This window comes from Plecotus auritus (assembly GCF_963455305.1).
Source record: "Plecotus auritus genome assembly, chromosome: 10".
Taxonomy (NCBI): Eukaryota; Metazoa; Chordata; class Mammalia; order Chiroptera; family Vespertilionidae; genus Plecotus; species Plecotus auritus.
The window spans coordinates 8,152,775-8,224,863 of record NC_137785.1 but is presented as its reverse complement, the minus strand read 5'-3'; the positions used below and the strand labels follow the sequence as shown (position 1 = coordinate 8,224,863).

The following is a 72,089-nucleotide window of genomic DNA, read 5'->3' as shown; positions in this document are numbered from 1 at the left end:
CCTAAAAAAAAAAAGAAAAAAAAAAAAAAGAATGACCGAAAACTTCCCCCATCTGGTGAAAGAAATACACATACAAGTCCAGGAAGCGCACAGAACCCCAAACAAAAGGAATCCAAACAGGACCAAACCAAGACACATCATAATTAAAATGCCAAGAGCAAAAGACAAAGAGAGAATATTAAAAGCAACAACGGAAAAACAGTTAATTACCTACAAGGGAGCACCCATAGGACTGTTCACTGATTTCTCAACAGAAACTATGCAGGCCAGACGGGAGTGGCAAGAAATATTCAAAGTGATGAATAGCAAGAACCTACAACCAAGATTACTCTACCCAGCAAAGCTATCATTCAGAATTGAAGGTCAGATAAAGAGCTTCACAGATAAGAAAAAGCTACAGGAGTTCATCAACACCAAACCAGCATTATGTGAAATGCTGAAAGGTATTCTTTAAGAAGAGGAAGAAGAAAAAGATAAAGATAACAATTATGAACAACAAATATATATTTATCAACAAGTGAATCTAAAAATCAAGTGAATAAAAAATCTGATGAACAGAATAAACTGGTGAATATAATAGAATCAGGGACATAGAAAGGGAGTGGACTGACAATTCTCGGGAGGAAAGGGGTGTGGGAGGTGTGGGAAGAGATTGGACAAAAAGTGTACACCTATGGATGAGGACAGTGGCTGGGAGATTAGGGCAGAAGGAGGGGTGGAGGGGAGCTATGGTGGGAAAAAAGAGGAACAATTGTAATAATCTGAACAATAAAGATTAAATTTAAAAAAATCCCATTTGAGCCATTGCATGGGATAAATGATGCAAATCTTCAAAGAAAAACAGAAAAGATAGATGGACAACACTGTGGTAGAACAACAAAGGACAAATGAGATCACAGGCAAAAGATCTATATGAGTGACCTCTGCAAATTGGAAGGATCAGAAATATGAGCATCTCCCCCATCCCAGTGTAAACAGACAGCTATCCAAGAACAAAGCAGCCCACAGGAAATGGGAATAAGAGTACCATGAAGATAAACAGTATTACAGACACAAGTAAAGGAGAACTGTACAGAAAGGATGACTGGAAACACTGGGTGAACAAACATACTTGAGGATACCTACAGTCAAAAACAAGGGTCCTCCAGCAGCCACTGTGCTTCTGCTATCATTGACCATAGTGGCTTCTTAAAAAAATACTGGAAATCATTGTGTTTGAAAACCACAGAATGGTTGGCCAGTATGGCTCAGTTGGTTGGAGCATCGTCCTGTGTACCAAAGGGTCTGGGATTCAATTCCCAGGCAAGGAACATATCAGTATGTAGGTACCATTTCCAGTTAGTTGTGTGCAGAAGGCAGCCAATTGATGTTTTTCCCTCACACTAATGTTTCCCTCCTTCTCGCTCTCTTTCCCTCTATTTCTCTCTCTCTCTCCCTCTCTCCTCCTCTTTATCTGAAACCAATAATAAAGAAACAAATAAGAATTTCAAGGTAGCCAAACAAAAAAGAGAACTCAAAGAAGTCTAGAGACAAAGTAAATAAAAAGAAAACTTACCAAAATTCATGTAAAAATTCAGAAAATGGAATTTTAAGAGGAAATTTTATAGGGATAAATGCCTACATTATGAAAACAGATCTCAAAAAACCTAACCTGCAGCCGAAACCGGTTTGGCTCAGTGGATAGAGCGTCGGCTTGCGGACTGAAGGGTCCCGGGTTCGATTCCGGTTAAGGGCATGTACCTTGGTTGCGGGCACATCCCCAGTGGGGGGTGTGCAGGAGGCAGCTGGTCGATGTTTCTCTCTCATCGATGTTTCTAGCTCTCTATCCCTCTCCCTTCCTCTCTGTAAAAAAATCAATAAAATATATTTTAAAAAAAAAAAAAAAAAAAAAAAAAAAAAAACCTAACCTGCCATCTCAGGAAGCTAGAAACAAAACAAGAACGTAAACCCAAAGGTTGCAAAGGAATGAAAAATATATGAACAAGCATCAATAAAAGGGAGATAAGATAAAATAAAAGGATGCCTGATAGGTATTTTCTAAAAAATACAAAAATTGGCAAACCTTGAGCTAGACTAAAGCAAAAAACAAACAAACAAAAAACAAGCCTCAAAGAAATGAAAAAGAAATGAAAGTTAAGACAATATACCACACATTATGAACCACAAAGCATCATAAGAGATGTTGATGTTAGGACATGACATGACCCTCATAGAGAAATTTGTCAAGATCCTATCTGAGCTTCTGAAATACATGAACAAATTCAGAGCCCTGGCCAGGTAGCTCACTTGTTGAGTGTGTGGTCCCGATGCACCAAGGTTGTGGGTTCGATCCCCCATCAGGGCATATGTAGGGGACAACTAATGAATGCATAGTTGGGTAGAACAGCACATCAATGTTTCCCTCTCTTTCTCCGTCTCCCTTCCTGTCTCTAAAATCAATAAATAAAGGCTGCCCAGTACAGGTCAGTGATTGGCAATCGGCCCATAACCTAGGACATTACAATCCCATTCCTTGTCAGGGCACATGCACAGATTGCGGGTCCACAATCCAGTGGGGGGCATGCAGGATGCAGCTGATGAATGACTCTCCCTCATTATTCATGTTTCCTTCTCTCTCTCCTTCTCTTCTTCTCTGAAATCATTAAAAATATATTTTAAAAATATATAAATAATTTAAAGTATAAATAAATAGCCAGAGTTGTTCAGTGCTGAGAGTGCCTGCCTGTACACTGGAAGGTCACAGGTTCGATTCCCAATAAAGGGCAGGTACCTGGATTTCAGGTCTGATCCCCCCTCTTAGTGGGGGCACATGTGGGAGGCAATCAATTGTTGTTTCTCCTCTCTCTCTCTCTCTCTGTCTCTCTCTCTCTCTCTCTCTCTCTCTCTCTCCCCCTAAGAAAAAAATCAATAGAAAAAATATTCTCACTCTTTGGGTGAAGATAAAAGAAGAATAAGGGATGAAATTCAGCAAAGTTACGGGAGAGGAGATCCAAGATGGCGGTGTACGAAAGGCCTACACTCGCTGCCTCCCACAACCACATCAAAATTACAACCAAAATACAGAACAATCATCAGCCAGAACCGCTGGAAAGCTGGGTGAATGCAAGTCTTAAGACTAGAGAAGTAAAGAAGAAGCACACTGAGACTGGTAGGAGGTGCGAAAGCACAGAAGGTGCTGGTCCTGTTCCCATGTGGGCCACTTTTTTAATTGGGAGGGAGGTCATCTCTACAGAGATCACCTGGAGGAGAAAGGGGTCCCAATCCCATAGAAGATGCCCAGCCCAGGGTCCCAGAGCTGGGAAGAAGAACCTACTGGCAGTAAGAACTAAGGGCTGTAAAAACCAGTTCATATTGGGGCTCAGTGACACAGAGGCTGCAGGAGACCCAGCTGCTCCTCTTACAATGCCAGCACCAAAACTGAATTTACAAGCTCCTGCTTCCTCTGAGCTACACTGCTGGGCGAGTCTCGGAAGAGGGACCCAGACAATTATGAAGAGAAATTGGACTGGCATTGGGGCAGGAACTTGAGGGGGGCTTTCTACCAGATGGAGGTGTTCACAGCAGTCATTACACCTGTGCTGGGACATTCTGGGTCGCAGGGCTGACTGGCAGCCATTTCTGTTTGCTCCGCCCGGGTGATTTCCTGAGATCTCACCCCACCCAATTTACAAGCCACCCAAGCTGTGTGCTGCAGCTTTTGTATATGAATGGCCTGTCCTTGCTCAGTCTAAAATCTGTCAAACAAGTTGCAGTTGGGTCAGGAAGTTCCAAAACTATCAATAAAAGCCCAAGACCTGGCACCAGCACTAGCCCTCCTTGCTTCACAGCTGGGCCTTGTCAGAGCACTTCCAAACCCAATACAAAGAGGAGATTATGCAGATCTCTCTCTAGATCCTGCTGGGTGGCCCCAGGCAGTGGCTGACTTTACACCTCCCTGGAGAACCAAGAGCCAGTATACCCAGTGGTCAGTGTCATACCATAACAATTTACAACTCTTCACATCCATAAGCAACACACTCAAGGGGCAGACTCACTGAGCACCAAAGCCCCATTGAAGCAAGTCCTGCTCCAGAGGGGTGTCTCCTGCACAGCAGTTCTCCCACTGTAGTCACAGTGGTCCCCATAGATGCTAACATCCTCAACAAAATTCTAGCAAATCTGATGCAGCATTACATTAGAAAGGTCAAACACCATGACCAAGTGAGATTTATTCTGGGGATGCAAGGATGGTACAATATCAACAAATCAATAAACATGATACATCACATAAACAAATTAAAAGACAAAAATCATATGATCATATCAACTAATGCAGAAAGAGCATTTGACAAAATCCAACGCCCTTTCTTGATAAAAACTCTCAGCAAAGTGGGAGTACAGGGATCATAATTCAACATAAATAAAGCCTTATATGACAAACCTACAGCCAACATTATACTCAGTGGGCAAAAACTAAACGCATTTCCCCTAATAGGAACAAGACAGGAATGCCCACTTTCACCGCTCCTGTTTGACATAGTATTAGAAGTGCTAGCCATAGCGATCAGAAAAGAAGAAGAAATGAAAGGCATCCAAATTGAAAAAGAAGTAAAAACTGTCATTATTCGCAGATGACATGATATTGTACATAGAACACCTGAAAGACTCCATCAAAAAACTACTAGATTTAATGAATTCAGCAATGTAGCAGGATACAAAATTAACACCAAGACATCCATGGCTTTTTTATACACCAATAATGAACTTAAAGAAAGAGAAACACACAAAAACATCCCCATTGGCCCTGACCGGTTTGGCTCAGTGGATAGAGCGTCGGCCTGCGGACTGAAAGGTCCCAGGTTCGATTCCAGTCAAGGGCATGTACCTTGGTTGTGGGCACAGACCCAGTAGGGGGTGTGCAAGAGGCAGCTGATCGATGTTTCTCTCTCATCGATGTTTCTAACTCTCTATCCCTCTCCCTTCCTCTCTGTAAAAAGCAATAAAATATATTTAAAAAAAAACAAAAAACAAAACATCCCCATTGACCAGTGCAACAAAAAAAATTAGCATACCTAGGAATAAAAATAACTAAGGAGGTAAGAGCTGTGTACATAGAAAACTATGTAATATCTTAGTCAATAAAGAATAAAAAAGTACACACACACAATAAAAAGAATACAGCAAGTTCAATTAAGTAAAACCATCAAGTTAACCTATATTTGCATTATGGGAATCCCAGGTAACCCTAAGAGTTTTGGTCGTTGAAGGAGAGAGAGAGAGAGAGAGAGAGAGAGAGAGAGAGCGAGCCCAAGGTGAGAAGGTAAGAAGAGGGTAGACAATTTATTTTTCAAATATAAGCTGAAACTGACTTCCATAATCTGCAAAAACAGATCTGAAAAATCAAGTGCATGCACTCTCACAGGTCCCTGTACAGATTCAATGCAAATTGGACTTCATTAAGACACATTAAAAATCAAGGGTAAAAAATCAGAACGCAAAGAGAATTGTGAAAACACAAGGAAAACGGGAACTCCTCTCACACAGGGAAAAAACAGAGAAAGGGTATCAGTAGATTCCTCTGAAGAAACCTTGTATACTGGGAGAAAACAAGAGGATGTATTCAAAACACTGCATGAAAACAAAACCATCAACACTTTATCCAGAAAACCTGATCTTCAGAAATAAGTATTTCCCAAGAAACACAAAAGTTAAAGGAAGTTCTTCTTCTCTGAAATCAATTTAAAGATATTTACAAATAAAATAGGACTAAGGATGTAGACACTACTAAAAAAAATATGTACAAATGACCAACAGGAATACAGGATATGCTTTTACTCACTACTCAACTGGAATCCATTAGTCTCCCTGCCACACAACCACCCACAGACCCTCCCTACCAGTTCAGTATGGCAGGTGTTGTGATTAAATGTATAGAAGGGAGCAGTGCAATCAAACCCACCCTGCCAACCACAGCAAAAACCCAAAAAACTGGATGAATCCAGCAACGTGTACAGTCCACAGGTGAGAACAGAGCACCCCTGGAGGTGAGGGGGCATAGGAAATGTAAAGCCAAGTCCCAGGAACCAGCCAGAGTGAGGGTCTTACCCAGGGAGGACAGAAGTTCAAAGTTCTCCAGCATCACATTCAGGTACAGCTGTCTCTGACCCTCATAAAGGAGGCCCCATTCCTCCCTGGAGAAGTACAGGGCAATGTCCTCAAAGGTCACGCCAACCTGTCAGAATGGAGAAAATTGAAACCATAGCTGAAATTTTGAGAACTAGCAATCCTACTCCTTACACATCTTCCTCACCCTCAACAACCTCCAGGGCTCCCCAGTTTAGTGTGGACACCAGGCCCTAATGCCTGTGCTGGCTGCTCTCTTACCACAGTCCCATTGGTCACTGTTATTGCCCTCAGCACAACACATGTGTTGGGAAGAGGGACAGCAGAGAAACTCCATCTAAGCTCTGGGCCATGCCTGCAGGGCCCCAGCCTTCCTGCCAAGCAATACCATTGCAGTTTCCCAGATCATGCCTCCAAGGGTTTATGCTTCATCCTAGAGTCCTCATACCAGCCCTGGCAGGTTTGTCTCAGTGGACAGAGTTTTGGGCTGTGGACTGAAGGATCCCGGGTTGGATTCTAATCAAGGACACATGCCCGGGTTGCAGACTCCATACCCAGTACGGGCTTCCAGAGGGAGCCTATGGATGATTCTCTCTCATAAATGAAGTTTCTTCCCTCCCCTTCCCTTTCCCCTTCCCTTTTCTTTCTCTCTCTCTCTCTCTCTCTCTCTCTCTCCCCCTCCCTCCCTCCCTCCCTCTCCCTCTCCCTCTCCCGATCTCCCGATCTCCCTCTCTCTTCGCTCTCCCCCTCTCCCTTCCTCTCTGAATACAATAAAAAAATATACATATGTATTTTTAAAGTCCCAATACAAGGTTTCCAGAACCATCACCTCACACTTCCTCCAGATGTGCACACACTGGGTAATGTCTAACCACATCACAACTTCAGACCCCAGGTTCACTGCCTCAGCTCTGCCACCTTCCTGCTCCACAGCACAGGACCTCTCTGGACTCACCCATGACCTTGGCATATGGCATCCAGAGAGTGCTTGTGAGGTTTCAGAAGGATCTAGCACAACCCGATTCCTGGTGGACCCCACAGCCTGGGCAGAGGAGGGCAGGCGGCTCTGAAATCCTCCCTGCCCGTCTCTGACCTTGGATTCAATACTCACCACCCACATCTGCAGGGAATTTCAGATACATGTCACCCCTGTCCACTCTGCCCTGCACTTCCTGTGTCCTCGGAACTCACAACAGTCCTCTGTCCCCTCCTCCTTCCTCAGGGTCCTTGACCGGGACCTGAGCTGCAGGACGTGACAGGCGCCCTGACCCCAGGCTGCTGGGTGGAGTGGAAGGAGGCGGTGAGGCAGGTGTGGCGGGGAGGGGGACGCGAACTCACCTCAGCTGAGCACCTGAGCGAGGCCGTTGCCATTGGACGCTGTGCGCGGATCCAGGCCGGAGAGGCCGGAGAGGCCGGGAAGAAGCAGGGGCGGTGGAGGGGGGGAAAGGGTCTCTGTTCCGTCACGGACGTGGGTAACTCGGGGCCTCAGCGAATTTCACTCCCACGTGCGAGCTGAGCCGGAATGGACTCGGGCCTTCTCCCTCCGAGGATCTGCCACTGCCGCCGCCGCCTGGAGCCTCCCACCCGGTACTGGAGTAGATTCTGGGTGAAGACCAATAGCCGCCAAGAGTGCACCGGAAGTCCCTCCCCTGACCGCGGGTGACGCAAGAGAAAGGACTTTTCTGGCCTTTCATTGGCTAAGCTGGCGGTATTCCTCACAAGGCCTTCTGGGTAATGTGGCGTCCAGAGTCCAAGATGGTGATGGAAGGTTTTTCAATATCACTCCAAGGACAACAGCGACATCTGCTGGTAGGGATACTGGGAAATGACCTTCCTTGAGAAAGAGACATCTTGAAAATGGCTAAAAAAAGAGTTGTTATTTTCCTGGTAAAGGGACTGGAGTCCTTTTTATGAAAACACATTATCTGTGAGACCAATGCAGCTCGTCATAATATAGAGGTAGGATGTGGGGCATATATTTGAAATTTAGAGCTAATATGTATAATATAAACTTTAAATCGAATGCTGTTGTTTAATTTTTGAACATCAATAAAGTTAAGTTCACTTTTGAAACAGTGGGAGACTTGAATTCTGGCAAAGTAACTGGTGTTTTTGTTAATGTGAAGATGCCACTGTAATTATCATAGTGAAAGATAATTCGTCCCTTACGGACATATTAAAGATGTCAGCAGAGTTGATGTTTCAGGCATTCTCAATGAGATAAGATTGCACAAATATTCACAATTTATAATTACAGTAAATGAAATACATATTCATACTGAAAGATGACCTACATATATATAGCTCCAAAACTTTAACACCACATGAAATATTATCAATAATAAATAATGATGGGTATGCATATGTGCAGTGAATCTTTAAAATTCATAATTCTGACCCTAACCGGTTTGCTCAGTGAATAGAGCATCGGCCTGCAGACTGAAAGATCCCAGGTTTGATTCCAGTCAAGGGCATGTACCTTGGTTGCATGCACATCCCCAGTAGGGGGTGTGCAGGAGGCAGCTGATCAATGTTTCTCTCTCATGGATGTTTCTCTCTATCCCTCTCCCTTCTTCTCTGTAAAAAATCAATAAAATATATATTTTTTTAAATAAATAAATAAAATTCATAGTTCTGTAAGAACATTATACTACTTAAAATTTAGGACCAAGTCGGCCTGGTGTGGCTTACTGTACGAGCATCAACCTATGAAATAGGAGATCAGGGTTTGATTTCCTTTTGGGTAGAGAAGCCTGAGGTGTGGGTTTGATCTCCAGTGGGGAGTATGCAGGAGGCCGCTGACCAATGATTCTGTCTCGTCATTGATGTTTCTATCACTCTCTCCCTTCCTCTCTGAAATCAATAAAAATCTACTTTTTAAAATTCAGAGCAAAAAAACACCGTGAAGTATATACACAGTTGCAATATGTCATAAAGTATTAAAACTAAATACTGTAGAAGAGGAGTTGGAAAAAATCTAAAACGGGCTAGGGCTGGAAATATTTTCTAAATGAAACTAACCTCCAGGACACTGAAACTGGCAGAATGATCACAGAAGTGGTCTGACATTCTCAGCAAAATTCTGACAGGGGGCCCTACCTGGTTTTCCTCAGTGGATAGAGCATCTGCCTGGGGACTGAAGGATCCTGGGTTGGATTTGTAACAAGGGCACATGGCTGCATTCCCAGGAGGGGGAGTGCAGGACACAGCCCATGCATGATTCTCTCTCATCATTGAAGTGAATATCTCTCACTTCCTCTATGAAATTAATAAAAAACAAATAATACATTAAAAAATTTAATAGTCAATAGAAAAAATATCCTCAGGCGAGGATTAATAAAAACGAACAAAAAGAACAACAACAAAACTTCTGACTTGGAAACCCTGTACAGTGCTCACTTGTCCAGAAAACATCTTCATGATAAAATCAAATCTCCTTCTCACCTCCTTTCAATGTGGGCTTTAACATTCTTACGTCCAATGCTCATCATTCCAGAGTGCTGCTCATTTCATATCTCCACAGCCCCGTCACCCAATGATTCGCTATCACAGAGAATATTTTCTTTTTCAATGATTTGCTCCTCCTTCCTTAAAGCCTTTGAACAAGCCTTGTTGGGAACACGTGTCTTTATGCACTGCTGTGTAACACGGGCCAGTTCAGCCTCAGAAGTAGATGGGATCCTTAGTAAATGATGGTTAAAGCCATGAAACATCATGCTGTGGCTTTCCTTCCACAGTTCTACATTTTTCTGCTCACACCGTATTATATTTTCTCAGCTCACTATTTTTCCTCAAGTTTCATGAATGAGGAGGCCTCACATTTGTAGGAAAAAGAATTTCATGGTAGCCAATGTTTCAGCATAGCCATATCTAAAGGTAATTATCTCACCTCTTGGGAATCAGTGTCTTTAATTTACCACCTATTGACCTACCTGTAGTCAGCTTCATAGAGGCTTTTGTCTTCTAGCTATCTAAGCACTGCTCATTGTATAACTCCATTAGGCCTTTCTATAGTTTGCTCTAGCAATATTCTCTTCCATAAATAATGTTCATTCCGCATGCAGACACTGGAACTGCATTAAGAGTTGAAATAATTACTTCCAAGCAAGGTTGTGAGACCCTAGGGTCCAAAATCTTTATCTCAGGTGCATATGCCCACTTTCCAAACCTTGAATGGTGCCAGCATGATAGGCATCTATACAACAAATAGTTTGGCTCAAAGAATGGAGCCTTGGCCTGTGGACTGAGGGGTCAAGGCTTTCATTCTGGTCAAGGGCCTGTACCTCCTTGGGAGCTCAATATCCAGCCGGGACAACATTCCACGTCATTTGCATTATAATCAAATCAATAATCGTATCATTTTTTTAAAATATATTTTATTTTTATTTATTTTTTTTTAAATATATTTTATTGATTTTTTTACAGAGAGGAAAGGAGAGGGATAGAGAGAAACATCGATGAGAGAGAAACATCGATCAGCTGCCTCCTGCACACCCCCCACTGGGGACATGCCCGCAACCAAGGTACATGCCCTTGACCGGAATCGAATCTGGGACCCCTCAGTCCACAGGCCGACGCTCCACCACTGAGCCAAACCGGTTTCGGCTAACCGTATCATTATAATCATTCAGCATGTGTGGGAGGCCACCAAATCATTTGTCTATCACACACAGATGTTTCTCTCTGTGTGTGTGTGTCTCTCCACCTCCCTTTCACTCTGTAAAAAGCAATGGAAAAATCACTGAGGTTGAGGATTAAAAATGAATAAATAAAATTTATTATGTAAATGTATTTTCCAGATACATGTCATATTCTTGGAAAAATATATCCCAGAAAATACAATAAATGTCATGTAAAGTATGTATGGGAGCCAGAACAAAAAATGCAAGAGCGTGATGAGATAAACTCTGAGGAACAACAAAACATGGTCTTACACCATTTATTTGTTTTAGAAGTGTCTAATATATCACCTTCCTGTTTCATCTGGACCAGTCTGGAGGATCAGATGTTTTAACAAAGATAAAGACAGCAAATGCGTATCTGTGATAGAATTCACCTTAATTTCCTAGAAAAAAAAATACAATAAAAAAAGCAAGGGAGGAAGAGTGACAAAGTTAGCAAAAAAAAAAAAAAAAAAAAAAAAAAAGTTTAAACAAAGAATGATTGACCAAATAAAATATTCTCTAGGATGTAGACAATGTAAAACCCTCACATACTGCTAGTATCATGCAAAAATGCACAATCAATTTATTTTTCAAGCATATTGTACTGATTTTTAGAGAAAGAATTAGAGAGTGGGAGAGAAACATCTATGTGAGAGTGCACCCTCAAGCAGCAGCCATGTGCACACCCCGTCGAGTGATCTAGCCTACAACCAGGCCCTTTTCCTCACTGGCAATCCGAGGCCCAACACTGGGTTGCAATCCAGCCTTTATATCTGACACTTGTTTTGTGGGGAAGCAAGTCTGTTTATGTGCAAGCCCCTGGGTGTTTACCAGAATTTTATGTTTAGTCTTTACATGTCCTTGCTTAAAGGACATTGCAGACACATGTGTGTTCTCAAGGATGCTTACCCTACTGATAGTATCTCATAGTTAATTTTAATTCAAGGTGTTGTTACATAAAAGCCTAAAGAGGCAGATGAACTAGGCTGTTTGGTTCCTATATCCAGGCAGTCCCTTAGCCCTCTCTTTCACAGAAACATGCCAGAGTAATCATTCAGCCTTTGCTCAGGATCTGCTGGTCAGCCTCCACAGGTGGTTCCCCATGTGAGGACCCAAGAACACAAGGAGATGCAAAGCAAACATCAAAATCGAAGAGTATGAAAATGAAAGTAACTGCACAGTAAGTTATTGGAGCCCATTGGGGATTTCCAAGTTCGAGGGGATTGTTTCTCAGCTAAGAAATTTATTACCTCTGTTATGTTTCTTAAGAACATTAGGATATTTTCCATTGGAAAAATAAGCCTATTTCTGAATGGAAGAAAAAAAAAAGTTTTTCCTGTATTTGCCTAGGAAGTAAAGGTTTTATATATATTACTAAAACAGTTATGTTACGTTAATCAGGAACTTGATTACTTTAAATGAAGTGATTACTTAATTCTGTTTAACAATAATAATGTATAATCTTTTAGTCTAATGTATTTATCTACCTTCCCAGGGTTTGAATTTTAAGAAATTTTCCTTCACCTACAATTGGCTTTAGGTTATTCCAATGGGCCCTGAAATGCCTCAAGGGATTGCTTTCTCTCCTTATGAAGGAAAATTTTATGCTTAAGTTATAAGAGAAGCTCCGTCAAATAAGAAAATAACAATTATATTCTATTTATATATGCATATTAAATAGATTCTAATATGCTTTCATTTATAACAAAGAGTTATTAGTTATAATATTCTGGAATATTGTGTTTGACAGAAAGGACAAGATTCTATGTCATTTGCATTATAATCAAATCGATAACCGTATCATTTTAAATTTTTTGTCATTTAGAGACGGTCACTGTTTTGTTATGATGCAATTGGAAAAATGTTATATTTTCTGTAACATCCACAAAAAGGACTCTGATTTATTTTAAGCTACATATCTCTGAGAATAAACTTTCAGCTCATCCCCTTAAATTGGATGAAAATTAATAGAACTCTATAGTGTATGTAGATTTATAGTAATACTAGCAAGAAAAATAAGCAGAAACAGAATTTAATCATAGGACTAAATGAACTAAAAATAATTACTGATTGGGTCATTATTGTGCTCATGGCAATGTATTTGTTTGCATAAATCCAATAAGAATCTGGTTTCTTCATAACAGGACATAAATCAGTGTCCAAATGTTGTTTCATTAACCAAAACGTTACTGGAATGTCATGTCTGAAAGAGACATGCCAGGACTCTGGATGTCATCAGAAAGCTGTAAGGAATGAAGACTGACTTTGAAGCACATAAGCCCCTTGGATAAATAGCCGGGTATCTTGCTTGGCCACGTGGTTAATGGTGGTCTTTCCAGGTAAGGAACAAAGGATGCTTTCCTGAGAGATGGCATGAAAGAAACCTCAAGACAGCTGTGGGGACCTCAACTTGAGGAATGCACCCCAATTCTGTAGGAATCACAGGCAAAGCCTGATGACAACTGTGTACCTTGGCTTCTTTACCCTGGGAGTAAACTTTCAAATGAGATTCCGGTAAAGCATTTATCTAGATTTTTGGAAAATACCGATATGATCAACTGTTATTCTTGTTGTGTTCAAACAATCAGAACAAATTGTAACTAGACCTAATTCGGAAAATAAATTGGTCTTAATTTGGCTCATTAATAAAAACTAGAGGCCCAGTGCATGAAATTAGTGCATGAGGGTTGTGTGTCGCTCAGCCCAGCCTGCACCCTGTCCAATCTGGGACCCCTCGAGGGATTTCCAACTGCCCTAAACGGGCTATAGGCTATCCCTTTCACAATCCAGGACTGCTGGCTCCCACTGCTCGCCTGCCTGCCTGATTGCCCCTAACCACTTTTGCCTGCCACCCTGATTACCCCCTAACCACTCCCCTGCCAGCCTGATTGATATCTAACGGCTCCCCTGCCAGCCTGGTCACCCCTAACTGCCCTCCCTTGCAGACCTGGTCCCTCTCTACTGCCCTCCCCTGCTGGCCATCTTGTGTCCACATGGGGACAGTCATCTTTGACCACATTGGGGCAGCCATCTTGTGTGTTGGAGTGACGGTCAATTTGCATATTATTCTTTTATTAGATAGGGTTACATAGGATAGCAGCCTGGTGCACAGGTGTGGGTCGGCTGGTTTGACCTGAAGGGTGTCCTGGATTAGGGTGCAGGTTTTCCTTGGGGCGTGTGGTGGCCTAGGCCAGTGGCCTGTGGTGGTTTGCAGGTTGGCCACGCCCCCCGGTGACCCAAGCGGAGGCCCTGGTGTCTGGGATTCATTTATCTTCTATAATTGAAACTTTGTAGCCTTCAGGGGAGCCAAGCCTCACTGTGGCAGCAGCCATTTTTGTTGGGATTTATTTATCTTCTCTAATTTGAAACGTTGTAGCCTTAATTGGAGGCCAAGGTAGGCCAGGGCTGTGGAAAATTGGCTTCCTCCATCGCCGGGGGCAACTGAAGCCTCCTGCTTTCTCCAGCTCCATGGCTGACGCTATTTTTGTTGGGATTTATTTATCTTCTATAATTGAAACTTTGTAGCCTTAAGTGGAGGCCAACGCAGGCCAGGACAGGCAGAAAGCTTGGCTTCCTCTATTGCCAGGGAAACCCAAGCCTTCTGCTCTCTCTGTGGCTGCAGCTATCTTGGTTGGCTTAATTTGCATACTCGCTCCTGATTGTCTGGTGGGCATGGCTTGTGGGTGTAGCGGAGGTATGGTCAATTTGCATATTACTCTTTTATTATGTAGGATAAAGATAACTTTTGGGAGAGAAATTGTGTTTCAACAGGAAATTATTGGAATGAAAATGTTTTTTTCTTCCACTAAACCATTTGTCATAATTCTTATTGTTCTTACATTTGCCCAATGATACTAAATTTTATAGCAGTTTGTCTCCACCAGGTTACGAACCCTACTTCACCTGGGGAATACCACCTCAGGCACCATTGCCATCTCCTTCTATGCCCAGGCCTCATCTTCCCTCTGACAAGAGAGCATCCTTTGGTTCCGAGAGAATCCTTCAATCCCTCTTTAGCAGGAAGCAGTCTCAGAAAAAACCTGGCGTCCCCTTTCCCTAAAAAAAATTCAAAGCCAAGATCCTTGAGGGGAATATAGTAGGCAGTTAGATAGACATGAGCACAGCAAGGACTGGAGGATAGATGGACCCTGAGATGTACTTCTCACCACTCCAACTCCTTTGAAGCTGGCAATGGAGGAACCTGTGTAGAACCGACATTTAATTCTAACTAATTAGAAAGAAGGTAGAGATAGTTTTGACGTAATAGAAGGTATAGACATAAAGGATAAAGAAAGTAAATTGACAAACTGAAGGGTTTGTGTAAGTAGCAGAGGATCTGTAAAGAATCAGAGTTGAGGAAATAAAAATAGTGGAAGGGATATAAAGAATAGAATATAATAGAAAGATATGGGAGCAGGATCACTTAGGAGTACTTATAAAAGTTGTAAGAATGTTCGTGAATGTGGGAAAAGGGTTATGAAGAGAAATCTTAAAAGAAAATTATAAGTATACTGAATAATAAAATTTGTAGAGCACCTGAATTAATCTAAAAAGGAATCATATTATTTTAAATCTTAGAACACATATACTATGTGAATAAAGGGCCAAGTTTCTCATATGTGAAGAGAGGATTAAGTTTTCATTAAATTTTTCTTTTCCAGGCCTGTGCCAAGTAATTAGGGAGGTGACACAGCTGTGAATCCAGCAAGCAGAACCGATAAGCAGTGTCAGACCAACCTACCAGAAGACAAAATGTCATCTCATCAACATTGCTTCATCACCTGGTAACTTATTACAATAGCTGATGTCTAAGGACACTGAGGCCTGCACGTGGCGATATTTCTCACCCTAGACCCTTCCCATTTGTAATCCTGTCCCCTACAGTTTGCTAGAAGGGAGGATTTAATGTTGGTATGCAACCTATCTTCTTAATGGGACTAAGCATTAGTGTCATTATAATTGTTTTTGTTTTTCTTATAGTCTATAAAAACGAACTTCAGAAGTGAACATTCTTTGAGGACCCTTACATTCCAAACCAGAAAATTTGCCACCTCCCTCTGTCTTCCACACCCAGCAAAACAAAATAGGGGGAGGTATGGGGAAGCAAGTCTGTGTAGAGGGAAGCACCTGGCTGTTCACTAGAATCTTGATGTTTAGTCTTTAGATGTCTTTGCTTACAGGACACTGCGGATACATGTGTCTTCTACAGGATGCTTACCCTACTGATAATATGTACTAGTTAATTTGAATTCAAGCTGTTGTTACAGTAATAGCCTAAGGAGGCAGGCGAACGGGGCTGTTTGGTTCTGATGTCCAGGCAGTCCTTTAGCCTTCTCTTCCACAAAAAAACGTGTCATAGAAATCATTCATCCATCACTCATACTCTGCTGTTCAGCCTTGGTATTGTTAAGTAAAGTTGGAAAATCTTCCTTATTTCTGTAATTGAGGATGTTCCCAAGAGTTCATTATCAGTTTGGACTCCCCAGGTTTTTGTGAGAATTAAAAGAGAAAATGCCCAAAAAGTGATCTCTGGAACCGTGGCCCAGGCAAGTAGTACGTTTGTAACTTTTTAAAAAATATATATATTTTATTAATTTTTTACAGAGAGGAAGAGAGAGGAGAGGGATAGAGAGCTAGAAACATCGATGAGAGAGAAACATCGATCAGCTGCCTCCTGCACACCCCACACCGGGGATGTGCCCAGAACCAAGGCACGTGCCCTTGGCCAGAATCGAAACTGGGACCTTTCAGTCCGCAGGCCGACGCTCCATCCACTGAGCCAAACCGGTTTCAGCATGTTTGTAACTTTTATTGATCCTCACAATCCTAGCTAAGTCCCGTTATAGCATAATGTCAGATTTAGCCAACAGAGGGGCAGGGAGCTGTACTGAGTCTCCTGGAGATTTGAGGTTGGAGGCCCAACAATGAGACCTTAATTCCCACAGTACTGCCTCCCTGCAGGTGGGTCAGTGGGTTTTGAAAAGCCCCAGTTCTTTTCCAAAAGCCCTTAAAAAAAAAAGGTGCTTGTTGGCACTGGGTAAGTGAAGGATTCCTGTCCTGAGAATGTTTCTTAAGATTGCTCTTCTGAAGGTGGTGGAGAATGTTCGTAGTGCGGGTTAAAATTAAAAGTGTTCACTGCATTGTGCATAGCATTTAAAAACTAAAAAATTTCTAGCTGGTGTTGTAAGTGGATAAGCTTCGGCGCACGCACAAAGATTTCCCCATTCAATTCCTCATCAGGGCACATGCCTGGGTTGTGGGGTCCATTTCCAACAGCAGCGTGCAGGAGGTAGCCTATTAATGATTCTCTCTCATTATTGATGATTCTATATCTCTCTCCCTCTCCCTTCCTCTCTCAAATCAATAAAAAATATTTTTAAAATGTCTAAAAATATATATTTTAAAAGGTAAAAATTATTAAAACACATTATACCAATACAAAAATTTATTACCTAAATCAAAAAGGAACAAAATGAGTGAAATTCTAACATCCATATTTGTTATTCCATTGTCCCTTTGTTCAAGAAAATTACCAAAACTCATAAAACATTAGGCAGAACATATGATCAGGGGTTTTACCAAAGATGCAGACACAGCAACTATACATCTGAGAAAAGGCTCACCATAAATTTCTAGAGAAAGCACAAACAGTGAGGGATCATGACGAACTTACAAAATAAAATGTTTAAATAAAGAATGATTGACCAAACAAAATATTCTGTAGGAAGTAAAGAATTTGTATCCTCACACACTAATAGAAAAATGCAAAAAAGTACAATCAGTTAAGGTTTATTTATTTAGTTTTTTAAAACAATCTTTATTACTTATTAGCACATCATTGAGGTTGGCAATTGGTTGAGACACTCCCTTCTTGGTGACACATGCTCCTAGACACTGATGTTTTTTGTTTTTAAACTTATTTGCTTATTTATTTCAGAGAGGAAGAGAGAGGGAGAGTTAATCATTGATTGCATCTCCTGCACACCCACTACTGGGGATTCAGCGCCCAACCAGACATATGCCCTTGGCCAGAAACAAATATGGAACCTTTTATTTCACAGACTGACGCTCAATCCACCGATCTAAACCGGCCAAGGAAAGGTTTATTTTTTATTTTTAATAGTTTATTGCCCTAACTGGTTATGCTCAGTGGATAGAACGTCAGCCTGTGGACTGAAAGGTTCCAGGTTGGATTCCGGTAAAGGGCATGTACCTTTGTTGTGGGCACATCCCCAATAGGAGTTATGCAGGAGGCAGCTGATCGATGTTTCTCTCTCATCCATGTTTCTAACTGTCAATCTCTCACTCTTCCTCTCTGTAAAAAGTCGATGATATATATATTTTTAAAAAGAATAGTTTATTCATTTATAGAGAGAAGTGAGAGGGAAACATTAATGGAAGAGTGCCATATTGGCCAGCGACTTCCTGCACACCCACTTCTGTGAATCTAGACTGCAACTCAGCACATATCCCCACCAGCAATCAAATCCACAATCCTGTGCTGCACGAGATGATGGCCCAGCACTGAGCCACACTGGCCGTGGTGGTATATTCCATTTAGATCACAATTTGCTAATCTCGATAAATTTAAACATTCATCTACCAAAAAACTCAGATTTTGCATTGAATTTTTGACAAAGGTAAATAACATATACATACAAGGAATGATACAGAAATGTTTGTATCAGCTATGTTAGAAATAACCAAATATTTATTCAAATGGACAAACTGATGGTGACATATCAATGATAAAAATATCTATCAGAAAAAAAGATGAGTTACTAGTGTAACTTTAACAAATCTCCAAGTATTTATGAAACATAAAGTAGAAAAATACTTACAAAAATAAAGTTCACTATGAAAATGGAAATGTAAATACATGGAAACTAGTAAAGCTGTGAAGAACAGGGAGAGGTTAAAAGAGGTCATGAACCAATTACGCCGAGATAGATATGGTCAGCATTATGACTGTAATGATGATTTCAGTTTCATGTACATGTCAAGATTTATGAAACACTATACTTAACACATGTAATTTACTCATTACAGCTGTTAACAATGGTCCAAGATAAAACATATGTATGTTCACCTATTCTGGAAGAACAGGTTTGGAAACTCTATATTCAATCCCCATACTTACGCCCTCTGGGTGAGAGTCTCATCTCAGTGACAGAAAATATAACAAACAATGAAGAACTTTCACCCAAACCCACAAAAGCCACATCTCTGGACTAAATACCGCCTTTGTCTCCATCTTTGTTTTGCTGCCACCGCACCACTGGCTCTGATGGTAACTTTTGAGAAGCTAGAGGAACCACAAAACATCCTGATTATAATCAATGACAATGACTGCTCCACAGCAGATAAACATCCCTGGAGTCACTCAGATCTGTGTACACACAGCTCCTGTAGTCTTTGATTCAAAATAAATCCTACATGAGGACCAGTCTGTAGTGAAAGGGTATACCCTCACTGTTATGGTTCTCAAACCAGTGACCATCACCCGTGAAAATGTAGGCCTTGGGGCACATGGCCCTCTGCAAGACCTGGGCAAGAGATTCCCTTCACATGTATTGGTATCCTTTGCAAACAAGAAAAAAATTCATACTCCCAGACATACTTGAGGTTGTCACAGTTACGCCCTCTTGGGAGTGATCTCTATGTGTCTCAAAGCATCCATATTCACATGAGAACTCGAGTGTCCACAGTGTTTCCTAGGAAAATATGGGCAGCAATGTAAATTTGCCAAAAACTGATGAGCTAATTTCTGCACCATACTGCACCCCCAAGGGCAAAAAGTTTGAGACCCCATAAAAGTTTTTCACCTCATCATGCTTGGAAAGCCTAGATCTCCTTATAAAATAACCTATAGAGTAAACAGAACACCCAAAATTAAAGAAGTCTTAGGAAAAAGACTTCATTTTACAAACCAAAGAGACATGACACTGGCAGTTCTCCCACTAAAGACTAAGACACTCAATAAATTCATCACTGGCTTGTAGGGCAAGCTTGTCCCTGAAAAAGGCAGTCCCTCAGCAACATTATGTTTCCTGGCACCAACAGTAATGAGTCCTATGTGACTACACATGACAGGGAAACAAGGAAGAACTAAGGGCTCCGGTCTTCCTAATTTTCTTCAAAAAATTAGAAATCAGAGTTAGCTTTCCTGGTCCCATGAGGATGATGATTGATGCCATCTGTAGGGACCTTATAGGTGGTTCAGGTGAAATACCTTCAGCAACAGAAATATGCAGTGACATAGATCTGGCAGGACATCTCTGTATGTTAGAAAGTGCAACATAATTACATAGTGTGCCAACAAAAAACACACAAACACAACAGCAAAAACACTTATGGGAACTTTACATAATATAGGTGATTGAATGTATGAGATACAATTCAGAAAAATGAGGAGTCACAAATTTTCTTGTATTATTGTTAAGTCTGAACTAACAAACTGCCTTTCCTTCATATCAAAGAAATTTTTCATATTTGGACTCTTATGCGGAGAGCAAATTTAGAAATTTGGCTGAGTGATACCTCCCATTAATTGCACTCATAATAGCTTTCTCCAGTGTGAACTCCCTTATGATATTGAAAAGCACTGCTACTTTTAAAAGATTTTCCACATTCACTGCAATTATAAGGCTTTTCTCAGGCATGAAATCTCTGATGATAACGTAGGCCATTGCTCTGGGTAAAAGATTTTCCACATTCAATGCATTTATAAGGCTTTTCTCCCGTATGAACTCTCTGATGAAAATGAAGGCCATTGCTCTGGTTACACGTTTTCCCACACTCACTTCATTTATAAGGCTTTTCTCCTGTATGAACTCTCTGATGTTGATGAAGCATGGTCTTAGACGTAAACGATTTTCCACATTCACTGCATTGATAAGGCTTTTCTCCTGTGTGAAGTGTCTGATGATAACGAAAAGCAGCGCTCCAGGTAAAAGATTTCCCACATTCAATGCATTTATAAGGCTTTTCTCCAGTGTGAATTCTCTGATGACAATGAAGGTGACTACTAGTGGTAAAAGATTTCCCACACTCACTGCATTGATAAGGCTTTTCTCCCGTATGAACTCTCTGATGATATTGGAGAGCATTGTTCCCTGTAAAAGATTTTCCACATTCACTGCATTTATAAGGCTTTTCTCCAGTGTGAACTCTCTGATGATATTGAAGACCTTTGCTCTGTTTAAAAGATTTTCCACATTGACTGCATTTGAAAGGCTTTTCTCCCTTATGCACTCTCTGATGTTGATGAAGGATGGTCTTAGACGTAAAAGATTTTCCACATTCACTGCATTGATAAGGCTGTTCTCCTGTGTGAACTCTTTGATGATATCGTAGACTTTTGTTACATTTAAAAGATTTCCCACATTTACTGCATTTATGAGGCTTTTCTCCTGTATGACGTGTCTGATGATAATGAAGAGCAGTGCTCTGGGTAAAAGATTTCCCACATTCACTGCATTTATAAGGCTTTTCTCCAGTGTGAATTCTCTGATGACGATGAAGGTGACTACTAATGGTAAAATATTTCCCACACTCACTGCATTGGTAAGGCTTTTTTCCCATATGAACTCTCTGATGATATTGGAGACTACTTTTCCATGTAAAAGATTTTTCACATTCACTGCATTTATAAGGCTTTTCTCCAGTGTGAACTCTCTGATGATATTGGAGAGTATTTTTACCTGTAAAAGATTTTCCACATTCACTGCATTTATAAGGCTTTTCTCCATTGTAAACTCTCTGATGATATCGGAGACTGCTGCTACCTGAAAAAGATTTCCCACATTCACTGAATTTATAAGGCTTTTCTCCTGTATGAAGTCTCTGATGACAATGAAGATCACCGATCCTGGTAAAATATTTCCCACATTCACTGCAGTGATAAGGCCTTTCTCTAGTGTGCACTCTCTGATGACGACAAAGTTCAGTGCTACTGGTGTAAGCTTTCCCATACTCACTGCATTTGTAAGGCTTTTCTCCAGCGTGACCTTGCTGTTGATAATGAAAGCTAGATAATTTGGTAAAATATTTTTCACATTCAGAGGATACAAAACACTGACTTCCAAAATGGACACCATTCTCATGAATAAATGTGTGGGTGCAATTAATGTCTTTCTTACATTCTTTTCTACTGTAATAATTGTTTCTCCTTTGAAAAGTCATCCCACATGTCGAAATTGCAGTTGGACTGTCCCTGGTCTGAGTAGCCTTTAGCTGGAGATGTCCTGACCCGGTAAGGAAACCCTGCCCAACCTCCCCACATGTGGAACGATTCTGAGACACATTGACATTGCAGCTGTTTGCACGTGAGCTCCTATCCACACCTTTAATGAAAGTCTTCTCTCTCACATGCTGCTGGTGAAATTTTGCACTGAAAGAAAATCGTTTTGCACATGCCCCACATCTCAACAGTATCTGTCCATGTTGTGTTCCCTGCCCCTCCATCACGTGGAAAATGTTTCCCAAGACCAGCTCACAACTCGCACAGGGGTGGCTCTTCTGGGAAGACAAGGCTATCTTGGGATTCCTTGCCTGTGACACTCTTACAGAAAACTTCTGTTCAGTCGGGGCCTCCACATTCTCTGCTCCACAGCAGCAACCTGAACAAAAATAAATGTAGGTGAAGTGCATGTTGACCAGATAAAAACAGAATATGTTCACTACAAATATTTATCTTTCATGACTGGACATAATTCTATACAATGATTTTCAAGACCAGTAAGTCAGACTCTCAGAAAATGGCTGTTATATATACCATGGCCCAAAAGGTCACTGGATGATGAAAATCTCACCAAGGGAGGACAGAAGCATAGGCTGGGACAAAAACAACAGAGGCAGGGTCTACTCGTTATTACTCCACAAAGGGCTTCCTTTAGGACCTTTCATGCTGGCGATGTGAGTCTGTGAAGAAAAATTCCAATGGGTTCATACCCATAAACCAGTGGTTCTCAACCTTTCTAATGCCGCGACCCATAAATACAGTTCCTCAAGTTGTGGTTACCCCCAACCATAAAATTATTTTCGTTGCTACTTCATAACTGTAATTTTGCGACTTTTAATTAATCCTAATGTAAATATCTGTGTTTTCCGATGATCTTAGGTGACTCTGCTAGCAGTTCTCAACCTGTGGGTCACGATGCACAGGTTGAGAACCACTGCTGTAGAGGCTAAGACCATCGGAAAACACAGATATTTATATTACGATTCATTAACCGTAGCAAAATTACAGTTATGAAGTAGCAATGAAAATAATTTTATGGTTGGGGGTCACGAGAACATGATGAACTGTATAAAAGGGTCGCTGCATTAGAAAGGGTGAGAACCACTGCCATCAACTAACAATCATATTAGAGCACTTTATGGTCAGCGTCAATATAACACGTGTGCACTCTAAGGCTCTGCAGGCATGGAACAACATTGGAGTGCAGTAAAGCGAGATGTGTGAAAGAGGTAGAGGTGCAAAGTTTGAAGAGGTTAAGGTTAGAGAAACCAAGATGGCGGCATAGGTAAGCACCTAAACTGCTGCCCTGAACAACAATTTCAAAACTACAACTAAAAGACAGAACGGACATCATCCAGAACTGCAGGAAAGCTGGCTGAGTGGAAATTCTACAACTAGAAGGAAAGAGAAAAGCTCACGGAGAAATCAGAGGAGCTACAAAGGGCTGAGGTACGGAGACACGCACACAGAGAGGAAGGGTGACTGAGTGCCTGGCTGTCTTTCTCTGGTGGGAGGGGGAAGGAAGCCTCTGACTGGACTGAACCCCAGTTCCGACTGCACTAAACCCCAGTACCGGGCGAAACCCCGTGGACCCAGGCTCATGCAGTCTGGACTGTCAGGTAGAGCGAAAGGCACACGGAGACGAGAGGGAGCCGCGACGGATCGGGGTCTGGAGGCACGCGCGAGTGTGCGCAGAGAAGACTGACTGCGGAGGTTGCCGCAGGCTTTCCCTAATACAAGGGAGTCGGAAGCTCCTGACTGCACTAAACCCCAGTTCCAGACGAGACCCTGGGAACCCATGCTCTTATGGGGGGAATCTGGACTGTCAGGCGGAAACTCAGGGGAGCCGCGGAAGGCAGAGGTCTGGGGGTGCGCGCGCAAGGGCAGGGCTGATAGGAAGCCAAGACTGTCTGCTCAGCCTTGAGACTCCGCCCCATCCAAGCTGAGCACAGAGGCTTTTGCAATTTTGCAAGTCTGGTCCCATAAGGCTGTCTCTAGCACAGAAGGTCTCCCGGCATAGACACTGCTGATCCTCACAGCCAACTGGCCTGGAGGTCAATTCCTCCCAGTGATACCAACAACAATCAAGACTTAACTACAACAAGGCTGTACACACAGTCCACAAAGGGGTGCACCAAGAGTGTCCACCTCAGGTAACTGGGGAGGCTGAGCCACTGAGCCATATAGGAAATCTAGCACACAAAGCTACCCTACCAACTCAGGGAAGCAACGAAAATGCGGAGACAAAGAAACAGATCACAAACAAAAGAAATGGAGGAAAACAAATGACTGGATATAGAATTCAAAACCACGGTTATGAGGTTTTTCAAGAATTTCCTAGAAAAGGCCGATAAATTTACCGAGACCCTTGAGGATATGAAAAAGGACCAACTAGAAATTAAACATACACTGACTGAAATAAAAAATATTATACAGAGATCCAAAAGCAGACTATAGGAACACAAGAATCAAGTCAAAGATTTGAAATACAAAGAAGCAAAAAACACTGAACCGGAAGAGTAAAAAGAAAAAAGAATCCAAAAATATGAAGATAGTGTAAGGAACCTCTGGGACAACTTCAAGCATACCAACATCAGAATTATGGGGGTGCCAGAAGAAGAGAGAGAGCAAGATACTGAAAACCTATTTGAAGAAATAATGACCGAAAAGTTCCCCCACCTAGTGAAAGAAATAGACTTACAAGTCCAGGAAGCGCAGAGAACCCCAAACAAAAGAAATCCAAAGAGGACCACACTAAGACACATCATAATTAAAATGCCAAGAGCAAAAGACAAAGGAGAATATTAAACGTAGCAAGAGAAAAACAGTTAGTTACCTACAAGGGAGCACCCATATGACTGTCAGCTGATTTCTCAACAGAAACTATGCAGGCCAGACGGGAGTGGCAAGAAATATTCAAAGTGATGAACAGCAAGAACCTACAACCAAGATTACTCTACCCAGCAAAGCTATCATTCAGAATTGAAGGTCAGATCAATAGCTTCACAGATAAGAAAAAGCTAAAAGAGTTCACCACCACCAAACCAGTATTATATGAAATGCTGAAAGGTATTAAGAAGAGGAAGAAGAAGAAAAAGGTAAAGATATTATGAACAACAAATACATATCTATCAACAAGTGAATCTAAAAATCAAGTGAATAAAAAATATGAGGAACAGAATAAACTGGTGAATATAATAGAATCAGGGGCATAGAAAGGGAGTGGTCTGACAATTCTCAGGGGAAAAGGGGTCGGGGGGAGGGTGCCGGAAGAGACTGGACAAAATTCGTACACCTATGGATGAGGACAGTGGGGGGGGTGTAAGAGCAGAGGGTGGGGTGGGAAAGGGGTAGAGGGGAGCTATAGGGGGGAAAAAAGAGAACAACTGTAATAATCTGAACAATAAAGATTTATTAAATTTTTAAAAAAGAAGAAAATGGGTTTCTAGTTATGAATGTATCAAAGCCCAGGCATGAAAACCACCCTCAGAGTCCTTCACCAAGGCAAGACTGCCTCTGGGTCTACTCTGTCATTGGTAAAGTCATGTTTCTCCTGTGATGCACAAAGGATTCTGCCTCTTAAATCCCATTTGAGCCACTGCATGGGATAAATGATGCCAATCTTAAAAAGATGGATGGTCAGCACTGTTGTAGAACAACAAAAACAAATGATATCACAGACAAAAGACCTATGAGAGTAACATCATAAGATGGCAGAATCAGAGATATGAGAATCTTTCCCCATCCAAGAGTCAGTAGACAGTTATCAATGAGAAACACATCCCATAGGAAAAGGAAAATAAGAGTACCACGAAGACAAAAAGTAATACAGAATACCAAATAAGAAAAACTACATAGAAAGGGTGACAGAAAACTGGGTGAGCAAAGGCATTTGAAGATACCTAAGGTCAAAAACAAGGGTAAATAATTAAATGAATAAATAAATAAAGCAAAGGTCAGCCCTAGGTGGTTTACTCAGTGGATAGAGGGTCAGCCTGCGGATTGAAAGGTCCTAGGTTCCAATGCACTCAAGGGCACATGCCCAATTTGTTGTGGGTTCCGTGTCAGTAGGGAGCAAGCTGGAGGCAGCTCATCAGTGATACTCTCTCATCTTTAATGTCCCTCTGTCTCTCTCCCCCTCCGTTCCTCTCATCCTATCTAATAAGAGTAATATGCAAATTGACCATAACTTAGCAACACCCACAAGACACGCCCACCAGCCAATCAGGATTTTATGCAAATTAACCAAACCAAGATGGCTGCAGCCACAGAGAGAGCAGGAGGCTTGGGTTTCCCTGGCAATGGAGGAAAGAAAGCTTTCCGCCTGCCCTGGCCAGCCCAGACCTCCACTCAAAGCCACAGGGTTTCAATTAGAGAAGATAAATAAATCCCAATAAAAATGGCGGCAGCCATGGAGCTGGAGAGTGCAGGAGGCTTGAGTTGCCCCCAGCAATGGTGGAAGCCAAGCTTCTGCAGCCCTGGCCTGCCTAGGCCTCCGCTCGAGGCTACAAAGTTTCAATTATATAAGATAAATAAATCCCAGATACCAGGGCCTCCGCTAGGGTCGCTGGGGAGTGTGGCCAGTCTGCAAACCACCACAGGCCCCTTGCCCAGGCCGCCCCACGCCCCAAGGGAACCCCACCCTGATCCGGGACACCCTTCAGGGCACACCCGCTGGCCCCCACCCGTACTCTTTTATTAGATATCTATCCTATCTAATAAAAGACTAATATGCAAATTAACCATCACTCCGTGACAAAATGGCAGTGCCCATAGCCATGAGATGGCGGCGCCCAGTCCTCTAAGCTCCACCGGAGTCCCCCAGTCCCAGGGAGGGCTGCCGCTCAGAGCAAGCAGCCTGGCAGAATGCTGCCCAGAGGCCCTCCGGACTGTTTATAACAAACAAAAACAAATTCACTTCCCAAGGAGCAATCCCCTCCCAGCCCCAGTCTGGGATCTCGCCCTAGGAGGGGTGTGCAGCCCAGGGAGCGATCCCCTCCCAGCCCCAGTCTGGGATCTCGCCCTAGGAGGGGTGTGCAGCCCAGGGAGCAATCCCCTCCCAGCCCCAGTCTGGGATCTCGCCCTAGGAGGGGTGTGCAGCCCAGGGAGCAATCCCCTCCCAGCCCCAGTCTGGGATCTCGCCCTAGGAGGGGTGTGCAGCCCAGGGAGCAATCCCCTCCCAGCCCCAGTCTGGGATCTCGCCCTAGGAGGGGTGTGCAGCCCAGGGAGCGATCCCCTCCCAGCCCCAGTCTGGGATCTCGCCCTAGGAGGGGTGTGCAGCCCAGGGAGCAATCCCCTCCCAGCCCCAGTCTGGGATCTCGCCCTAGGAGGGGTGTGCAGCCCAGGGAGCAATCCCCTCCCAGCCCCAGTCTGGGATCTCGCCCTGGGAGGGGCGTGCAGCCCCAGGGAGCGATCCCCTCCCAGCCCCAGTCTGGGATCTCACCCTAGGAGGGGTGTGCAGCCCAGGGAGCGATCCCCTCCCAGCCCCAGTCTGGGATCTCGCCCTGGGAGGGGTGTGCAGCCCAGGGAGCGATCCCCTCCCAGCCCCAGTCTGGGATCTCGCCCTAGGAGGGGTGTGCAGCCCCAGGGAGCGATCCCCTCCCAGCTGCAGCCTGGGGTCTGAGACTGGGAGGGGCACGCACCCCCACAGAGTGATCCCCTCCCAGCACCAGCCTGGGGTCTCAACCACTGAGTCACACCGGCCAGGCAGATATGGAGGAATCTTAAATGTTGCTCTTTTTAAAAATATATTTTATTGATTTTTTTTTTACAGAGAGGAAGGGAAAGGGATAAGAGAGCTAGAAACATCTGAGAGAGAAACATCAATCAGCTGCCTCCTGACACTCCCCACTGGGTATGTGCCCCCAACCAAGGCACATAGCCTTGACCGGAATCGAACCTGGGACCCTTGAGTCTGCAGGCCATCGCTCCATACACTGAGCCAAACCAGTTAGGGCTGTCCAATATGTTAAAAAAAACACACCCTATCTAATAAAGAGGGAATATGCAGAGGAGGGCATTTGGGAGTGACTGGGCTGTCAGGGGAGTGCAGTTGGGGATGATCGGGCCGGCAGGGGAGCAGTTAGGCGTCAATCAGGCTGGCAGGAAAGTGGTTAGGGCAGGGGTGGGCAAACTTTTTGACTCGAGGGCCACAATGGGTTCTTAAACTGGACCGGAGGGCCGGAACAAAAGCATGGATGGAGTGTTTGTGTGAACTAATATAAATTCAAAGTAAAGGAGCGGAGGGGAGAGCAAGAGAACCCTCCGCTCTTTCGGCTCCGCGGGCCGGATAGAACAGCCGAACGGGCCGGATCCAGCCCGCGGGCCGTAGTTTGCCCACGGCTGGGTTAGGGGGTAATCAGGCTGGCAGGCAGAAGCGGTTAGGGGCAATCAGGCAGGCAGGCGAGCAGTTCGGAGCCAGCAGTCCCGGATTGTGAAAGGGATGTCCGACTGCCTCTTTAGGCAGTTGGGAGCCAGCAGTCCTGGATTGTGAAAGGGATGTCCGACTGCCTAAAGAGGCAGTTGGACATCACCCGAGGGGTCCCAGATTGGAGAGGGTGCAGGCTGGGTTGAGGGACATCCCCCACCATGCAGAAATTTTGTGCACCGGGCCTCTAGTAAATCAATAAAAATGTATTTAAAAAAAGGGTCAGCCCTAGCTGGTTTGACTTAGTGGATAGAGCATTGGTTTGTGGACTGAAGGGCCCCAGGTTCGATTGCGGTCAAGGGCACATGACCGGGTTGTGGGCTCTGTCCCCGCTGGTGGGGCATGCAGGAGGCAGCCAATCAATGATTCTCTCTCATCATTGATGTTTCCATCTCTCTCTCCCTCTCCGAAATCAATAAAAATATATTTTAAAAAAATAAAATAGCCGAAACCAGTTTGGCTCAGTGGATAGAGCGTCAGCCTGTGGACTGAAGGGTTCCGGGTTCGATTCCGGTCAAGGGCATGTACCTTGGTTGCGGGCACATCCCCAGTAGGGGGTGTGCAGGAGGCAGCTGATCGATGTTTCTCTCTCATCGATGTTTCTAGCTCTCTATCCCTCTCCCTTCCTCTCTGTAAAATATCAATAAAATATATCAAAAAAATAAATAAATAAATAAAATAAAAATAAAGGGTCAGTGTTACCACTATCTGCCACTGTGCTTCCGTTCTCATTGATACTAGTGGCCTATTCTCCAAGAAACTGGAAATTTTTGTTTTTAAAAACCACACAATGCCCTGGCCAGTGTGTCTCAGTTGGTTGGAGCATCGTCCTATGTATCGAAGGGTGGACGGTTCAGATTCCCAGTTAGGGCACATATCAGAATGTGAGTTCCACATTCGTTTTGCGTGTGTGCAGGAGGCAACCGATTGATGCTTCCCCCCAAACTTTCTCTCTCTCCCTCTCTCTCCATTTCTCTAACTCTCTATGTAAAAGGAATAATAAATACATAAGAATTATAGGGGAGCCAAAAACAGAAGTGATCTCAAAAAACTCTAGAGGCAAAGTAAATAACAAAACAACCTACCAAAGCTTATATATAACGTTAAGCTTATATAAATCGAATTCTAAGGGGAAATTTTATAGAGATAAATGCCTACATTGTCACAAAAGATCTCAAAGACCCTAGCGTGGCACCTCAGGAAATAGGAAACACAACAGGAAAGTAAACCCAAAGGTTTCTAAGGAAAAAAACCATAACTGTCAGAACAAACATGAATAAAATAGAGACAAGACAAAAGAAAGGAATACCTAAAAGGTATATTTAAAAAAAATGATATAAAAATGTGGAAGCCGCCTTGACCGGTTTGGCTCAGTGGAAAGAGTGTTGGCAGGTGGACTGAAGGGTCCCAGGTTCGATTCCGGTCAAGGGCATGTACCTTGGTTGCGGGCACATCCCCAGTGGGAGGTGTGCAGGAGGCAGCTGATCGATGTTTCTCTCTCATCGATGATTCTAACTCTCAATCCCTCTCCCTTCCTCTCTGTAAAAAAAAATCAATAAAATATATTAAAAAAAAAATCTGCAAGCCATTAGCTACACTAAAGCAAAAACAAACAAACTAAAAACAACTAAAAACCAAGCCTCAAATAAGTTAAAATAGAAATGAAAGATAAGACATGACACCTGTCACTAGGAACCACAATGCATCATGAGATGTTAATGTAACCAGATGACAGGGCCCTCCATAGAGAAATTTGTTAAGATCCCACTATGAGCTCCTGAAATTAATAAACAAATTCAAAATCCTGTCCGGGTATCTCAGTTGGTGACTGTGTGGTCTCAAATCGTGTCCGGGTATCTCAGTTGGTGAGTGTGTGGTCCCGATGCAACAAGGATGTGGGTTTGATCCCCCATCAGGGCACATGTAGGGGACAGCCAGTAAATGCTCAGATGGGTAGAAAAGCACACCAATGCTTCAATCTTTTTCTTTCTCTGTCTCCCTTCCTGTCTCTAAAATCAGTAAATGCTGCCTGGTACGTCTCACTGATTGAACATTGACTCATGAACTAGGAGGTCACAATTGGATTCCTTGTTAGGACACCTGCACTGGTTGCGAGCTCAATCACCAGTGGGGTCGTGCAGGAGGCAGCTGATCAATGACTCTCTCTCATCATTGATGTTCCTGACTTTCTCTCATCATTGATGTTTGTTGTTTTTTTTTTTTTTTTTTTTAAATATATTTTATTGATACTTTACAGAGAGGAAGGGAGAGCGATAGAGAGCTAGAAACATCGATGAGAGAGAAACATCGATCAGCTGCCTCCTGCACACCTCCCACCAGGGATGTGCCCGCAACCAATGTACATGCCCTTGACCGGAATCGAACCCGGGACCCTTGAGTCCGCAGGCCGACGCTCTATCCACTGAGCCAAACCGGTTTCGGCGATGTTTGTTTTTTTTAAAATATATTTTATTGATTTTTTACACAGAGGAAGGGAGAGGGATAGAGAGTTAGAAACACCGATGAGAGAGAAACATCGATCAGCTGCCTCCTGCACACCTCCCACTGGGCATGTGCCCGCAACCAAGGTACATGCCCTTGACCGGAATCGAACCCGGGACCCTTCAGTCCTCAGGCCGACGCTCTATCCACTGAGCCAAACCGGTTACGGCCATCATTGATGTTTTTATCTCTCTCTCCTCTTCCTCTCGGAAATAAAAAATACATATATTTAAATAAATAAATAAATAAATAATTTAAAGAAGAAATAAAGAGCCCTAGCCAGTGTGGCTCACTGGTGAGAGTGCTGGCTTGTGCACTGGAGAACCAGGGTTTGATTCCCAATCAAGGGCAGGTACCTGAATTGCAGGTCCGATCCCCGCTCTCATGTGGTAGGCAACCAATCGATGTTTCTGTTTCTCTTTCTCTCTTTCTCTCTCTCTCTCTCTGTCTCCCACTCTCTCTCTAAAAAAGAAAATCAATGGAAAACATATCCTCACTATTCGGGTGAAGATAAAAGAAGAATAAAGAATTCAATTCAGAAAAGTTACAGGATGCAAAATAAATATTAGTTCCATTTCTACACACTAACTATAAATTCTTCGACAGAAAAATGAAGAAGGTAATCGAATTTACAATAGCATTAAAACAATTAAAATCTGCAGGAATAAATTCAACCAAAATGTGAAACATCTCTACAGTGAGTATTATAAGACAGTGATGAAAGGAATGGAAGAAAAGACAAATCATTTGAAAGACAACCTGTGTTCATAGATCTGAAAATGAAATATGGTAGAGAAAGCTAATAGTACACAAGGCAAACTACAGATTATATGCAATCCCAGTAACTCCAATGGTATTTTACAAAGAAATGTGTAGAGAATCTTGCAATGGAATCAAAAGACCTCCATTAACAAAAGCAATCTTGAGTGGCAGCAAAGCTGGTGGCATCACACTTCCTGACTTCAATTTATTACAAAGAGAAAGCAAGCAAACAGTGTGTTCCTGGAGAAACACAGACACAGAGATCAACGGAACAGAAGAGAAAACACGGAAATAAACCCAGGCACATATTTTAAGTAATCTCTGACAAAGCTGCAAGACACAGAAGAGAGGAAAGATAGTTTCTTCAATGAATGGTGCTGCTGAAAATCAAGATTTACATGTAAAACAGCAAAACTGGAAACCACTGATAAAATTTAACTCAACCTGCAGGACAGAATCAAAAGTCAGCGCTAAAACTTAAAACGCCTCAGGACAACCTAGAGAAAATGTTTTGGAGATTTGTTTCCACACAAAATAGAAAAAATAAACAGTCCACAGTGCAACAAATAAAGAAAAATCAGGTTTTCACAGCACAACAGCAATAAACAAAATGAAATGAAAGGCAATCTACAGGATGGGAAAAAATACTCCCAAACCATATGAAGAAAGCGCTGCAAGGGATTGTGGATTCGGTTATGATCAGCACAATAAAGCGAATATTGCGATATAGACAGAGATTCAGATAAACCATTGGAGTTCCTGGAAATAATAAAGGTATGTTAATACTATACTTCAGGCTAATAACAATGCAATGGCTCTGTCTCAAAAGCAAACTTAATATAACTTCATTACAAATACATTATTCTAAGCACTAGTAACAAGCATCTGAGCTTGCTAGAAACATGGTGGCACTAGACCTGCTGAAGGCAGGGTTGCCAAAAACATGGACTTTGTAGAAAAGCGGGTGTGGGGGAGTAATATCTGCAAAGCACAATTAAGCACATGCAAAAATATGTGTTCCTGTATGTCGTAAGCAATTAATATATAAAATATACAAGGTATTCAAAAGACTCAAATAAAAATCCTATCTAATAAAACAGTAACAGGCAAATTGACCATCACTCCAACACACAAGATGGCCGCCCCAATGTGGTCAAAGATGGCTACCCTCATGTGGACACAATATGGCCGCCACAAGATGGCCAGCAGGGGAGGGCAGTTGGAAGGGACCAGGCCTGCAAGGGAAGGCAGTTAGGGGTGACTTGGCCAGTAGAGGAGGGCAGTTTGGGGGGGGCCAGGGCTGCAGGGGAGGGCAGTTAGGGGTGACCAGGTCTGCAAGGGAGGGCAGCTGGGGGCAACCAGCCCTGCAGGGGAGGGATGTTGGGGGGGACCAGGCCTGCAGGGGAGGGAAGTTGGGGGTACCAGGCCTGCAAGGGAGTGCAGTTGGGGGCGACCAGGCCACCAGGGAAGGGCAGTTAGGGGTGACAAGCCCTGCAGGGGAGGGCAGTTTTGGGTGACCAGGCCTGCAGGGGGGAAAGTTGGGGGCGACCAGGCCGGCAGAGGAGGACAGTTAGAAGTGACCAGGCCGGCAGGGGAAGGCAGCTAGGGGCAACCATGCTGGCAGGGAAGGGCAGTTAGGGGTAACCAAGCCTGGAGGGGAGGGCAGTTAGGGGCAATCGGGAGCAGTTAGGCGTTGATCAGGTTGACAGGAGAGTGGTTAGGGGATGATCAGGCTGGCAGGCAGAAGCGGTTAAGGGCAATCAGGCAGGAAGGCAGGCGAGGGGTTGGAAGCCCGCAGTCCTGGATTGTGAGAAGGATCTCTGACTGCCCGTTTAGGCAGTCGACATCCCTCGAGGGGTCCCAGATGGGAGAGGGTGCAGGCTGGGGTGAGGGACACACATGCACACCCCCTCCCCATGCACAAATTTCGTGCACCGGGCCTCTAGTACAGTTAACAAACAGGATAAGGATGTAGAGACAATTTTTCAAAAAATATTTACACATGACCAATGGAAATACAGAAAATGCTTTCCTCACTTATCAAGGTGGAATCCCTTAGGCTTCCTGCAACACTACCAACCACAAGTCCCCTGTGAATGTAGTACAGTAGGGAGAATTGGGACTTCAGGAAATGAAGGGAGGAGCGGAAACAGACCAACCCTCCCCAGGACAGCAACTACCCAGGAAACTGGAAAATCAAGCAGAACCACAGTCTACACGGGAGGACACAGCACACCCTGGGAGATGGGGCCTGGGAAATCGCAAAGCCAAGTCCAGGTCACTGGTGACAGTGAGGGTCTTACCCAGCGAGGATACAAGTTCAAAGTTCTCCAGCATCACATTCAGGTACAGCTGTCTCTGACCCTCATCAAGGAGGCTCCATTCCTCCCTGGAGAAGTACAGGGCAATGTCCTCAAAGGTCACGCCAACCTGTCAGAATGGAGACAACTGACACCAGAGCTGTCTCCCTGAGAACCCCCACTCCTACTCCTTACACACCTTCCCCCCATCAACCTCCTCCAGGGCACTTGGTTAGTGTGGACACCAGGGCCTAATGCCAGTGCAGGCTGCTCTCTCATCACAGTCCCATTACTCACTGGGATTGCCCTCAGCAGGGCAGCTGGGTTGGGTAGGAAGGATTGGGAGAGGGGATGGGAGAGAGCAATGCCATTTAAGGTCTGGGCGATGCCTGCAGGGCCCCAGCCTTCCTGCCAAGCAATTCCACTGCAGTCTCCTAGATCATGCCGCCAAGACAAAGCCAAGCCTGGGTTTATGCTTCGCCTTTAAGTCCCCACACCAGGTCCCGGGGACCATCAGCTCACACTTCCTCCAGATGTGCACACCACTGGGTAATCTTTAACCTCTTCCCATCTTCAGACCCAGGTTCACTCCCTCAGCTCTGCCCCCTTCCTGCTCCAATGCCACTGGATCTCGCTGGACTCCCCCATGAACTTGGCACATGGCATGTAGAGAGCTTGTCTTCCAGCCGGGTCCAGGACCACCCCAGGCCTCTGATGGACCCCACAGCCGGGAAAGCCCCAATGAGTCTGTGACGTCCTCCCTGCAGTCTCTGATCTGTCCGCCAATCCTCACAGCCCACACCCTCAGGGGAACCTCAGATGGAAGTCACCCCTGTCCTCTCTGCCCTGCACTGGCTGTGTCCTCAGAAGCCACAACACTCCTCTCTCCCCTCCTCCTTCCTCACGGTCCTCCATGCGGACTGAGCTGCAGGACGTGACAGGCGCCCTCCCCCAGCTGTGGTGTCTGTGAAAGGAGGCGGTGAGGGCCTGGGGGACTGGAACTCACCTCAGCCCGCCTCCTCAGCGCGGGCGCCGCCATTGCACTCTGTGGGCTGAGCGGGTCGGGAGCGGCTGCAGTAGAAGCCGCTGCAGGAATGGCGGTCGCTGTCCCGGCCCTGGCGTGGGTCCCAGTGGGGACTCCGAGCTTCAGTCCCACGTGTGAGCTGGGAGCACCACAGGAGGCTCCCGCCATTGGCTGTGTGGCGGGAAAAGTACTCACCAGCCTTCTGCACAGCACGTTGCGACCAGATAATCCTGACGGCCTGAGACAAAAACCTGAGAACACAAATCTCACCAGGAGGACTATTGTCCCTCCCCACGGAAGTGACAAAACGGAAATGGCATTTCTAAGTCCCCATTGGCTGAGCCTGGTGGCATTCCATGCATGGCCTTGTGGGAAATGTAGTTTCTCCGCTCCAAGGCAGGATCCCATATTTCACAGTTGACTGCAGGACTGGATTTAGGGTCAAACAGCCCAAGAACACACCAATATACAAAGTGCCCTCTAGCGCCTTCAGGGGAGGTGATGTGTGGAACAAGTTTGTTTCTGAGGCACCTGCGTGGCTGAATTTTCATATCTTTCTTCAGGACCTGCTCTTTCTGACTGGCAGGCATTGTTTCTTCATTCAGGATTTTTGGCACGTGGTGTCTTTAGGCCAACTGTAGCTTGCAGCGGTTGCTCAAGTCTCTTACTCATTCGAACCTGCCTCCATTGAATCCATTATACAAGGTTAATGTCACAAAACAGACTCTCATACTGAAGAGCATCTGCTTCTGATGCCATCCGAAGTGTCAGCTCTGCCTGGGCTGCAGTGTGGATAACATGGCCAAGACACATGTGAAAATGCTCAAAATCACTGATCATCAGAGAGATTCAAATTTAAGCAACAATTAGGTACCACCTCCCAACTGTCAGAATGGCTGCTGTCAACAAATGACCAGTGCTGGCACAGATGTGGAAAAAAGGGATCCCTACTACACTACTGTTGGGAATGCAAACTGGTGCAGCCATTATGGGAAACAGTATGGAGTTTTCCAAAAAAATTAATATGGATGTGTCATTTGACCCAGTGACTCCACTTCTAAGAATATATCCTAAGAAACCTGAAACAATCAGATAGAAGATATGCACCCACCCCTACGTTCATAGAGGATCAATTTACAATAGCAAAGATCTGGAATCATCCAAGGTGCCCATTGGTAGATGAGTAGATAAAAAAGCTGTGGTACATTTATACCATGGAATACTATGCAGCAGTAAAAAAGAAGAATCTCTTACCCTTTCAGGCAGCATGGAGGGACCTGGAGAGCATCATGCTAAGTGAAATAAGTCAGTCAGAGAAAGTCAGTATCACTTCATCTCACTCCCATATGGAATCTAACAAAATAAACTGGTAAGTGGAGTGGATCTAGAGACATGGAAGCATGGGACAGAGTGAGGAATCTCAGAGGGCAGTCGGGGATGGTAAAAAAAGGAAAACATCCCTGGGTGAGGATTAAACTCACACACACACAATGTCAACTGAGCCTTCCGAGTTTTCCTTCTGTTCTCTGAAAGCAACGGGAAAGCACTAGCTTCCTGGGTTCTGATTCTGCTCTAAATTTGTGTTTATAAATCTGTCTTCAGTCAGTTGAGTCCCTGGACATGCTGATACCCCTCCATAAACTTTCTCCTGCTTAAACAGTCAATTGCCTTTGGTGTTGTAAGAAATGTCCAAACCTGTGGAGAATTTTCTAAGTTTATTTGTCCGAAGCCGGCAACATTGCCAGGAAGCAAAATGACAGCAGTTTGAGTAATGCTCAGGGGAATGGCAGTTTTGCACTTTTTATACATTAGACTCAAAAAAGAAGACATCAGGGGCTTACATGACATTCACTGGTGATTAAGTTAGGGGCTGGCGGTGAAGAGGGAAATCTCTGAGACTGGAAAAAGTGAAAGAAAACAGGACACAAACTTATTCTTAAATGTTATCAATAGTTAACACTTAGCCCTAACCGGTTTGGCTCAGTGGATAGAGCGTCGGCCTGCGGACTGAAGGGTCCCAGGTTCGATTCCGGTCTAGGGCATGTACCTGGGTTGCGGGCACATCCCCAGTAGTGGGCGTGCAGGAGGCAGCTGATCGATGTCTCTCTCTCATCGATGTTTCTAACTTTCTATCCCTCTCTCTTCCTCTCTGTAAAAAATCAATAAAAATATATTAAAAAAATAGTTAACAGTTAATATTTAACACAATAACAATAATAATTGGGGCTCTGTGGTCTTATATGTTGGGAGATTGTACACATAGGAATCTGTAAAAAAAACAAAATTTCCCTGAAATACCAAAGTTATGTTATCCTAGATGCAAAAATACAATAGATAGGCTCAATAAGATAAAGATAGACCTTTGCAAAAAAAATAAATAAAAATCAAAACAACACAAGAAGAAAACACAAGGCTAGGATATAACTACCCTATGATGAGCTTTAACTTAAGAAGTTTTAATTTCAAGCCATCCTGTATGATTACTTTTGGCCTCTGAGTTTGTAAGACTGGCCATGCCATGCCCGGCTCCCTCAGCTTGACAGGTATAGTCTGTGCCATAATTTTTGTCCATCCTGGGGAGTAAGAACCTGTGGGGGAGGAGGAAATGCAATGAGTGTTTTCTTTCCTCTGGGACCTATTGCTGACGTCCTTGTGAACACAATTCCCACAGTATTGCTGCTGTGTTTTTATTTGGTCTCCTAGCAGTAGCCACTCTTCAGGTCAATAAAACCTTAGGTTCTAAATGTGATCAGATATTTTAAGGACAAGAGAAAGGTCTTCTGTTTCCTTGCTGTAACCTTTCACAATTTTTGAGAAGCACCTGCTAATTAAACCCCTAGATTGTTGGCTCCTCCAATTCAAACACCTGCTCTGTTCAAACTGCAGAACAAGATAAGCTACTCTCAAGCTTACATTCTTTTTTTTAATTTATTTTTATTTATTTATTTTTAAATATATTTTATTGATATTTTACAGAGAGGAAGGGAGAGGGATAGAGAGTTAGAAACATCGATGAGAGAGAAACATCGATCAGCCGCCTCCTGCACACCTCACACTGGGGATGTGCCCGCAACCAAGGTACATGCCCCTGACCGGAACCGAACCTGGGACCCTTCAGTCCGCAGGCTGACGCTCTATCCACTGAGCCAAACCGGTTTTGGCATCAAGCTTACATTCTTGTATACCACTCCTCCCTGCTGCTGTCACACCTCAGGGATAATTTACACTAAGGAGTCTCTAGTTAGTAGGAAGTTTCTTTCCCGTCACCCCTTCAAACAAGCCTCTTTGGAACTCTTCATAACTTTACTCTAAGCATATTTTACAGTCTTTGGAAAAATAATAAGAAATCGCTATAGGATATTTGCCAGACTCACTCCTAGAAAGCAAACTCCTAACTTAAAAAGTCAGCCCCTCATATATACTTCCCTTCGTCTCAGTCCAAGGCCCCTCCATTCTTTGTCCCTTAGCAACAGGCACTGCTGGAAAGCAGAAGCCACCCTTTCTTCCCTGCCCTGTAGTGACTAGCAACACTTGGCCCTTTCCTCTCTTGGAAAGTAAAATAAACTTCCTCTCTGCATCTCTTCTTTTAGGTCTGAATTCTTCCACAGCCCGCAACACGGCAAAAACCCTCACAGGATTCCTTTACTCTTTGGACTTAAATGGGTGAAAATGAGGGAAATGACATTGTAGAAGCAAAATAATATTTCCTTCTTCTTTTCTATGTTCTTTGGCTAGCCTACTAATAGAGAAAATATAGATTAACAAGGGAAAACAACCAAACACTTATTAACATGTATACCTCCATATACATGGAAATGACTGAGAAAAATGGAGTAACTGGCCCAAATGGCAAACAACTTCATCTCAGAAACCACCTTCACCTACATAAGAAAATGTGTGTGGACAGTCAGGGTAGATTGTCAGGTAAAGCACAGTAAGCATGTGCTGTGCACTGCGGGGAGGGCCTGTATTCATAAGGATTCTGTTCCAACCGGAACTCCAGAGTGCAGACACAGGAGAGTGGGAGGGAGGATGTGAATCCAGAAAATGATCCGGGCTGCAGGGAAAGCAGGGTGAGAGCCTTTGTCTCATTCAGCCAGTAGGGATATAGAGGACAGAGTCACATGGGCAGTGGGTCCTATGCATGAATAAGAGGTGAGCACCCGTCCAATGAGACCAGGATCTAGTAGGGCTCCAGCATCACTTTCAAATATTAGGTCCCAGAATTCATGTCCAATTGTATCCACTCCTGCAGGGAGAATGTCAGTGCCACATAGCATCACCATTTGAAGGTTCAAACTGCTGCATTGGCTTTGGGACTCTAAAACACCCTGCCCACCCACATGCCCTCTGGCCTTCCTGAGAGAACTGTTCCAACCCCAGAACCCCCATGACAGGAGACAAGGAAAATGCACAAGACTGCAAAGCAAGGGCTCAGTGCAAGATCAGATGACTGGTGTTCTGAAAGCAATGGAGAATGGTAGTAGTGCAGGTTAAAATTAAAAATGTCCATTGCATGGGGCATACCATTTAAAATGTAGTAAATCGCCCAGTGGTATGGGTCAGTGTTTGAGCATCGACCCATGCACAAAGAAGTCCTTGGTTAGATTCCCAGTCAGAGCACATGCCTGGATTGCAGGCTCCATCCCCAGTAGGGTGTGGAGGAAGCAGCTAATCAATGATTCCCTCTCATCATTGATGTTTCTTTTCCTTTTTCTTTTTTTTTTTTTCTTTTTTTTTTTTTAATATATTTTATTGATTTTTTACAGAGAGGAAAGGAGAGGGATAGAGAGTTAGAAACATCGATGAGAGAGAAACATCGATCAGCTGCCTCCTGTACACCTCCTACCGGGGATGTGCCCGCAACCAAGTTACATGCCCTTGACCGGAATCGAACCCGGGACCCTTCAGTCCGCAGGCCGACGCTCTATCCACTGAGCCAAACCGGTTTCGGCTCCTTTTTCTTTTTTAAGACAAGGGACTGTTTTCTTTAATTTTTTATTGATTTCACAGAGGAAGGGAGAGGGACAGAGAGACAGAATGTCAATCATGACAGAGAATCACTGATAAGCTGCCTCTTACAAGCCTCACCTGGGGATTTAACAGGGACCCACACACGTGCCAAGAGGCAATGGAACTGAGACCTCCTGGATCATAGGTCCACTGAGCCCCCTTCCACGGCTGTCATCATTAATGTTTCTCTTCCTCCTCACCTCCATTGCCCTATGAAATCAATAAAAATATTTTTAAATCATTTAAATATTTTTATTTATTTATTAAAATAAATTAAAATATTTTAAAATATATTTTTATTGATTTCAGAGAGGAAGGGAGAGGTAGAGAGAGACAGAAACATCAATGATGAGGGAGAATGATTGATTGGCTGCCTCCTGCAGGCCCCACACTGGGGATTGAGCCCACAAGCTTGGCATGTGCCCTTGACTCGAAGCTCACATGGGACCTTTCAGTCCGAAGGCTGACGTTCTATTCACTGAGCCAAACCAGCTAGGGAAATTAAAATATTTTTTAAAAGTAAAAAATATTAAAACATATTATTCAAATACAACCAACGTTTATTTCCTAAAGTAAAAAAGGCACAAAATGAGTGAAATTCCAACATCCATCTTTGTTGTCCCACTGTCCTATTGTTACAGAAAATTACCAGCACTCATAGCACATTAGGCAGAACATATGATGTTTTAACAAAGAAACAGACTCAGCAAATACAATTCTGAGAAAAGGCTCACCATTAATTGCTAGAAAGAATACAATCAAACAGTGAGGTAGCATGACATAGTTATAAAAAAAAAAAAAAAGTTTAAATAAATTATGATTGACCGAACAAATTGTTCTCTAGGACGTGGAGAATGTGAATCCCTAACACACTGCTGGAAAAATGTAAAAAAGTACAATCAGTTAACGTTTATTTTTTTATTTTTAAAGAATAGTGTATTGATTTTTAGAGAGAGAAGGGAGAGGGAGAGAAACATTGCTGGAAGAGTGCCATATACTCCAGCCGCCTCCTGCACACCCACTTCTGAGGATCTAGCCCACAAGCCAGGCACATATCCCCACCAGCAATCAAATCCCCAACCCTGTGCTACACGAGATGATGCCCAAGCACTGAGCCACACCAGCTGTGGTGGTATATTCCATTTAGATCACAATTTGCTAATCTCGGTAAATTTAAACATTCATCTACTCAAAAACCCAGACTATGCACTGCATTTTTGACAAAGGTAAATAACACTTATATAAATACAAGGAATTATACAGTAATGTTTGTACCAGCTTTGTTAGAAATAACCAAGTATTTATTAATATGGACATATTGATGGTGACATATCAATGATAAGAATATGTATCAGAGCTCTAACTTGTTTGGCTCAGTGGATACAGAGACGGTCTGCGGACTGAAGAGTCCCAGGTTCAATTCTGGTCAAAGGCATGTACCTTGGTTGTGGGCACATACCCAGTAGGGGTGTGCAGGAGACAGCTGATTGATGTTTCTAACTCTCTACCCCTCTCCCTTCCTCTCTGTAAAATCAATAAAATATATATTTTTTAAAAAGAATATCTTTCAGAAAAAAAGATGAGCTATTAATGTAATTTTAATAACTCTCCAAGTATTTAAGAAACATAAAGAGGAAAAATACTTAGAAAAATCAAGTTCTCTATGAAAATGGAATGTAAATCCATGGAAACTAGGAAAGCTGTGAAGAACAGGGAGAGGTTAAAAGAGGTCATGAAGCAATTACACAGACAGATATGGTCAGCATTATGACTGTAATGATGGTTTCAGTTTCATGCACGTCAAGATTTATGAAACACATGTAATTTATACTTAACACATGTAATTCACTCATTACAGCTGTTAACACTGGTTCAGGATAAAACAAATGTGTGTTCACCCATTCTGGAAGAACAGGTTTGGCAACTCTATATTCAATCCCCATACTTATATCCCTCTGGGTGAGAGTCTCATCTCAGTGACAGAAAATGTAACAAACAATGAAGAACTTTCACCCAAACCCACAAAAGCTACATCCCTGGACTAAAGACAGCCTTTGTTTCCATCTTTGTTTTGATGCCAGCACACCAATGGCTTTGATGAGAACATCTGAGAAGCTACAGGAGCCACAAAACATCCTGATTAAAATCAATGACTGCTCCACAGTAGATAAACCTCCCTGCAGTCCCTCAGGTCTTGTGTACACACAGCTCCTGTAGTCTTTTCCTCAAAATAATTCCTGGATGCCAGTTAGATGAGGACCATTCCATCTAATGGGCTGCAGTCTGCTCCAACAATTCCGGTGGTATTAATCCAGCATCTAGAAGGGTTCAGGAATCTGGAGAAGGCACTGTGTGTAAATTATTAAAGATTCCAGAGACAAAACGTAATTTTGGAAGGCATTTGGGGGCCAGAAGATCTTGGCCAAAGAAACCAAGTTCTCTCTTGTCTCAGGACCCTTTGCTTTTTATTAACACAAACTGTCCTAAGGCCAGGGTTTGGTATACAGAATCCTTTGTCATATTAGAGAAACTGCCTTTGGCTGTTCAGGTGTTTGGCCAGTAGAAGGCAATAACATGTAGACTGAAATGCCCTGAGCTGTCTGACAGCAAACAATCATTCTATGCATCCTTTACAGGTTTGGGGAAATGCCCTCAGCCATTTCCAGATGATTCAGCCTGGCTGACATGCTGGAATTTTCTTCTGACACAACAACAATTAGGTCCGTGTTTCTGCAGAGAAAGGGTTACCCCTCACTGCTCTGGTCCTCAAACCAGTGACCATCACCTGTGAAATTGTAGGCATTAGAGCTCATGGCCCTCTGCAAGACCTGGGCAAGAGATTCCCTTCACATGTTTTGGCATGCCTTGCAAACAAGATGAAAAAAAAGGATGATCTTAGAGGTAAAAGATTTTCCACATTCACTGCATTGATAAAGCTTTTGTCCAGTGTGAACTCTCCGATGATATCAGACACTTTTGCTACTTTTAAAAGATTTCCCACATTCACTGCATTTATAAGGCTTTTCTCCTATATGAACTGTCTGATGATAATGAAGTGCAGTGCTCCATGTAAAAGATTTCCCACATTCACTGCATTTTAAGGCTTTTCTCCTGTATGAACTGTCTGATGATAACGAAGTGCATTGCTCCTTGTAAAAGATTTCCCACATTCACTGCATTTATGAGGCTTTTCTCCAGTGTGAATTCTCTGATGACGATGAAGGTCATTGCTCCGGATAAAAGATTTCCCACATTCACTGCATTTATAAGGTTTTTCTCCAGTGTGAACTCTCTGATGATAGTGGAGACCACTGATACTTGTAAAAGATTTTCCACATTCACTGCATTTATAACACTTTTCTCCTGTATGAAGTCTCTGATGATTATGAAGGCCGGCGCTCTTGGTAAAAGATTTGCCACATTCATTGCATTTGTAAGGTTTTTCTCCAGTGTGAACTCTGTGATAACTATGAAAGTGGGTGCTAGTGGTAAAACATTTCTCACATTCACTGTAGTGATAAGGCATTTCTCCAGTCTGAACACTCTGATGACGACAAAGTTCAGTGCTACTGTTGTAAGCTTTCCCACACTCACTGCATTTATAAGGCTTTTCTCCAGGGTGAACCCTCTGATGACAATGACGAATATTGTTATTGGTAAAAGTTTTCCCACACTCATTGTACTCATAATGCCTTTCTCCAGTGTGCAAAGGTTGGTGATTACCTAGGCTGTTACTACTGCAAAAAGCTTTCCCATATTCACGGCACTGATAAGGCCTTTCTCCAGTGTGACCTCGCTGCTGATAATGAAAGCTAGATAATTTGGTAAAATATTTTCCACATTCAGAACTGACAAAACACTGACTTCCAACATGGACACCCTTTTCCTGAATAAACATGTGGGTGCAACTAATGTCTTCCTTACATTCTTTTTTGCTGACATAATTTTTTCTCCTTTCAAAGGTCATCCCATGTGTTGAAAAAGCATGTGGACTGTCCCCGGTGTGAGTATCCTTTAGGTGGAGATGTCCTGACCCCATAAGGACACCCTGCCCAATCTCCCCGCATGTGAAATGATTCCGGGGCACAGTGAAATTGAAGCTGTTTGCAAGTGAGATCCTGTCCACACCTCTAATGAAAGACTTCTCTCTCACATGCTGCTGGTGAACTTTTACTCTGAAGTAAAACCATTTTGCACATGCGCCACACCTCAACATTATCTGTCCATGTTGTGTTTCCTGCAGCTCGGTTAAGTGGAAAATGTTTCCCAAGACCAGCCCACAACTCTCACAGGGGTGGCTCCTCTGGGAAGACAAGGCTGCCTTCGGATTCCTTGCCTGTGACACTCTTACAGAAACACTCTGTTCAGTTGGGGCCTCAACATTCTCTGCTCCACAGCAGCAACCTGAACAAAAGGAAACACTGGTGAGGTATATGTTGATGTTATGGAATCAGAGTAACTTCACCACAAATATTTATCGGTTATGACTAGGCATGATTCCATAGAGAGATTTTCAAGACGAGTGAAGTAGACTCTTTGGAAATTGCTGTTAAAGTATATAACGTGGCCAGTCAACCATGAAAATCTCACCAACGGAAGGACAGAAGCACAGGATGGGATACAAGGAAGAGAGGAAGGCTCTACTCATTGTTCCTGCACAAAGGCTTTATTGAGGACCTTACATGCTGGCCATGTGAGTCTATGTCGAATCATTTGAAGGTGCTCATACCCATAAAAATTAATTGTATAAGAGCACATGTGTTCAACGTCAATATAATAATACTTGTGCACTCCAAGGCAGTGCAGGCATGGACTGTCGTTGGTTTGCAGTAAAGAGAGACCTGTGAAGCTGAGTGGACTGGGAAGCTGAGTAGAAATGATCACTATTAGAACTGAGTAGTAGGCAAAGTATCAACAATAAGCACAAACAAGAATAATTGGGTGAAGAATGGGCAACTGTAACAAAACACTGGATTTCTAGCTATGAATGTAACAAATGCCAGCCGTCAATTCCTCCCCAATGACCCTTCACTAAGGCAAGACCGACTGTGGGTCCACTGTGTCACTCATAAAGTCACGTTTCTTCTGTGATGCACAAATGATTCTTCCCCTTAAATCCCATTTGAGCCATTCCATGGGATAAATGATGCAAATCTTCAAAGAAAAACAGAAAAGATGGATGGTCAACACTATGGTAGACCAACAAAGTACAAATGAGATCACAGATAAACCTATGGAGTGACATCAGCAAATTGGCAGGATCAGAAATATGAGCATCTCCCCCCATCCCAGTGTAAGCAGACAGCTATCCATGAACAAAGCAGCCCACAGGAAATGGGAATAAGAGTACCATGAAGACAAACAGTATTACAGACACAAGTAAAGGAGAACTGTACAGAAAGGATGACTGGACATACTGGGTGAACAAACATACTTGAAGATACCTACAGTCAAAAACAAAGGTCCTCCAGCAGCCACTGTGCTTCTGCTATCATTGGCCATAGTGGCTTCTTCAAAAAATAGTGGAAATTTTTGTGTTTGAAAACCACAGAATGGTTGGCCAGTATGGCTCAGTTGGTTGGAGCATCGTCCTGTGTACCAAAGGGTCGATGATTCAATTCCCAGTCAAGACACATATCAGTATGTGGGTTCCAGTTCCAGTTAGCTTGTGTGCAGAAGGCAGCCGATTGATGTTTTTCCCTCAAGTTATTTCTCTCTCTCTCTCTCTCTCTCTCTCTCTTCTTCTCTCTCTCTCTCCATCTCTTTTCCTCTCTATCTGAAACCCATAATAAATAAAGCATCAGCCCTGACTGGTTTGGCTCAGTGGATAGAGCGTCGTCCTGCGGACTGAGAGGTCCCGGGTTCGATTATGGTCAAGTGCATGTACCTTGGTTGCGGGCATATCCCCAGTGGGGGGTGTGCAGGAGGCAGCTGATCGATGTTTCTCTCTCATCGATGTTTCTGACTCTCCATCCCTCTCCCTTCCTCTCTGTAAAAAATCAATAAAATATATTAAAAATAAATAAAGCATCATAAGAGATGTTGATGTTATGAGATGACATACCCCTCCATTGAGAAATTTGTCAAGATCCTATTTGAGCTTCCGAAATACATAAACAAATTCAGAGCCCTGGCCAGGTATCTCAGCTGTTGAGTGTGTGGTCCCGATGCACCAAGGTTGTGGGTTTGATCCCCCATCAGGGCACATGTAGGGGACAGCCAATAAATGCATAGATGGATAGAACAGCACATCAATATTTCCCTCTCTTTCTCTGTCTACCTTCCTATCTCTAAAATCAATAAATAAAGGTTGACCAGTACAGGTCAGTGATTGAGCATCGTCCCATGACCTAGGAGAACACAATTACATTCCTTGTCAGGGGACATGCAAAGGGTGTGTGCCCACTATCCAGTGGGGGGCATGCAGGAGGCAGCTGATCAATGACTCTCTCTTATTATTCACTAGAGGCCTGGTGCACGAAATTCGTGCAGGGGGGCGGTGTCCCTCAGCCCAGCCTGCACACTCTCCAATCTGGGACCCCTCAAGGGATGTCCGACTGCCCATTTAGGCCCGATCCCAGTGGGACATCCCTCTCACAATCCAGGACTGCTGGCTCCCAACTGCTCGCCTGCCTGCCTTCCTGATTGCCCCTAACCGCTTGTGCCTGCCAGCCTGATCACCCCCTAACCAGTCCCCTGCCAGCCTGATTAATGCTTAACTGCTCTCCTGCCAGCCTGTTTGCCACTAACTGCCCTCCCCTGCAGGCCCGGTCACCCCTAACTGCCCTCCCCTGCAGGCCTGGGTCCTTCCCAACTGCCTTTCCCTGCAGGCCTGGTCACCCCAACTCAACTTCCCTCCTCTGCCAACTTGGTCACCCCTAACTGCCCTCCCCTGCTGGCCTGATCGCCCACAACTGCCCTCCCTTGGAGACCTGGTCCCTCCCAACTGCCCTCCCTTGCAGGCCTGGTCCCTCCCAACTGCCCTCCCCTGCTGGCCATCTTGTGGTGGCCATCTTGTGTCCACATGGGGGCAGGATCTTTGACCACATGGGGGCAGCCATCTTGTGTGTTGGAGTGATGGTCAATCTGCATATTACTCTTTTATTAGATAGGATAGAGGCCTGGTGCATGGATGGGGGCCAGCTGGTTTGCCCTGAAGGCTGTCCCGGATCAGGGTGGGGGTTCCCTTGGGGCGTGGGGCGGCCTGGGCGAGGGGCCTGTGGTGGTTTGCAGGCTGGCCATGCCCCCTGGCGACCCAAGCGGAGGCCCTGGTATCTGGGGTTTATTTATCTTCTACAATTTAAACTTTGTAGCCTGGAGCTGAGCCAAGCCTTCTGCTTGCTCTGTGGCAGCAGCCATTTTTTGGGGATTTATGTATCTTCTATAATTGAAACTTTGTAGCCTTAAGCGGAGGCCTGGGCCGGCCAGGGTGTGCAGAAAGCTTGGCTTCCTCCATCACCGGGGGCAACCCTAGCCTCCTGCTCTTTTCAGCTCCGTGGCTGCCGCCATTTCTGTTTGGGTTTATGTATCTTCTATCATTGAAACTTTGTAGCCTTCAGTGGAGGCCTAGGCCAGCAAGGGCAGGCGGAAAGCTTGGCTTCCTCCATTGCCGGGGAAACCCAAGCCTCCCTCCTGCTCTCTGTGGTGGTTGCCATCTTGGTTGGGCTTATTTGCATATTCGCTCCTGATTGGCTGGTGGGTGTGGCTGGTGGGTGTAGCGGAGTGATGGTTAATTTGCATATTACTCTTTTATTAGATAGGCTGTTTCTATCTCTCTCTCCTTCTCTTCCTCTCTGAAAGCAATAAAAATATATTTTAAAGATAAATAAATAATTTAAAGAATAAGTAACTAGCCCTGGCTCGTGTCGGTTAGTGCTGAGAGTGTCTGCCTGTACACTGGAAGGTCACGGGTTCGATTCCCAGTAAAGGGCAGGTACCTGAATTTCAGGTTCAATCCACCGTTAGTGGGGTCACATGTGAAAGGCAACCAATTGATGTTTCCCTCTCTCTCTAAGAAAAAAATCAATAGAAAAAATATTCTCACTCTTCAGGTGAAGATAAAAGAAGAATAAGGAATGAAATTCAGAAAAGTTACGGGAGAGGAGATCCAAGATGGCGGTGTAGGAAAGGCCTATACTTGCTGCCTCCCACAACCACATCAAAATTACAACTAAAATACAGAACAACCATCAGCCAGAACCACTGGAAAGCTGGCTGAATGCAAGTCATACGACTAGAGAAGTAAAGAAGACAGCACACTGAGACTGGTAGGGGTACAGAGGCATGGAAGGTGCTGGTCCTGTACCCACGTGGGCTGCTTTTTTAATTGAGAGAGAGGTTGTCTCTGCAGAGGTCACCTGGAGGAGCAAGGGGTCCCAGTCCCACACCAGATGCCCAACTAATGGTCCCAGAGCTGGGAATAGAGGTCCCTACTGGCAGTAAAAACTACGGGCTCTAAACACCAGTGAATATTGGGGCTCAGTGACACAGACTGCAGGTGACCCAGCTGCTCCTCTTACAATGCCAGCACCACGAACTGAATTTACAAATTCCTGCTTCCTCTGAGCTACACTGCTGGGTGAGCCTCGAGTGGGGGTGCAGGTTTGGGGGGGGGGAGTGGTACCTTCTGGATTGCAGGGCAGAATGGCAGCCATTTCTGTTTGCTGTCCCCTGGTGATTCCCTGAGACCTCACCCCACCCACTTTACAACCCCACCCAAGCTGTGTGCTGCAGCTTTTGTATATGAATGGCCTGTCCTTGCTCAGGCTAAAATCTGTCAAACAAGTTGCAGTGGGGTCAGGAAGTTCCAAAACTATCAATAAAAAGGCCCAAGATCTGGCATCAGCACTAGCCTTCCTTGCTTCACAGCTGGTGGGGCACTTCCAAACCCAAGACAAAGAGGAGATTCTGCAGATCTCTCTGTAGATCCTGCTGGGTGGTTCCAGGCAGGGGCTGACTGTACACCTCCCTGGAGACCCAAGAGCCAGGGTACCCAGTGGTCAGTGTCATACCATACCAGCTTACAACTCTTTCATCCATAAGCAACATACTCAAGGGGCAGACTCACTGAGCACCAATGTCCCACTGAAGCAAGTCCTGCTCCAGAGGGGTGTCTCCTGCACAGCAGCTCTCCCACTGTAGTCACAGTGGTCCCCATAGATGGTATCATCCTCAAAAAAATTTTGGCAAATCGGATCCAGCATTACATTAGAACGGTCATACACCATGACCAAGTGGGATTTATTTTGGGGATGCAAAGATGGTACAATATCCACAAATCAATAAACAGGACACATCACAGAAACAAAGTGAAACACAAAAATCACATAATCGTATCAACTGATGCAGAAGGAGCATTTGACAAAATCCAACACCCTTTCTTGATAAAAACTCTCAGCAAAGTGGGAGTACAGGAATCATACCTCAACATGAATAAAGCCTTATATGACAAACCTACAGCCAACATCATACTCAGTGGGCAAAAACTAAACCCATTTCCCCTAAGAACAGGAACAAGACAGGAATGCCCACTTTCAACACTCCTGTTCGACATAGTATTGGAAGTGCCAGCCATTGCGATCAGACAAGAAGAAGAAATGAAAGGCATCCAAATTGGAAAAGAAGTAAAACTGTCATTATTCACAGATGACATGATGTTGTTCATAGAAAACCCGAAAGACTCCATCAAAAAACTACTAGGTTTAATGAATTCAGCAACGTAGCAGGATAAAAAATTAACACCAAGAAATCCATGGCTGTTTTATACACCAATAAGGAACTTACAGAAAGAGAAACAAACAAACAACAAAAAAACAATCCCATTGACCAGTGGAACAAAAAATAATTAGGATACCTAGGAATAAACTTAACTACAGAGGTAAGAGAGCTGTACATGGAAAACTATAGGACATAGAAAAAAGAGATAGAGGAAGACATAAACAAATGGAAGAATATACTGTGTTCATGGATTGGTAGAATCAACATCATTAAAATATCCATACTACCTAAAGCAATCTATATATTTAACGCAATCACCATTAAAATACCAACGGCATATTTCACAGACCTCGAATGAACTCTCCAAAAATTCATCTGGAATAAAAAAAGACCCCGAATAGCCACAGCAATCCGGAGAAAGAAGAACAAAGTTGAAGGGATCACAATACCATATATCAAGCTATATTACAAAGACACTGTTCTCAAAACTGCCTGGTACTGGCACAACAGCAGACATATAGACCAATGGAACAGAACAGAGAACCCAGAAATCTACCCAAGCCATTATGCTCAATTAATATTTGACAAAGCATGCAAGAGCATACAATAGAGTCAAGATAGTCTCTTCAATAAATGGTGCTGGGAAGATTGGACAGATACATGCAAAAAAATAAAACTAGAGCCCTAGCTGGTTTGGCTCAATGGATAGAGCTTCGGCCTGCGGACTGAAAGGTCCCAGGTTCGATTCAGGTAAAGGGCATATGCCCAGGCTGTGGGCTCGATCCCCAGTAGGGAGTGTGCAGGAAGCAGCCAATCAGTGATTCTCTCTCATCATTGATGTTTCTATCTCTCTCTCACTCTCCCTTCACCTATGAAATCAATAAAAATAAAAAAATAAACCAGACCACTAACTTACACCATACACAAAAATAAACTCAAAATGGATAAAGGACTTAAATGTAAGATGGCAAATCATAAAAATCTTACAAGAATCTACAAGCAAAAAAATATCAGACATATATTGTAGCAATATCTTTACAGATACAGCTCCTAGGGCAATAAAAACTAAAGAGAAAATAAACAAATGGGGCTACGTCAAAATAAAAAGCTTCTGCACAGCAAAAGGAACCATCAACAAAACAACAAGAAAGCCCACTGCATGGGAGAACGTATTTGCCAATGTTATATCTGATAAGGGCCTAATCTTCAAAATTTACAGGGAACTCATACATCTTAACAACATGAGATAAACTATGCAATCAAAAAATGGGCAAAGGACTTACATAGACACTTTTCTTTTCTTTTTTTAAACATATTTTATTGATTTTTTTTTACAGAGAGGAAGGGAGAGGGATAGAGAGTTAGAAACATCGATGAGAGAGAAGCATCGATCAGCTGCCTCCTGCACGCTCCCTACTGGGGATGTGCCTGCAACCAAGGTACATGCCCTTGACCGGAATCAAACCTGGGACCCTTGAGTCCGCAGGCCGACGCTCTATCCACTGAGCCAAACCGGTTAGGGCCATAGACACTTTTCAAAAGTGGACATACCGAAGGCCAGGAGACATATGAAAACATGCTCAAAGTCACTAATCATCTAAGAGTTTCATATCAAAACGACACTGAGGTACCATCTCACACCTGTCAGAATGGCTATCATCAACAAATTGACAAACGACAAGTGCTGGCGAGGATGTGAAGAAAAAGGAACCCCCTTGCACAGCTGGTGGGAATGCAGACTCATGCAGCCACTGTGGAAAACAGTATGGAGTTTCCTCAAAAAATTAAAACTGGAACTCCCATTTGTCCCAGTATTCTCATTTCTGGGAATATATCCTAAGAAATCAGAAACACTAATCAGAAAGGACATATGCACCCCCATGTTCGTAGCAGTGCAATTTACAATAACTAAGATTTGGAAACAACCTAAATGCCCACCAGCAGATGAGTGGATTAAAAAAAACTGTGGTATATCTACACAATGGAATACTACGCTGCTGTAAAAAAGAAAGAACTCTTACCATTTGCAACAGCATGGAAAGCATTATCCTAAGCAAAATAAACCAGAGAAAGATAAATATCACATGATCTCACTCAGTTCTGGAATATAATGAACAACATAAATCGGTGAACAAAAATAGATGCAGAGACAGAGAAGCATCGCACAGTCCGTCAATCTTTTGGGGGCTCAATACCCAGCCAGGTCAGGGCATGTGTGGGAGGCCACCAAATCATTTGTCTCTCACACACAGATGTTTCTCCCTCTCTCTCTGTGTCTCTCTACCTCCCTTTCACCCTGTAAAAATCAATGGAAAAATCAGTGAGGTTGAGGGTTAACAAAAAATAAATTAAAAAAGAAAATTTATTATGTAAACTTATTTTCCAGATACATGTCATATTCTTGGGAAAAATATACAATATCCCAGAAAATACAAAAAACGTCATGTAAAGTATGTAGGGGGGGCCAGAACAAAAACCCAAGAGCGTGATGGGATAAATTCTGGCGAACAACAAAACATGGTTTCAAATCATCTATTTGCTTTAGACGTGTCCAATGTATCACTTTCCTGTGTCATCTGGACCGGTCTGGAGGATCAGATGTTTCAACAAAGATAAAGACAGCAAATGCACATCTGTGATAAAATTCACCTTAATTTCCAAGAAAAAAAATACAATAAAAAAAGCAAGGGAGGAAGAGAGACAAAAAGAAAAAGTAAATTGACACACTGAAGGGTTTGTGTAAGTAGCAGAGGATCTGTAAAGAATTAGTTGAGGAAATAAAAACAGTGAGAAGGGATGTAAAGAATGGAATAGAAAGATATGGGAGCAGGAACACTTAGGAGTAATTGTAAAAGTTGTAAGAATGTTTGTGAAAGTGATAAAAGGGTGATGAAGAGAAATCTTAAAAGAAAATTATAAGTATACTGAATAATAAATTTTATAGGGCACCTGAATTAATCTAAAAAGTAGTCATATTATTTTAAATCTTAGAACACATATACTTATGTGAATAAAGGGCTAAGTTTACATATATGAAGAGAGGATTAAGTTTTCATTAAAGTTTTCTTTTCAAGGCCTGTGCCAAGGAATTAAGGCGGTGACACAGCTGTGAATCCAGCAAGCAGAACCGATAAGCAGTGTCAGACCAAGACAAAATGTCATCTCATCCACATTGATTCATCGCCCGATGACTAATTACAATAGCTGATGTTTACAGACATTGAGGCCTGCATGTACCTATATTTCTCACCCTAGCCCCTTCCGCTTTATAATCCTGTCCCCTACAGTTTCCTAAAAGGCAGGATTTAATGCTGGTATGCACCCTATCTTCTTAATGGGATTAACCATTGGTGGCATTTTAATTCTTTTTGTTTTTCTTATAGTCTACAAAAACGAACTTAAGAAGTGAACATCCTTCCAGGACCCTGACATTCCAAAGCAGAAAGTTTGCCACCTCCCTGTGTCTTCTACACCCAGCAAAACAAAATAGGGGGAGGTAGGGGGAAGCAAGTCTGTGTACAGGGAAGCACCTGGCTGTTCACTAGAATCTTTATGCTTAGTCTTTAGATGTCTTTGCTTAAAGCAGTGGTCGGCAAACTCATTAGCAACAGAGCCAAATATCAACAATACAATGATTGAAATTTCTTTTGAGAGCCAAATTTTTCAAACTTAAACTATATAGGTAGGCACATAGTTATTAACTTTAAGCTGGCCTTTGCTAAAAACTCAAGGGGCCAAAGAGCCGCGTGTGGCTCGTGAGCCGCAGTTTGCCTACCACTGGCTTAAAGGACACTGCAGACACATGTGTGTTCCCAAGGATGCTTACTCTACTGGTAGTCTCTAATAGTTAATTTTAATTCAAGCTGTTGTTACAATAAAAGCCTAAGGAGGCAGGCAAACGGGGCTGTTTGGTTCTAATATCCAGGCAGTCCCTTAGCCCAATCTTTCACAAAAACGTGTCAGAGTAATCATTCATCCATCACAGAGAGTCTGCTGTTCAGCCCTGGCATTGTTTAAGTAAATGTGTACAATCTTCCTCATTTCTGTAATGGAGGATGTTCCCAACAGTTCAATATCAGTTTAGACTTCCCGGGTTTTTGTGAGAATTAACGGGACTTAGCTAGGACTGTAAGGATCAATAAAAGTTACAAACTTGGTACTTGCCTGGGCCACGGTTCCAGAGATCACTTTTTGAGCATTTTCTCTTTTATCAGCGTCATGTCACATTTAGCCAACTGAGATGCAGGGAGCTGTAGTGAGTCTCCTGGAGACTCCAGGTGGGAGGCCCAACACTGAGACCTTAGTGCCCACAGTACTGCCTCCCTGGAGGTGGGTCAGCGGGTTCAGAAAGGCCCCAGTTCTTTCTCAAAAGCCCTTAAACACAAAGGTGCGTGTTGGCACTGGGGAAGTGAAGGGTTCCTGTCCTGAGGATGTTTCTTAAGGTTGACTTTCTGAAGGTGGTGGAGAATGTTCGTAGTGCGGGTTAAAATTTAAGCGTTCACTGTATTGTGCATAGCATTTAAAAACTAAATCATTTCCAGCTGGTGTTGCTCAGTGGTTAAGCATCAGCACATGTAGGAAGAGGTCCCCCATTCGATTTCTCATCAGGACACATGCCTGGGTTGCGGGGTCCATTCCCAACAGCAGCGTGCGGGAGGTAGCCCATTAATGATTCTCTCTCATTACTGATGATTCTCTCTCTCTCTCTCCCCCTTCCTCTCTGAAATCAATCAAAAACATTTTTAAAATATCTAAAAATATATATTTATAAAAGGTAAAAATTATTAAAACACATTATACTAATACAAAAATTTATTTCCTAAATCAAAAAGGAACAAAATGAGTGAAATTCTACACATCCATATTTGTTATTCCATTGTCTTTTTGTTCAAGAAAATTGCCAAAACTCATAAAACATTAGGCAGAACATATGACCAGAGGTTTTAAGAAAGATACAGACACAGCAAATATACATCAGAGAAAAGACTCACCATAAATTTCTAGAAAAAGCACAATCAAACTGAGGGAGCATGACGAACTTACAAAATAAAATGTTTAAATAAAGAATGATTGACCAAACAAAATATCCTCTAGGATGTGAAGAATGTGAATCCCTCACACACTGCTGGAAAAATGCAAAAAAGTACAATCAGTTAAGGTTTATTTTATTTAGTTTTTTAAAACAATCTTTATTACTCATTAGCATACCATAGAGCAGGCGTCCTCAAACTACGGCCCCCGGGCCCGCCGAGGACATTTATCCGGCCCACCAGGTGCCGCTGCCTGTCCTGCTCAGCAGCCGACTCATCCCGGTCCCGCAGCGCGCATAGGAATTTGTTCATAGTTGTTTTTTTTAAACTATAGTCCGGACCTCCAACCTTCTGAGGGACAGTGAACTGGCCCCGTTTAAAAAGTTTGAGGACCCCTACAGAGGTTGGCAATTGGTTGAGTCACTCCCTTCTTAGTGAGACATGCTCCTAGACCAGGGGTGGGCAAACTTTTTGACTCGAGGGCCACAATGGGTTCTTAAACTGGACCGGAGGGCCGGAACAAAAGCATGGATGGAGTGTTTGTGTGAACTAATATAAATTCAAAGTAAAGGAGCGGAGGGGAGAGCAAGAGAACCCTCCGCTCTTTCGGCTCCACAGGCCTGATAGAACAGCCGAATGGGCCGGATCCGGCCTTCAGGCTGTAGTTTGCCCACGGCTGTCCTAGACACTGATGCTATTTGTTTTTAAAATTAATTCCTTATTGATTTCAGAGAGGAAGGGAGAGGGAGAGTGAATCATTGATTGCACCTACTGCACACCCACTACTGGGGATTCAGCCACCAACTCAGACATGTGCCCTTGGCCGAAATTGAATCTGGGACCGTTTAGTTCGCACACTAATGCTCAATCCACTGATCCAAACCGGATAGGGAAAGGTTCATTTTTTATTTTTAAAGAATAGTTTATTGCCCTAACTGGTTTGGATCAGTGCAGAGCGTCGGCCTGCGGACTGAAAGGTCCCAGGTTCGATTGCAGTCAAGGGCATGTACCTTGGTTGTGGGCACATCCCCAATAGGAGGTGTGCAGGAGGCATCTGATCGATGTTTTTCTCTCATGGGTCTTTCTAACTCTCTATCCCTCTCTCAAGCCCTCTGTAAAAAAATCAATAAAATATATATATATATATATATTTTTTTTTAAAAAGAATAGCTTATTCATTTTTATAGAGAAGTGAGAGGGAGAGAAACATTGCTGGAAGAGTGCCATATCGGCCAGCTGCCTCCTGCACACCCACTTCTGTGGATCTAGCCCACAAGCCAGGCACATATCCCCACCAGCAATCAAATCCCCAACTCTGTGCTACACGAGATGATGGCCAAGCACTGAGCCACACCGGCCCTGGTGGTATATTCCATTTAGATCACAATTTTCTAATCTCAGTAAATTTAAACATTCATCTACCCAAAAACTCAGATTATGCATTGAATTTTTGACAAAGGTAAATAACACTTATATACATACAAGTAATGATACCGAAGTGTTTGTACCCGCTTTGTTCAAAATAACCAAATATTTATTAAAATGGACAAATGGATGGTGACATATCAATGATAAGAATATCTATCAGAAAAAAATATGAGTTACTAGTGTAACTTTAATAAATCTCCAAGTATTTATGAAACATAAAGCAGAAAAAAACACTTAGAAAAATAAAGTTCTCTATGAAAATGGAATATAAATCCATGGTTACTAGGAAAGCTGTGAAGATCAGGGACAAATTAAAAGAGGTCATGAACCAATTATACAGAGACAGATATGGTCAGCATTACAGCATTATGAATCTGTACTGATGGTTTCAGTTTCATGCACATGTCAAGATTTATGAAACACTATAGTTAACACATGTAATTTACTCATTATAGCTGTTAACAATGGTCCAAGATAAAACAAATGTATGTTCACCTCTTCTGGAAGAACAGGTTTGACAACTCTATATTCAATCCCCATACTTATGCCCCCTGGGTGAGAGTCTCATCTCAGTGAGAGAAAATGTAACAAACAATGAAGAACTTTCACCCTAACCCACAAAAGCCATAAACCTGCCTTTGTCTCCATCTTTGTTTGGCTGCCTCCGCACCAATGGCTCTGATGGCAACTTCTGAGAAGCTACAGGAACCACAAAACATCCTGATTATAATCAATGACAGTGACTGCTCCACAGCAGATAAACATCCCTGGAGTCCCTCAGATCTGTGTACACAAAGCTCCCGTAGTCTTTGATTCAAAATAAACCCGGGATGCACATTTAGATGAGGACCAGTCTGTAGTGAAAGGGTTTCTCCTCACTGCTATGGTCCTCAAACCAGTGACCATCACCCGAGAAATTGCAGGCCTTAGTGCACATGGCCCTCTGTAAGAGCTGGGCAAGAGATTCCCTTCACATGTATTGGCATCCCTTGCAAACAAGAAAAAAATTCATGCTCCCAGACATACTTGAGGTTGTCACAGCTACCCATACTTCGGAGTGATCTCTGTGCCTCAAAGCATCCATCTTCACATGAGAACTAGAGTGTCCACAGTGTTTCCTAGTAAAATATGGGCAGCAATGTAAATTTGCCAAAAACCGATGAGCTAATTTCTGCACCATACTGCACCCCCAAGGGCAAAAATAAGTTTGAGACCCCATAAAAGATTTTAACCTCATGATGCTTGGAAAGCCTAGATCTCCTTATAAACTAACCTATACAGTAAATAGGACACCCAAGATTAAAGAAGTCTTAGGAAAAAGCCTTCATTTTACAAATCAAAGAGACATGACACTGGCACTTCTCCCATTGAAGACTTAGGCACTCAATAAATTAATCACTGGCTTGTAGGGCAATCTTGTCCCTGAAAATGGCAGTCCCTCAGCAACATTATGTTTCCTGCCACCAACAGTAATGAGTCCTATGTGACATTGCATGACAGGGAAACAAGGAAGAACTAGGGGCCCCGGTATTCCTAATTATCTTCAAAAAATTAGAAAACAGAAGTAGCTTCCCTGGTCACACGAGGATGATGATTGATGCCATCTGTAGGGGCCTTATAGGTGGTTCAGGTGAAATACCTTCAGCAACAGAAATATGCAGTGACATAGACCTGGTAGGACATCTCTGTATGTTAGAAGGTGCAACATAATTACATAGTGTTCCAACATAAAAACACACAAACACAACAGCAAAAACACTTATGGGAACTTTACATAATATAGGTGATTGAATGTATGAGATACAATTCAGAAAAATGAGAAGTCACAAATTTTATTGTACTATTGTTAAGTCCGAACTAAGAAACTACATTTCCTACACATCTAAGAAATTTCTCATATTTGGACTCTCATGCGGACAGCATATTTAGAAATTTGGCCTGGTGATACCTCACATTAATTGCACTCATAATGGCTTTTTCCAGTGTGAACTCCCTTATGATATTGAAAAGCACTGCTACTTTTAAAAGATTTTCCACATTCACTGCATTGATAAGGCTTTTCTCCAGTGTGAACTCTCTGATGATATTGGAGACCACTGCTACCTGCAAAAGATTTCCCACATTCACTGCAATTATAAGGCTTTTCTCCTGTATGAAGTCTGTGATGATAACGAAGGTCAATGCTCCGGATAAAAGATTTCCCACATTCACTGCATTTATAAGGCTTTTCTGCCATATGAACTCTCTGATGTTGATGAAGGATGCTCTTATAGGTAAAAGATTTTCCACATTCACTGCATTGATAAGGCTTTTCTCCTGTATGAACTCTCTGATGAAAATGAAGGCCACTTCTCTGGGTAAAAGATTTCCCACATTCACTGCATTTATAAGGCTTTTCTCCTGTATGAACTCTCTGATGTTGATGAAGAATGCTCTTATAGGTAAAAGATTTTCCACATTCACTGCATTGATAAGGCTTTTCTCCAGTGTGAACTCTCTGATGATATTGGAGACCACTGCTTCCTGTAAAAGATTTCCCACATTCACTGCAATTATAAGGCTTTTCTCCTGTATGAAGTCTGTGATGATAACGAAGGTCAATGCTCCGGATAAAAGATTTCCCACATTCACCGCATTTATAAGGCTTTTCTCCCTTATGAACACTCTGATGTTGATGAAGGATGCTCTTATAGGTAAAAGATTTTCCACATTCACTGCACTGAAAAGGCTTTTCTCCAGTGTGAACTCTCTGATGATATCGGATACTTTTGCTACTTTTAAAAGATTTCCCACATTCACTGCATTTATAAGGCTTTTCTGCAGTGTGAATTCTCTGATGACGATGAAGGTCACTGCTAGTGGTAAAAGATTTCCCACATTCACTGCATTGATAAGGCTTTTCTCCCGTATGAACTCTCTGATGTTGATGAAGGTCACTCTTAGCGGTGAAAGATTTTCCACATTCACTGCATTGATAAGGCTTTTTTCCAGTGTGAACTCTCTGATGATAACGAAGGCCATTGCTCTGGGTAAATGATTTTCCACATTCACTGCATTTATATGGCTTCTCTCCAGTGTGAACTCTCTGATGTTGCTGAAGGATGCTCTTATAGGTAAAAGATTTTCCACATTCACTGCATTGATAAGGTTTTTCGCCCGTATGAACTCTCTGATGAAGATGAAGGTTGGTCTTAGCAGTAAAATATTTTCCACATTCACTGCATTGATAAGGCTTTTCTCCCTTGTGAACTCTCTGATGATATTGGAGACCATTACTACTTGTAAAGTATTTTCCACATTCACTGCATTGATAAGGCTTTTGTCCATTGTGAACTCTCTGATGATATCGGAGACTACTGCTACGTGAAAAAGATTTCCCACAGTCACTGCATTTATAAAGCTTTTCTCCTGTGTGAAATCTCTGATGACAATGAAGATCACCGATCCTGGTAATATATTTCCCACATTCACTGCAGTGATAAGGCAGTGAATGATTCACTCCAGTGTGCACTGCCTGATGATGACAAAGTTCAGAGCTACTGGTGTAAGCTTTCCCACACTCACTGCATTGATAAGGTTTTTCTCCAATGTGACCTTGCTGTTGATAATTAAAGGTAGATAATTTGGTAAAATATTTTCCACATTCAGAGCACACAAAACACCGACTTCCAAGATGGACACCTATCTCCTGAATAAACGTGTGGGTGCAACTAATGTCTGTCTTACATTCTTTCCCAGTAAGGAAACCCTGCCCAACCTCCCCGCATGTGAAACGATTCTGGGACACATTGAAATTGCAGCTGTTTGCAAGTGAGTTCCTTTCCACACCTCTAATGAAAGTCTTCTCTCTCACATGCTGCTGTTCAAATTTTGCACTGAAAGAAAATAGTTTTCCACATGCCCCACATCTCAACAGTATCTGTCCGTGTTGTGTTCCCTGCCCCTCCATCACGGGGAAAATGTTTCCCAAGACCAGCTCACAACTCTCACAGGGGTGGCTCTTCTGGGAAGACAAGGCTACCTTGGGATTCCTTGCCTCTGACACTCTTACAGAAACCTTCTGTTCAGTCGGGGCTTCCACATTCTCTTGTCCACAGCAACATCCTGAACAATAGGAAACGTAGGTGAAGTGCATGTTGACCTGATAAAAACAGAATATGTTCACTACAAATGTTTATCTTTCATGACTGGACATGATTCCAATGATTTTCAAGACCAGTAAGTCAGACTCTCAGGAAATGGCTGTTATATATACCATGGCCCAAAGGTCACTGGATGATGAAAATCTCACCAAGGGAGGACAGAAGCATAGGCTGGGACAAAAAGAAGAGAGGCAGGGTCTACTCGTTATTACTCCACAAAGGGCTTCCTTTAGGACCTTTCATGCTGGCGATGTGAGTCTGTGTAGAATATTTGCAATGTGTTCAAACCCATAAACCAGTGGTTCTCAACCTTTCTAATGCTGCAACCCTTTAATACAGTTCCTCATGTTGTCGTGACCCCCAACCATAAAATTATTTTCGTTGCTAGTTCGTAACTGTAATTTTGCTACTGTTAATGAATCATAACGTAAATATCTCTGTTTTCAAGATGGTCTTAGGCGACCATGCCAGTGGTTCTCAACCCATGGCTCGCAACCCACAGGTTGAGAACCGCTGCTGCAGAGCCTAAGACCATCGGGAAAAAAAGATATTTACATTATGATTCATTAACAGTAGCAAAATTACAGTTACGAACTAGCAACGAAAATAATCTTATGGTTGGGGGTCACGACAACATGAGGAACTGTATTAAAGGTTCGCAGCATTACAAAGGTTGAGAAGCACTGCCATAAACTAACAATCATATTAGAGCACGTGACGTTCAGCATCAATATAACACGTGTGCAGTCTAAGGTTCTGCAGGCATGGAACAACATTGGAGTGCAGTAAAGCGAGATGTGTGAAAGAGGTAGAGGTGCAAAGTTTAAACAAGTTATTGTTATCCATGGGTTGGGAATCCTAGTACAATGATCACTATTAAAACTGAGTTGTACACAAAGTGTCAACATTAAGCAAGAAGTAGAATTGGGTGAGGAGTGGGCAATGGTAACAAAATGTTTTTGAAAAAAATGGGTTCCTAGTTATGAATGAAACAAAGCCCAGGCGTGAAAACCACCCGCACAGCCCTTCACCAAGGCAAGTCTGCCTCTGGGTCTACCCCGTCATTGATGAAGTCATGTGTCTTCTCTGATGCAGAAATGATTCTGCCTCTTAAATCCCAGTTGAGCCACTGCATGGGATAAATGATGCCAATCTGAAAAAGATGGATGGTCAGCACTGTGGTAGAACAACAAAGCACAAATTAGATCACAGACAAAAGACCCATGAGAGTGATATCAGCAAGATAGCAGAATCAGAGATATGAGAATCTTTCCCCATCCCAGAGTAAGTAGACGGCTATCCATGAAAAAAACATCCCACAGGAAATGGGAATAAGAGTACCATGAAGACAAACAGTAATACAGAATACCAAAAAAGGACAACTGCGTAGAAAGGATGACAGGAAACTGGGTGAGCAAACACATTTGAAGATACCTGAGGTCAAAAACAAGGGTTAATAATAACTAACAAACTAAATAAATAAATAAAGCGCCCTAACCTATTTGGCTCCATGGATAGAGCCGTGGGACTGCAGACTCCAGGGTCCCAGGTTTGATTCTAGTCAAGGGTAATTAACTTGGTTGCAGGCACATCCCCAGCAGGGGTTGTGCAGGAGGCAGCTGATTGAGTCCAAGGTACGATTCTGGTCAAGGGCACATAACCGGGTTGTGGGCTCGGTCCCTGCTGGGAGGCATGCAGGAAGCAGCCAATCAAGGATTCTCTCTCATCATTGATGTTTCTATCTATCTGTCCCTCTCCCTTACTCTCTGAAATCAATAAAAATGTATTTTAAATAAAAATAAAAATAAAAATAAAGGGTCAGCGTTACCACTATCAGCCACTGAGCTTCTGTTCTCATTGATCCTAGTGGCCTGTTCTCCAAAACACCGAAGATTTTTGTTTTTAAAAACCACAAAATGCCCTGGCCAGTATGGCTCAGTTAGTTGGAGCATCAACCTGTGTATCAAAGGGTAAAGGGTTCAATTCCCAGTTAGGGCACATATCAGAATGTGGGTTCCATATCCGGTTTGCAAGTGTGTAGATGGCAGTCGATGGATGTTTTTTTTTTGTTTGTTTGTTTGTTTTTTTTAAATATATTTTATTGATTTTTTACAGAGAGGGAGATGGATAGAGAGTTAGAAACATCTATGAGAGAGAAACATCGATCAGCTGCCTCCTGCACACCCCCTACTGGGTATGTGCCTGCAGCCAAGGTACATGCCCTTGACCGGAATCGAACCTGGGACCCTTGAGTCCGCAGGCCCACGCTCTATCCACTGAGCCAAACCGGTTAGGGCTCGATGGATGTTTCTCCCTCATCTCTCCCCCCACCCCCGCATTTCCCTTCCTCTCTATGTAAAAGGAATAATAAATAAATACATAAGAATTTCAGGGTAGCCCTAACTGGTTTGGCTCAGTGGATAGAGCGTCGGCCTGCGGACTGAAGGGTCCCAGGTTCGATTCCGGTCAAGGGCATGTACCTTGGTTGCGGGCACATCCCCGGTGGGGAGTGTGCAGGAGGCAGCTGATTGATGTTTCTCTCTCATCGATGTTTCTGACTATCTCTCCCTCTCCCTTCCTCTCTGTAAAAAATCAATAAAATATATTTAAAAAAAAAAAAAAAAGAATTTCAGGGTAGCCAAAAATAAATGAGATCTCAAAAAAGTCTAGAGGCAAAGTAAATACCAAGACAACCTACCAAAGCTTATGTATAACATTCAGAAAATGTAATTCTAGGGGGAAATTTTATAGACATAAATGCCTCCATTGTCACAAAAGATCTCAAAGACCCAACATGGCACCTCAGGAAACTGGAAACACAACAGGAAAGTAAACCCAAAGGTTTCAAAGGAAAGAAACCATAAATATTAGAACAAACATGAATAAAAGGGAGACAAGACAAAAGAAAGGAATACCTAAAAGGTATATTTAAGAAAAAGATATAAAAATGTGCAAGCCTTTAGCTACTCTAAAGCAAAAACAAACAAACAAACAAAAACCAAGCCTCAAATAAGTAAAAAAAGAAATGAAAGATAAGACATGACACCTGTCACTAGGAACCACAATGCATCATAAGAGATGGTGATGTTACCAGATGACAGGACCCTCCATAGAGAAATTTGTCAAGATTCTACTATGAGCTCCTGAAATTAATAAACAAATACAGAGCCCTGTCCAGGTGGCTCAATTATTGAGCGTGTGGTCCCGATGCACCAAGGTTGTGGGTTTGATCCCCCATCAGGGCACATGTAGGGGACAACCAATGAATGCACAGATGGGTAGAACAGCACATCAATGCTTCACTCGCTTTCTTTCTCTGTCTCCCTTCCTGTCTCTATAATCAATAAAGAAATGCTGCCTGGTATGTCTTATTGACTGAGCATTGACTCATGAACTAGGACAGTGGTCGGCAAACTCATTAGTCAACAGAGCCAAATATCAACACTACAACGATTGAAATTTCTTTTGAGAGCCAATTTTTTTTTTTTTTTAAGAGCCAAATTTTTTAATCTTAAACTTCTTCTAACGCCACTTCTTCAAAATAGACTTGCCCATGCCGTGGTATTTTGTGGAAGAGCCACACTCAAGGGGCCAAAGAGCCACATGTGGCACACGAGTCGCAGTTTGCCAACCACGGAACTATGAGGTCACAATTGGATTCTTTGTTAGGACACCCGCACTTGTTGCAAGCTCAATCACCAGTAAGGGTCATGTAGGAGGCAGCTGATGAAGGATTCTTTCTCATCATTGATGTTTTTATCTCTCTCTCCCCTTCCTCTAGGAAATAAAAAATACATATATTTAAATAAATAATTTAAAGAATAAATATCCCTCACCACTGTGCTTCACTGATGAGAATGCTGGCTTGTGCACTGCACGGCTAAGGTTCGATTCCCAATCAAGGGTAGGTACCTGGGTTGCAGGTCTGATCCCCACTCTCAGTAGAAGCACATGTGGGAGGCAGCCAATCCATGTTTCTCTCTCTCTCCCCCACTCTCTCTCTAAAAGAACAATCAATAGAAATCATATCCTCAGTATTTGGGTGAAGGTAACAGAAGAATAAAGAATTAAATTCAGAACAATGAAAGGATACAAAATAAACATACAAACATTAGTTCCATTTCTACACACTAATAATAAATTCTTTGATGGAAAAATGAAGAATGTAATCCAATTTACAAAAACATCCAAAACAATAAAATCCGCAGGAATAAATTCAACCACTATGTGAAACATCTGTACAGTGAGTACTATAAGACAGTGATGAAAGGAATGGAAGAAAACACAAATCAGTTGAAAGACAACCTGTGTTCATGGATCTGAAAATGAAATATGGTGGAGACAGCTATAGTACACAAGGCAAACTACAGATTAAATGCAATCCCAGTAACTCCAATGGCATTATACAAAGAAATGAATAGAAAATCTGGAAATGGAATCAAAAGACCTCCATTAACAAAAGCAATCTTGAGCGAGAACAAAGTTGGTGGCACCAGACTTCCTGACTTCAATTTATTACAAAGAGAAAGCAAGCAGTGTGTTGCTGGAGAAACACAAATACATATATAAACAGAACCGAACAGAAAATATAGAAATAAACACAGGCACAAACTTTTAACCCCGGCACATAATTTTAAGTAATCTTTAACAAAGCTGCAAGTCACAGAAGAGAGGAAAGATAGTTTCTTCAAGAATAGATATTCATGCCCTAGCCGGTTTGGCTCAGTGTATAGAGCGTCGGCCTGCAGACTGAAGGGTCCCAGGTCGATTCTGATCAAGGCATGTACCTTGGTTGCGGGCACATCCCTGGTGGGTGGTGTGCAGGAGGCAGCTGATCAATGTTTCTCTCATTGATGTTTCTGACTCTCTATCCCTCTCTCTTCCTCTCTGTAAAAAATCAATAAAATTTATTAAAAGAAAAAAAAAGAATAGATATTCACATGTAAAACAACAAACCTGGACACCACTAATAAAATGTAACTCAACCTGCAGGACAGAATTAAATGTGAGCGCTAAAACTTAAAACTCCTCAGGACAACCTAGAGTAAAAGTTTTGGTGATTTGTTTTGGACAGGGTTTTCTGAATGTGACACCAACCACCACACAAAATATAAAAAATAAACAGTCCACACTGAAACTAATAAAGAAAAATAGCATCTTCACAGCCAACAGCAATAAAATGAAATGAAAGGGCAATCTAGAGAACAGAAGAAAATACTTGCAAACCATATGAAGGAATACCTTGGAGATATGGTGGATTGGGTTATGATCAGCACAATAAAGTGAATATTGCGATATAGACAGAAATTCACACCAATAGTTGCAGTCCCCTGGCAATAATGAAGGTATGTTAATACTATGCTGCAGATAATAACAATGCAATGACTCTGCCTCAAAAGCAAAGTCTATAAAACTTCATTAACAATATTTACTTGCTAAGCACTAGTAACAAGCATCTGAGCTTGCTAGAAACATGGTGGCACTACACCTGCTGAATGCTGGATTGCCAAAAACATGGACTTTGTAGAAAAGTGGGTGTGGCGGAGTAATATCTGCAAAGCACTATTAAGCACATGCAAAAATATGTTTTCCTGTATGTTGTAAGCAATCCTATCTAATGAAAGAGTAATATGCAAATTGACTGTACCTCCACTACACCCAAAAGCCACAACCACAAGCCAATCAGGAGCAAACATGCAAATAATCCCAACCAAGATGGCTGCAGCCACAGAGAGCAGGAGGGAGGATTGTGTTTCCCTGGCAATGGAGGAGGCCAAGCTTTCCGCCTGCCCTTGCTGGCTCACGCCTCCACTCAATGCCACAAAGTTTAAATAATAGAAGATAAATAAATCCCAACAAAATTTACGGCAGCCATAGAGCTGGAAAGAGCAGGAGGCTTGAGTTGCACCCAGAGATGTAGAAAGCCAAGCTTTCCACCTGCCCTGGCCGGCCCAGGCCTCTGCTTAAGGCTACAAAGTTTCAATTATCCTATCTAATAAAAGAGTAATATGCAAATTAACCATCACTCCTTTAAACCCACAAGCCAATCAGGAGCGAGTATACAAATTAACCCAACCAAGATGGCTGCAGCCATGGAGAGAGCAGGAGGGAGGCTTGTGTTTCCCCGGCAATGGAGGAAGCCAAGCTTTCTGCACACCCTGGCCGGCCCAGGCCTCCAGTCCAGGCTAAAAGTTTCAATTATAGAAGATAAATAAATCCCAGCAAAAATGGGGGCAGCCATGGAGCTGGATAGGGCAGGAGGCTATGGTTGCCCCCGTCGATGGAGGAATCCAAGCTTTCTGCAGACCCTGGCTGGCCCAGGCCTCCAGTCCAGCCTACAAAGTTTCAATTATAGAAGCTAAATAAATCCCAACAGAAATGGCTGCCACAACAGAGTGAGCAGAAGGCTTGGCTCCAGGCTACAAAGTGTCAACTGCAGAAGATAAATAAATCCCAGATACCAAGGCCACTGCTTGGGTCGCCGGGGGGCGTGGCCAGCCTACAAACCACCATAGGCGCCTAGCACAGGCTGCCCCACACCCCAAGGGAACCCCCACCCTGATCTGGGACAACCTTCAGGGTAAACCAGCTGGACCCCACCCATGCACCAGGCCTATATCCTATCTCATAAAAGAGTAATATGCAAATTGACCATCACTCCAACACACAAGATGGCTGACCCCATGTGGTCAAAGATCCTGCCCCCATGTGGACACAAGATGGCCGCCACAAGATGGCCAGCAAGGGAGGGCAGTTGGGAGAGACCAGGCCTGCAAGGGAGGGCAGTTGAGGGCGATCAAGCCTGCAGGGGAGGGCAGTTAGGGGTGACCAGGTCGGCAGAGGAAGGAAGTTGGGGGCCACTGGGCCTGCAGGGAAGGGCAGTTAGGGGGGACCCAGGCCTGCAGGGGAGAGCAGTTGGGGGGGACAAGGCCTGCAGGGGAGGGCAGTTATGGGTGACCAGGCCTGCAGGAGAGGGCAGTTAGGGACAGACTGGCAGAGGCGGGCAGTTAGGGGCAAACAGGCTAGCAGGGGAGCAGTTAGACATCAATCAGGCTGGCAGGGGAGTGGTTAGGGGGTGATCAGGCTGGCAGGCAGAAGCGGTTAGGGGCAATCAGGAAGGCAGGCAGGGGAGCAGTTGGGAGCCAGCAGTCCTGTATTGTGAGAGGGATGTCGGACTGCCCAGTAGGATCAGGCCTAAATGGGCAGTCGGACATCCCTCAAGTGGTCCCAGACTGGAGAGGGTGCAGCCTGGGTTGAGGGACATCCCGCCCCCCGCCCGCACAAATTTCATGCACCGGGCATCTAGTTAATATATAAAATATACAAGGTATTCAAAAGACTAATTAACCAAAAAATATAGTTAACAAACAGGATAAGGATGTAGAGACAATTTTACAAAAATGTATACACATGACCAACAGGAATATAGAAAATGCTTTCCTCACTAATCAAGGTGGAATCCCTTAGGCTTCCTGCAACACTACCAACCACAAGTCCTTCCCTGTGAATGTAGTACAGCGGGGAGAATTGGGACTTCAGGAATAGAAGGGAGCAGCGGAAGCAGACCAACCCTCCCCAGGACAGCAACTACCCAGGACACTGGAAAATCAAGCAGAACCACAGTCTACATGGGAGGACAGAGTACACCCTGGGAAATGGGGCCTGGGAAATGGCAAAGCCAAATCCAGGTGACTGGTGAGAGTGAGGGTCTTGCCCTAACTGGTTTGGCTCAGTGGATAGAGCGTTGGCTTTCGGACTGAAAAGGTCCCAGGTTGGATTCCAGTCAAGGGCATGTACCTTGGTTGTGGGTACATACCCAGTAGGGGGTGTGCAGGAGGCAACTGATTGATGTTTCTCTCTCATCGATGTTTCTAACCCTCTATTCCTCTCTGTAAAAAATCAATAAATATATTTAAAAAAAAAAAAAAAGAGAGGGTCTTACCCAGCGAGGACAGAAGTTCAAAGTTCTCCAGCATCACATTCAGGTACAGCTGTCTCTGACCCTCATCAAGGAGGCTCCATTCCTCCCTGGAGAAGTACAGGGCAATGTCCTCAAAGGTCACACCAACCTGTCAGAATCAAGACCATTGAAATCAGAGCTGTCTCTCTGAGAACCCCCACTCCTACTCCTTACACATCTTCCCCGCTTCAACCTCCTCCAGGGCACGTGGTTAGTGTGGACACCAGGCCCTAATGCCAGTGCAGGCTGCTCTCTCATCACAGTCCCATTACTCACTGGGATTGCCCTCAGCAGAGCAGCTGGGTTGGGTGGGAAGCATTGGGGGAGGGGAGGGGAGAGAGCAATGCCATTTAAGTTCTGGGCGATGCCTGCAGGGCCCCAGCCTTCCCACCAAGCAAACAGCGGCTCTTTGCCCCCTTGAGTTTTTAGCAAAGGCCAGCTTAGGAGTACCCTAATTAAGTTAATAACAATGTACCTACCTATTTAGTTTAAGTTTAAAAAATTTGGCTCTCAAAAGAAATTTCAATCATTGTACTGTTGATATTTGGTTCTGTTGACTAATGGGTTTGCAGACCAAGATCATGCCTCCAAGACAAAGCCAGCGTGGATTTATGCTTCGCCTTTAAGTGCCCACACCAGGTCCCGGGGACCATCAGCTCACATTTTCTCCTGATGTGCACACCACTGGGTAATCTTTAACCCCTTCCCATCTTCAGTCCCAGGTTCACTCCCTCAGCTCTGCCCCCTTCCTGCTCCAATGCCACTGGATCTCGCTGGACTCACCCATGAACTTGGCACATGGCATGTAGAGAGCTTGTCTTCCAGCCGGGTCCAGGACCACCCCAGGCCTCTGATGGACCCCACAGCCGGGAAAGCCCCAATGAGTCTGTGACGTCCTCCCTGCAGCCTCTGATCTGTCCGCCAATCCTCACAGCCCACACCCTCAGGGGAACCTCAGATGCAAGTCACCCCTGTCCTCTCTGCCCTGCACCGGCTGTGTCCTCAGAAGCCACAACACTCCTCTCTCCCCTCCGCCTTCCTCACGGTCCTCCATGCGGACTGAGCTGGCGGATGTGACAGATGCCCCTCCCCAGGCTGTGGTGTCTGTGAAAGGAGGAGGTGAGGGACCCCGGGGACAGGAACTCACCTCAGCGAAGCTCCTCAGCGCGGGCGCCGCCATTGCACTCTGTGGGCTGAGCGGGCCGGGAGCAGCTGCAGTAGAAGCCGCTGCAGGAATGGCGGTCCCTGTCGTGAGTCCCGGCAGTGACTCCGAGCTTCAATCGCACGTGTGAGCTGTGAGCACCACTGGAGGCTCCGTCCATTGGCTGTTTGGCGGGGAACACCACTCTTCTGCCTTCTGGAGGAGACCTTATGATTAGGAACTCCTAACCGCCTGAGACAATAACCTGAAGAGACAAAATCCCGCCACCAGTACTACCGGTCCCGCCCTACAGAAGCGGCCAAACGGAAATGCCTTCTCTGACCCCCCATTGGCTCAGTCTGGTGGCATTCCATGCATGGCCTTCTGGGTAATGTAGTTTTTCCGCTCCAAGGCCAGGGTCCAGTACTTCTCAGCTGACTCCAGGACTGGATTTAGGGTTAAATAGCCCAAGAACACACCAAGTATACTAAGTGCCCTCTAGCGCCTTCAGTGGAGGTGATGTCTGGGGCAAGTGTTTCTCCTGCACCTGCGTGGCTGGTTTTGCATATCTTTCTTCAGGACCTGCTCTTTCTGAATGGCAGGCATTGTTTCTTCATTAAAGCCATTAGGCACCTGTCTCCCTCAGGCCAATTGTAGCTGGGGGAGGTTGCTCAAGCCTCTAACTCGGTCTAACCTGTCTGTACTGAATCCTTTATACAAAGTTAATATCACAAAACAGACACTCATACTTAAGCATCTGCTTCTGATGCCATCCGAAGTGTCAGCTCTGCCTGGGCTGCAGTGTGGATAAGATGGCCAAGACACATGTGAAAAATGCTCAAAGTGACTTATCATCAGAGAGATGCAAATTAAAGCAACAATTAGGTATCACCCCACCACTGTCAGAATGGCTGCCATCAACAAATCGACAATGGACAAGTGCTGGGGAGGATGTGGAAAAAAGGGAACCCATTTTACTGCTGGTGGGAATGCAAACTGCTACAGCCATTATGGAAACCAGTTTGGAGTTTTTGCAAAAAATTACTATGGAACTGCCATTTGATCCAGTAATTCTACTTCTAGGACTATATCCTAACACACCTGAAACTATCAGATGGAAAGTATGCAGCCCTCTGTTCATAGCAGCACAATTTACAATAGCAAAGGTCTGGAAACTGCCCAGGTCCCCATCAGCGTATGAGTGGATGAAAAACTGTGGTACATTTACACCATGGAGTACGAGGCAGCAGTAAAAAAGAATCTCTCTTACCCTTTCCGACAGCATGGATGGACCTGGAGAGCATCATGCTAAGTGAAATAAGTCAGTCAGAGAGACAGTATCACTTGATTGCACTCACATTTGGAATCTAATTAACAAAAAACTGATGGAGTGGATTCAGAGACATGGAAGCATGGAAATTACTGCAGAATCTCAGAGGGAACGTGGGGGAGGGTAAAAAGAAACATCCAGGTAAGGATTAAAAACCCGCACACACACAATGAAAACACATTCACCTGAGCCTTGAGCATTTCCTTCTGTTCTCTGAAAGCAACAGGAAAGCTCTAGCTTGCTGGGTTCTGGGTCTGCTCTAAGTTTGTGTTTATCAATCTGTCTTTAGTCAGTTGAGTCCCTGGAAATGCTGATACCCCTCCATGTAACGTTCTCCTGCTTTACATGAGTCAATTGCTTTTGGTGTTATTGTAAGAAATGTCCAAACTTGTGGAGAATTTTTCTAAGTTTATTTGACCCAAGTTGGTGACATTGGCAGGAAGCAAAATAACAATAGCTTGAGTTGTGAGAATGTCAGTTTTGCACCTTTTTTATGCATTAGACTCAAAGGAGATGACATAAGGGCGTTACATGAAATTCACTGGTGATAAATTAGAGGGGAGAGCTAAGGAGGGAAATCTCTGAGAGTGGATAAAAATTAAAAAAAAAATTAGACAAAAAACTTCTTTTAAAAATGTTCTCCAATAGTTAACAGTTAATATTTAACTCAACAACAATAATTGTGGCTCTGAGGTCTTCTGTGTTTGGAGATTGTGCCCTTAGGAGTCTTGTAAAACGGAAATTTCCCTGAAAATCCAAAGGTATGTTATCCTAGATCAGTGGTTCTCAACCTTCCTAATGCCGCGACACTTTAATAAAGTTCCTCATGTTGTGGTGACCCCCAACCATAAAGTTATTTTCATTGCTACTTCATAACTGTAATTTTGCTACTGTTATTAATTGAACCACTGTCCTAGATGCAAAAAGACAGCGGACAGGCTCAATAAGGTAAAGATTGACCTTTGCAAAAAAAACCAAAAAACAAAAAACAAAAAAAAAGGAGGCTAGGACAAAACTAACCCTGTTACTCGCTTTTACTTAGAAAGTTTTAACTTCAAACAATCCTAGGTGGTTACTTTTGGCCTCTGAGTTTGTAAGATTCACCATGCCATGCCAGGCTACCTATGCTTGCTATATTTAGTATGGACCGTCATTTTGTCCACACTGTGGGGTCAGGAGAAATTTCACTGAGTGGTTTATTTCCTCCGGGACCCATTGCTGACATCCTCCTGAACACAATGCCCCCAGTACTGCTGGTGTCCCTTTATTTGGTCTCCTAGAAGTACTCACTCTTCAGGACAATAA

General features: G+C 43.5%; 3 protein-coding genes across 3 annotated transcripts in view; all 3 read right to left on the bottom strand.

Annotated features, from left to right (window-relative positions):
• Positions 1-7,710, bottom strand: part of LOC308235338 (uncharacterized protein) — a gene marked incomplete at its 3' end in the record, with an annotated part of 13,272 nt that extends 5,562 nt beyond the window's left edge. The window contains exons 1-2 of the mRNA XM_080644090.1: positions 7,441-7,710; positions 6,085-6,211 (exon numbers count right to left, since the gene is read on the bottom strand). Coding sequence (XP_080500216.1) covers positions 6,085-6,211; positions 7,441-7,473 — 160 coding nt within the window. The 5' untranslated portion in view covers positions 7,474-7,710. The remainder of the gene's footprint in view (positions 1-6,084; positions 6,212-7,440) is intronic.
• A 9,836-nt stretch (positions 7,711-17,546) lies between these two features.
• LOC308235660 (uncharacterized protein) lies at positions 17,547-35,318 on the bottom strand. The gene is made up of 3 exons (XM_080644695.1): positions 35,006-35,318; positions 34,003-34,129; positions 17,547-22,387 (listed from the first exon to the last, which is right to left on the bottom strand). The coding sequence occupies exons 1-3, from the start codon at positions 35,189-35,191 to the stop codon at positions 20,571-20,573; spliced, it is 2,130 nt and encodes a 709-aa protein (XP_080500821.1). The 5' UTR covers positions 35,192-35,318; the 3' UTR covers positions 17,547-20,570.
• Positions 35,319-36,723: 1,405 nt separating this feature from the next.
• LOC308235141 (zinc finger protein 773-like) lies at positions 36,724-69,756 on the bottom strand. Its single transcript, XM_080643835.1, has 3 exons — positions 69,461-69,756; positions 68,296-68,422; positions 36,724-37,611 (listed from the first exon to the last, which is right to left on the bottom strand). The coding sequence occupies exons 1-3, from the start codon at positions 69,491-69,493 to the stop codon at positions 37,448-37,450; spliced, it is 324 nt and encodes a 107-aa protein (XP_080499961.1). The 5' UTR covers positions 69,494-69,756; the 3' UTR covers positions 36,724-37,447.
• Between the last annotated feature and the right edge of the window lie 2,333 nt (positions 69,757-72,089).

Excerpts from the sequence above, each read along its gene's own strand:
- LOC308235660 (XM_080644695.1), bottom strand. The coding sequence starts at position 35,191 with ATGGCGGGAGCCTCCTGTGGTGCTCCCAGCTCACACGTGGGACTGAAG. Across the intron at positions 34,130-35,005 it reads CGCTGAGGAGGCGGGCTGAG|GTTGGCGTGACCTTTGAGGA; the intron begins GTGAGTTCCAGT and ends CCATTCTGACAG. Across the intron at positions 22,388-34,002 it reads TGAACTTGTATCCTCGCTGG|GTTGCTGCTGTGGAGCAGAG; the intron begins GTAAGACCCTCA and ends ATTTTTGTTCAG.
- LOC308235141 (XM_080643835.1), bottom strand. The coding sequence starts at position 69,493 with ATGGCGGCGCCCGCGCTGAGGAGCTTCGCTGAG. Across the intron at positions 68,423-69,460 it reads CGCTGAGGAGCTTCGCTGAG|GTTGGTGTGACCTTTGAGGA; the intron begins GTGAGTTCCTGT and ends TGATTCTGACAG. Across the intron at positions 37,612-68,295 it reads TGAACTTCTGTCCTCGCTGG|GTTCTTACTCCCCAGGATGG; the intron begins GTAAGACCCTCT and ends CCTCCCCCACAG.